We start from the raw sequence: 72,089 nt of genomic DNA on the forward strand, positions 1-72,089 counted from the left end.
CCTTTGGTGGTGTCTGCCCCAGGTAAGCCAATGCTTATGTCCTGTCTCCCCTTTGATACATTTGCCTTTTCTTAGATTTTAGGTTATTCAGTTACCCTGCAATCTCAGCCCTCAGATTAATTTAAGAAAAGTTGCGAATTTAAAGATTTTCCTGGCTTTAAAATCTGTTTTAATTATGGGAGAAATGTTTATCCCAGCTTTCTAGATCCTAAGTGGAACCCTGAATTCCCTAATTTTTGAAAATTGAGATATGATTGACATATAACATTGTATTAGTTTTAAGTGTACAACATAATGATTTGATATAGGTATATATTGTGAAATGATTACTACAATAAATTTAGTACTTTTTTTTAGTTTTGAGTATTACCTTTTTTATTGAAATTTTTAGTAAGATAATTGTAAATTTATATGCAGTCATAAGAAAAATAATAGAGAATTACTAGTATCCATGTGTTGCTCTAAATTTCCCAGACTTGCAGTCAGATGTGGCCAAGTGTGTACTGGCCAGAGGGGTATGAGTGCAAGAGGTGTCTCTTCCAAGTCTGGCCTTTAAAAACATCCAGTGTGAGCCTACCTTCCTCTGCTCCATCAACTTTAGAGACTGCATGTTCCAGGTGGCATAACTAAAAGGTGGAATAGGGCCACTCGAATTGCCTTATGTTTCATGGAAGTGGAATATCTCTTATACATTTCCTTTAGAGTAGACTGTTTTGTGGTAAACTTTTTCATTTCAACCTCATTTTGATAGTTTTGCTGGCTACAGAATTCCAAACTGATAATGTTTGGTTTTTTAATTTATTCAAAGACTAGTGGATAAACATAAAAAGGGCACAGTTACTTCAGATCATTCTTCATATTGTATACACACACACACCAGTGAATGTAATCTGAAAGGAACCTGCAGTCTGCAGTGGAATGCATACAGCTTTTCCTTCCCTTACTCAAAAAGAAAAATTTAACCACACAAACTTAGAATCTCAACACACTCTCCTGTGACAAATGATTCACAGAGTGTAAAGAAACCGTATGCTAAGATTATGTACACCCTTTGTCAATGAAAAAACAGAATCAGTCATAATGCTTACGTTACACTGTTACTGACAACTAGTGGTGCCCTGAGAGGCATTATCAAGAGAAATTCTGCTGCAGAGAAAAGCTATACATACGTACACAATGAGAAAATAAACTGCAAGGTTAACAAATGCGTGTTTAATACTGGAAAAATCACAGCCCTCCAAAATTTCTCATTTCAATCTGAGTTATTTTTCTCAAAATTTTGAAGATTTAATCTGTTTCTGGTAGTCATTATTGCTGGTAACTCATTATTTCTACTTGGTGATAATTCCCTTTCTCTGACTGCTTGCAAAATCTTCTTTGCTTATGGTATTGTGCAGGCCACTAAAAATGTCTTAGGTATGGATGTCTTTTTATTTATCCTGCTTGAGATGTACTTACAGGATAAAAGGATTCAATTTCAGTTTTAATAAAATCACTCTTCTCAAATAATGACCCTCCTTGTTCTCTTTGTTGGTTCCAAGGACTCTGATTACATAAATGGACTTTTTCATTTTATCCTCTAGATAAGAGTTCGACAAACTTTCTCAGTAAGACGTCAGATAGTAAATATTTTAGGCTTTGAGGGCCACACAGTCTCTGTTACACCTACTGAACTCTGCCATTACAGCACGAGAGCACCATAGACAGGACGTCAGTAAATGGATGTCTGTGTTCCAAAACAACTTAACAGGAAAGCTGGATTTGACCGGTGGGCTGCAGTTTGCCAGCCCCTGCTCTAGATCTCCTAACATCTCTTTTGCATTTCCTTCTCAGCTCTGTGCTGTATCCTGGTACTTTTATTTGGATATATTTTCTAGCTAATTTTCTCTTTAGCTGTAACTGTTTTAATCCCTCCATTGAGATTTTTTTAGTTTACTTCAACACTTTCCTTTCTAGAAGTCTCATTTTTTCCAAACCTACCCATCTTGCCCCAAAAGTCTTACTCTCTAAACATTTTACAAATAGCTATTCTACTGCAGTCCTGGGGAGAGAGGGATGAAGTATCATTTATATTCGCTGTTCATTATTTCTGCTGACTCTCTCATTGTGGCTTGCTTTTTTATATCATTTATCTTTGCTCCTGAGCTAATTTCTTGACCTTAATTTGTAATTTGTAGGAATCTTGCTTGTGCCTATAGCCAGCCAGGGACCTCTTCAGACTCTGGAAGACTTTCCCTCAGCTTTCCCACCTCACCACTGGTCCATGCCACAATTAGCAAAACATCGCTCCTAGCATCTGACCTCGAGGAAGCCACACCTCCCCAGTTGCTTCCTGCTCTCCTCCCCACTAATTGCGGGGCGGGAGGGGCGTCCTGAGAGGACTCCCCTGCCTTTTTGAGACTGGCAATGCTTTCAAAATATGGGTCCACGCAGGATAATATTTGTAGTATTATTTGTATTTGTAATGCTAGAATAAAATTGGTAGGTCTCTAAGCCTAATTCTAATCTAATCCCAATCAAAATTATAAGTGTTTAATTTTACCTAGCATGTACAAATTAGACAAAGTGATTATAAATCTTACAGAGTGACAGCTATTGCAATTCAGAGTTTCAGTAAATTGTGGCAGTACTACTCACAGTTCATTAAGAAAAAAGAAGTCTGCCCCCTACCTCATACCATATATAAAAACGTCTTTGATTCATCTGAAATTTTACTGTAAAAATTATTTCTTAAGTGCAAAAAGATGTGTAGAATATTTTATCATCTTGATGTGGGGTATACATTCCAAAACAAGGCAGAATATCTAGGCACTATAAAGGAAAATGAAGACATATGACTACATAAAATTTTAAATTTTAATGGGAAAAAAGGACAATCTCAAACAAACAATAGATTGTGAAAAAATATTTCTAAATATAAGGGCTAACATCTAAAAAAGAAAAAAAGAAAGTCTCCAAGTTGATAGGAAAAAGATAAGCCAAAAGGAGAATGATTAAAGGATGTTAGTGACTAGGCAAGTCACATGGCTAACAAATACAAGATGATCAATCCCACTTGTAGGCTGGGAAATGCAAATTAAAAGAAACGGATTATCATTTTTTCATTCAGATTAAAAAGAATATGAGGGCAGTAACAGCCAATGCTGGTGAGGATACTGGGAAAGTGGTAATTTCAAAGTTATAGGAATGTGACCTGCTCTAATGTTTTTTGGAACAATCATCTGGCACCATCTATTAAAATTAAAAGCACTCTCACTGTTTACAATAGCCAAGACATGGAAGCAACCTAAGTGTCCAGCAACAGACGAATGGATAAAGAAGATGTGGTACATATATACAATGGAATACTACTCAGCTGCAAAACAGAACAAATTCATTCCATTTGCAATAACATGGATGGACCTTGAGAGAATTATGTTAAGTGAAATAAGCCAGCGAGAGAAGGACAATCTGTGTATGACTCCACTCATATGAGGAATTTAAAATTATGGACTAAGAACAGTTTAGTGGATACCAGGGGAAAGGTGGGGTGGGGGATGGGCACAAAGGGTGAAATGGTGCACCTACAACATGACTGACAAACATTAATGTACAACTGAAATTTCACAAGATTGTAACCTATCAATAACTCAATAAAAAAAAATTAAAAGCACTCTCTTTGACTGTAATTTCTGACCCAGTAATCCCATTTTAGGAGCTCTACTCTTTAGAAATAGAAGCACAATTATGTAAGGCTATATAAACAGAATATTTACTTCAGCATTGTTTACAGTAGAGAAAGACTGAAATCAACTTAATCAACAGGGATTATTTACATAAATTATGATATCGCTATTTTAAGTAATGTTGTGCAGCCTTTTAAAAAGGAATGAACTAGTCTACATCCACCAAAACACCTAGACAGATGCTCCTGATGCATGCAGAAAAACCAGTGGCTGAGTAACATATATAAATTATGTTTTTGTAAAAACAAGCCCCTCAAAGTCTCTACATCTCCATATTTGGATGAGCATAAAAAAGACTGAAAAATATGTAAGCTTTGATCTCTCAGTAGTTGGAGGAGAGACAAATTTTTTTACTCTTCCAAGATTTTATCTTTAAATCATATCTAAAATCTTTGAAATTAAAAAATGAGAAAATAGTGTGTGTGTAAATACACACATACAGCATGGCTAAGGGGGATACAGCAGACTGTTAATATTAGAATGCAGTGGAGGTAAGATCATTTTGTTTTTCTTTATGCATATTTATATTGTTTTACTTGTTACAAGTATTTTTTTATAAAATAAAAACTAAAAATAAAATGAAAAAAGAAAATGTTAAAAAATTCTTTAGATATAATATTCATGTATAAAGGACTTGTGACATCATTTTTAGAATGGCAAATTGGCTTCAACTGTTGCATTCTACACAATTATGTAGAATTTAATATATTGACAAGTACCAGGGAAACAATATTTATAACACAAAATGTTAATATCCAGAATATGTAAAGAACTGTAAAGAATGAAGAATTCCCATAAAGAGTGACTATACTAAAAAACACTAACTGCACTTTGAAGGGTTAACTGTTATCTTAATAATTTTCAATTGCTATAAAGAAAAAAACTTTAAATGGGCCAAGGATTTGAAGAGCCAAATTAAAGAAGAAAACCAAGTTTCATCCTCCAGAAAAACCAGTTTGTATGCTGATAGCTATCTAGAGGAGAGATCACTGATGATGGAAACCAGAATTGCTACAGCAACGTCCCTGGGGATGTAAGAAAGAATACTAAGAGATTTGCCTTAACTGAGAGCATGGACAGTTCCTCCTCAGTAATAGAGGAGAGAGCAGAGCCTATGAACAGTGATGCTTGTAGAGGTGGTAATGGAAGCTTGTGGAAGCTCTCCTCAGATTGTCTGTTCTCTTAGTGAAAAAAGAAACAGGCAGCATAGAGTGATGATGCAGGGGGTGATACTGGTTGGAGGTCTGAGCACAATGGAGATATAGCAGAACCGCCTGCCTAGGAGAGTGAATGGACCATGGAAATGTAGTAAGATTTCTGGGCAGCATTTAGGCTAACTTGAGTTGATGCTCACAAATTTAGAGTGAGACTGGTAATCACGGTTGTATGTCTTTCTCTAACCACAACTAGCTTCATGGGTACAGAGCAGGGAGCTGTAGTTAATAAGGATTGAAGTTTTGCCAAGTGAATACAACAAAGAAAGAAGCAATAAAGTTGAGAGTGTACACAAGGGAGTGACTATTAATAATAATGTACTACAAAATGGATAAGGAGAGAAGTGAGGGCGTGAAGGGGAGAGGTACTGTGAAAAGGCACTAGGATTAATGGTTTGAAGGTCCTGCTGAGGTCTAATGACTGTTGGTGTCAAGGGTCTAGCCAGAGTAAGCGAGAAAAGGATAGGAAGAAGTAGTGAGCAAGTAGAGTGCTTGAAATTGAGACTAAGAAAGGGTTTTACTTACTGGTAATGACAAAGGGGTGGCTAAGGTTGGTCAGATATTAAGATCATTAACAGAGAGGTCAAGGGACTGAGAAGTGTCAACTAGAGGGTGACAGTGAGACAGAGACAAATGTCTGGAGAACAAGAAGGAGAGAATCAGGGATGGTAAATGACTATGAGTGGCATAGTTTGATGATCATGAAAACTTAAAGCTGGGAGCATTTAGGGAGGAGAGAGGGGGAACAGTCTGCAAATGGCACTCCAAGGTAAGAAAAACATTAGTGAAAAAACAGGTGCTGAATGAGAGCCTGCAGGAGAGAGCCAGAGTTCAGTCAGAGCAGTGGTTCTCAAACTTTAGTGTGTATCAGGATCACCCGAGGGCTTGTCACCTATAGATTGCTGGACCCCACACCCCAAGTTTCTCCTTTAGTGTACCTACAGTCTGAGAATTTGCATTTCTAAAACACTCCCAGATGATGCTGGGACCAGCTGGTTGAGGGACCACACTTCCAGGACAACTCAAGAACAAAAAGAGGAAAGAAACCAGCAAAAAGGTTGATTATATAGGGGATGTTCTTGATGACTGATCATGAATCCCAGAAAACACAATGAGAAAGTTTTAGAAGTTGGAGAGGAGTAAGAGATGGGGACAGAAAAGGGGTCTGTTCCTCACAAAACCAGGCTTCAGTTGAAGGTGAATAAGTTACATGTAACATTTCAGGCATGACGTTAACAGAAGTAAACTCCATGCAAGAAGTTAAGAGAAGCCAAACAATCTTTTACTAAAAAATAATGCAAAATATAGGAAGAATCAGTTATAAACCATTATTTTCTCTGCAAACTGACTTCAACCAACCTACCAAAAGGTTGAGTATCTAGGTGTGCCAGACCCCTTACAGACTGAGCAAAGGTTAAAGTGTTAAGTTGGTTAAACTAAACACTGAAAACTATAACATAGCTCTCTGTAAGGGTTACTCCAATGGTTATAGAAAAACCTCAAGTAAGCGGTTATTCTTTAATGTAAAAGGATATATTAATAAAGAACTTTTTTTTTCAGATGTAGACAAAGATCATTATCAGTTTTATTAGCTATTTAAAGGCAGTTGAAAGATTTAATGTGTATTTGACAGAAGTAAATTCTTATTTACCATTTTCATTCTCTCTTCAAAAATGGAAAAATTTCCACACATTTTAAAAGTATTACATAATCACAATTAGAAAGAACCAGAAAATTCTGAAAAGTCTACAGAGAATGAAAAAAACACGTGAAATCTCAACACTCTGAGGTAACCACTATATATTTCTGATGTATCTTTCTAAAATACATATATATCCATTATTAGAATATATACAGATATATTATTCCATAGCTATATGATCTTTTAGGAAAAGGACAATGCATACTATTTGGTATATACATACTAATTTCTTCCTTAAAAATAGGTATAGTTGAATAGGTATGACTATCACTTTAATTCTGGCTATGTTTCATGAAGTTAACACCACCATTTTAGCCATTAGTTAAATAAACATGTTTTTAAAATGGCTGATAGTTTAAAGACATTTCAAAAAATTATCATATTGATTATAAAAATAAATGAAGTCAAGAAAACTCTCTTTCTTTTTCTCTATAATATACACACACTTTGAATTTTTACTTTAGATGGTACTAGAATAGTGCTTGAATCATGTTACACTTCAAGAGTCCAAAATTTTAAAGTACATGAAGCTGATACACATAATTTATACATAATTGCAACTTGAGAATGAGGAAACAAAAATAGTTTACAGATTTAAATACTTACTATAATTAAGTAAAAATTTAAATATTCATTGCTATCATATTATGCAAATTAAGAAATGCTTTTTAAGTTCCTATAGAAACTTACATAGATAATTAATATTTACTCTTAGTTATTTTGCCTCAAATTCAACATCTTTCAACCATAAGGAATGATTTCTTTGAACAAAATTTCAATATAAATTTTGAATACAGAACCAGCAGAGAACCCTCCAAGAAACCAAGTATTATTTGTCAGAGGTTCTAAATATTTTTACAGACAAATACTTGCTTTAAAAAGTTAAAAACTCAACAGGAACTGTTTTTGATACATCTTTATATATTCTTCATTTCTACACAAGAAGGGACTATCTCTTTTTGGATTTTCATTACTTAGACAGGGCCTATAATACATAGCAGACAGTTATTTATAAAATGAATAACATCTGGGAACTTATTCAATTTCTAGGGATCCAAAATTATAAAATTTCCTGTAAATTGTCATTAAAAAAATGAACATATAGCTGTTAAAAAATGTAAGTGAAAATTGTTTAATCATTTTAGAGCAGTCAAAATACAATATAAGATTGGCATCTTGGTGTCTGAAAGCAACCATTTTATCATATGCATTTTAATCTTTTATATTATCATTTTGAGTTGACGGTTAATTAAAAACTGGATTTTAATCAAAGTTGTTTTCAAACATTGTCATAATGTCGCTTTGCAGAGTCATATCAATGGTACCAGCCATCTGTAGAAAAGAAGGGAAAATTCAAATGTTACTTTAATTTATGCCTTCATTACACCTATATAAAAATGATTATGCAACATTTGGAATACATCACACAAAATTATGCAATTTATTTAACATAATGAGTTTGTATACAATTTTTTATTTCTTTTCAAACATTATCTGATTTTTGTTAAAATATTGTGCTGTGATAAATAAAAACTAAAACCTACAAGAACACTAAGTTCTTCTCTCCAGGTAAGAGAGAAAACTCTCAGTGTTGAGAAAGTAGGTATTAATAAGAACACCAACTGAGCTGACATTGTTTCATGTATCTCTGTAACCAACGAAGTGCTGGACACATAAAATTAATTTCTCTGTGAACCAATATCTTACCTATTTGAGAGAACCATAATATGTATTGTTAAAGCTGTGGGCTTTCCCTGATTCTGCCACTTACTAACTGTGTAACCTAAGGCCAGTTATTCAACCAAGTTTATTTCATACGTAGATATTTAGGAAGATCAAACCAGACTGCATGTATAACACTCAGCACAATGTTGTTTATTAAATGCTAAAAAGCCATTTTATTAAATGGCTTATTACTATATTAAATAATTATAATTATTAAATAATCATTAAATTTTGTAAAAGGCCGTTTATTAAATGCAAAATAAGCCAGAGTAAAGAAAAGGCTAATTAAGACAAAGGAAACAAATGTTTACTATATTCTGAGGCCTTCCCTGAATGCCTTTGTGATCCAGGTAAGATATTCTTTAGCATCTGAAATGACACCAACTATGAAAAGTTCAAAAACTAGTTTTTATCAGTAAACAGTAACGCTCAAAGTGGTAGGTAAAAGTGCCAATTTGCACCCAGGTGTTTGACTTCCTGGATAGGAATCAGTCTTCTCATTGGCTGTGTGGGAGAAGATTTGGAATTGTGACATCTACAAATAGGATATTAAAAAGTTATGTGTGACTCCTACAAACTACAAAAATTTCTTTAAATATGCCTTGGAGACAAAAGGATATATTCTTAAATCTTAATCCAGGCTACTTTGCTAACGCCAGCTCTTAGGATGCCAACTGTCTAGCTCAGACCGTTCCTCAAAGTTCTATTTTAACACTCCAATATGATAGTTGGATACGTTATCCTAGTCTAAATATCATGTGATACTCCTATAAGTATCCAGACATACTGCAAAATTCCAAGAATATATAATGAAACGTTTTTATTTAAAGGTACTTTATTTATTTTAGATTCTCTTCCATCTTGACTAAAATCTGTGCTTGTGGAATAATTATTGATATGGAACTGGTTATTCTCTACACCAATTAAACTTAGATACCATGATTTAAAGATGAACTAACGTTCTCTGCAGCTGACACCATAACCTGCATATTCCTTTCTCAGTGGTCCTAATACACACACCAACCATTCAAATTTAAGAGCAAAAACTTGGTCAAGGGAACTGGCATGAGAACTCTCCAGAGCTCTGTTAGGTGTCAAGTTATTGCAGCTTTTTAGAGCATGGATTTGTCAAGCAGCAGCAATATAAGAGTTGGGTTGTCAAGAATGAGAATAGTAGGTCCAAGGTCAAGGTGTTAGTTATCAAACTGCAAGACATGGTCTTATTAGTCACGTTTCAGTGAATTCCAGGTCTACTCAAGTTCCAGAAAGTGCTTAGGATACTAGAAATTATATCAGGTTACCTAGCTGAGTCGTTAGATGCAAGGAGGTTGCTGAGAAATCACTTATGGGTGACTGAAGTCGGGCCCTTGTGAGTACCAACAAGAAAAATTCCTATGTCACTGGAGAAAGATTTCTAGTAAAGTACTAATGAAATTTTAATAAGTTCCTAAAAACTATAGAAACCAGACAATGTTTAAAAATGTACTGTTTAATTAAATTAAATACAATTTAAAATTCAGTTCCTTAGTGGTAGTAGCTACATTTCGAGTGCTCAGCAGCCGTACGTGGCTGTCATATTTGATTGCACAGATAAAGAGCACTTCCATCACGGTGGAAAGCTCTACGAGACCACAGTGCTCTAAAGGAGACTCCACCGAGTTGCAGCACTGCTTCATGTAATTAGTTTCTACCTTAGTGTCATAAAATAAGAAGCTAACAAAAGTTTTGTACGTTATTTCCTGGGAAATTCATTTATATTATTATCAATACTTCAGCTAAAGCCAATGGTTTTTTTCTCCTCAAACTAATGTTCCTGTATGTCCTATGAATTCACATGTCTTTCCCAGGATTACAAAAATATCCAGCACCCAACAAGGTAAAATTCACAACATCTGGTATCAATGATTACCAGGTAAGGAAAGAAGCAAACATTCCATAAAGAGGAGACTAATCAGTCAACTGAAACCACCCTGGAACTGACATAATGTCAGAATTAGCAGAGAAGCCCATTTAAATAGTTATGATAACCATTCCATTTGTCCAAAAGTTTTATAGACATACAAAAAATATAAAATAGACCCAAATTGAACTTCTAAAGACGACAACTACAATGTCTGAGATGAAAAATACAGTGGATGGAATTAACAGTGGATTAGACATTGAAGAAAAGACTGATGAACTTATCCAAAATGAAACAGAGGGGAAAAAAGAACTTAAAAATTAAAAGAGCATCAGTGAACTGTGGGACACCTTCAAGTAGGCTAATATGTGAGTAATCAGAGTCACTGAAAAGAGAAAGAGAGGAAACAGAAAAAATAGGAATAATGGCCAAAATTTTTCCAAGCTTGATGAAAACTATAAATACACATCTCCAATAAGCTCAACAAAGCACAAGAAACGTGAAGGAAGCAACTGCCAACAACACAGTGGGACAGATGGCATATCTTCTGGCCACAATTCATAGGTGGTTTATGGATTTTTCAAGAGTAATAACAGTAAGTGATAAATCACTTTACCTATGTGCTTAATACACGTAAATTCATTTCATCTTCACAATATGCATTCTTATTCCCACTTTTTGAGGCAGAGAGGTTAAATAAACTGCCAGGCCCAAACGTCTAGTAAATGGCAGAATCAGGATTTGAACCCACGGGAAGTCTAGTAGCTCCAGGGTCAGCACTCTTATACTATGCTTGTGTCTTTGACTACGAAAATTTTATTTTGGGCTTTGATTTTAGAATCTAATCCTCACTAAGGAGGTAACTCCACCATCACTAAAAAACCACCTCAAATACATTTTTGAACGTGTGAAAGACACTACTCTATTCAATCTTTCTTACTAAGTCTGTTAGATTTAGTAGACTAAAATTCACTTACTGCTTCTCTCCTCCTCCGCTCTTGCTCTTTCTCCCTGGCTAAATTACGGTCCTCAGGAAGCGAGAGTTTGCTTGTATCTTGAGCTTCCAATGACTGCAGATGTGCTTGTTGCTCTTCTCCAAGGCATTTGTTTTGCATTTTATTTGAAAAGGATTCTAGAGTGAAGCCAAGGTCCCTTAAAGAAACAATATAGTTCAAAGTAGGTTTCACGTTTCTTAAAAGTTTTTATTACAAAGATATGTTATTAAATAACAAATATAAAAGCGACACTCATTACCCCGTTTCATGTTATGACATTATTTTAAAAATTTTTTGGTCAAAATTTACAAAGGGAAATCTATATTAACAAAGAGAAGATTTCGGAAAACTATGACCAAGGTGTACCACTATCTACTTACACATAGAATGGAAACAATATTTCCATTTCTGGAAAATAATGTCTTTATAATTTAGTAATATTAGTATCTTTAATAGTTTAATCACTTGATTATTTCTATACTCTTCAAAGTAGATACTACTTATCAATAAAAAATATCAATAAAAACTTACTTTTTGCAATTATAATTTGCTCTATATTCTACTAAATAGCTCAATCATAGTCACTTCACAAAAAATAAATATATTTAAAATACATCTCCCAAGGCCTCCTTTAATCCAGTAAATTACAGACCTCTGATTTTCTTGAAATACTTTTGGTTCCTTTGTATTCTGTTCCAGATGTTTCCGTATTAGTTCCTGTGTTCGAGCTTTCACTTCCTTTTCTATTGCTGCTTTTCTAAATTGGTTGAAGAGCTCATCTGAGGATTTCAGTACACTTGATGTTTTGACTGGTTTGCCTAAACTTTTCCAAGAGTCTGCATTCTTAAGCTTTATATCCTAAAACAAATATTTGATTTAGTTTACATCTACAGATTTTTAACCAAATTTTAGGAAAAAAATAATATTTTTTGATACAGTAATAGATCAAATTAAGATTCCAAAGGCTTTCATGTAATTTTACTAAACTTAGGTTAAAGATTACTAAAGTCAGAAAAAAATATGAAAATATGATAACAGATAAGCTAAACTTAATTGTTCATCTAAGACCAAATTAAAATAGCATGCTTGCCAATTATTTCAATTTAATGTAAAACATATATATACATAAAGGGTATGACAATCTACAAGGAATACAGAAATAAATAAACCAATTACTGTAATTAAGATATTTATTATCCTAAATGGAAAATAAAGCAAATATACAAGTGATTAATAAGGTAAAGTCTCTGGCTTTGTGCCTGAAATTTCTATCTAACTGCAATAAAATTTTGGCAGACCCTAAAACAGGAAAGCTCCTATGTGGGTTTGGAGAGCAGGACAGTTTTTCAGGTATTACAGAGAAGAAAGAAGACTTTTAACGGGCAAAAATAAGGATGGAAAACATTCCTCATGGAAGAGAGAACAGAATTAAAGGTATTACTAGGTGTATCTGGGAAGAAATGAATGGTTCATTTTCTACAAATTACAGGCATATGGTTAAGACTGAAAAGCTAGATTGGGGTCATAATGTAACGGTGTTTAATCTTCATTATGGAGTCAAAGTTGGAAACCACTCAAGGTTTCATACGGATGAGTAATACGATCAGAACCATACATCAAGAGGAACAATGTAAGAATGTGACAAAGGGGGCGAGCCCAGGGCCGAGTGGTTAAGTTCGCCTGCTGCACTTCCGCGGCCCAGGGTTTCACTGGTCTGCATCCTAGGCGTGGACATGGCACCACTAGTCAGGCCATGCTGAGGCGGCATCCCACATGCCACCACCAGAGGGACCCACAACTAAAAATACACAACTATATACCAGGGGGCTTTGGGGAGAAAAAGGAAAAATAAAATCTTTAAAAAAAAAAAAAAAAAAAGAATGTGAAAAAGGGAATGGATTATTAAAAAAATAGGTCTCAAGTTGGTCAGATCAGTTATGAATGTTAAAAAGAGCTCCAACTAAAAGCAGTAAGGCCTCATTTATGAGGTAGAAATGGAAAAAAGACATCTTGGAAGTAAAACCCAAAGAATTTAGCAACTCTTTGGCTGTAGGCAACTGACAAGTTGTAAAAAATGATTAAACCTTATAGGTCTGGAAGTATATATTTGAGTCATCTGCATAGAGACTATAACTGAAACCACCACAGTTGGATGTTCAATCAGAGAGAGAGAAGTGGTAGGAGACCCGGATTCCTCACCCTAGCAAGTCTTTGGGAAGCATACAGCAATTTCAGAGGTCACTGTTCCTCTGATAGGGTGATTCCAGGGATAGGGGCGTGGCTAGATGCCAGGTAAAATTAAGGCACTGGTTCTCAACTGGGGGTGATCCCCCTCTGCCCAGGGAAGACATCTGGCAATGTCAGTGGACATTTTTGGTTGTCACATGGAGGTAGGGGAAAGGGTGCTACTTGCATCTAGCAGGTAGAGGTTGGGCTTCCTGTTAAGCATCCTACAATGCACAGGCCTACATCCCACAAAGATTCATGCAGTCCAAAATGTCAACAGGGCTAGAGTCGAGAAACCCTCGTTTAAGATGTAAACAGGTAGTGGGAAAACAAAATAAGACAAAAAGGAATAGTAGAGACTGTAGAGATGGCAGGAGGGCTCCATAATAAATCTGTTGAATGAAAAAAATTAAGAGCAGAGATGGTTGAGTCAGTCTTGGCAAGATGGATACCTTTTCCTGAGGCAGAATTAAGAGAAGACGGCAGAGCTAGGGCTTCTGAGTAAAAGGACCAGAGGCTGAGAGTTTGTTGAAATGGTTTGTTTTAATCCTAGCTCTTATTTGGGCAAGATGCTTAAACTGTCCGGCCACAGTTTATTCTTAAGGACTAATTCTCAACGATCTCTTCTGACATCAAAATTCTTAGCCTCTTTTCAATAAGTGGTAACACTGTCCATAGTGAGGGAGCAAGAGTGGGAAACAATGTCAAGAATGGAAACAGTTTGCTGTGAAGAGAACAAGCCACCCAATTCCATTCCTCCTTAAGCTTACATTTCAGTATTGTAGTTCCTACTATGTGCTAGGCATTGGGAATAAACAGAGAGTAGACTATGTTACTTTTACTTATAGAGAAAACTTCAAGGGTATGACACATACGTGATGTTTTGCTTATTTTTGCAATAATTATTGCCAACAGTAAGATTTGTCCTCTGAAGTACTTGCAAGGAGGAAAAAAAGGAAAGAAAGAAGGGAGGGTGGAAGGGAGGGAAAGAAAAGAGGACATGTAAATAGTCCTTCATAGTCATTTTCTGAGAATTAGATTCCAACGCCTAGAATAGCATCTGATGTATCTAATGCATCCCAAACATCTAGAATATTTGTTGAAAGAATGATCAGAGTATAGTTTGAGATTAAGCACACAAGACTCCATTTGGAAATCCCCCCAAAAGATTCTACAAGATAGTTTTACAACAAGCTTTAAAATCAGGGGAGCTGGCAAATACCAGCGTTACAGGATTCACAATTAAACCCAAGCATGGGACTGACGGTAGAGGGTAGGGGAAGCGTGCTGCTCACAGGTAACTTTTTTTTTTTTAAATAATTAGGCAAAAATTAGGCTTAGAGAGCCAAAATTTCATTCAAGTTAGGGCTACAAAATACCTCTTGTGCCATTTCCATATTCAATTGTAAATCCCTTCAAGATTTGTGAGAAAAAATAACATCAGTCTTACCTTCTGCACAGGAACTTGACATTCAGATTCTAACACCACTGTGTCATTATTCCCAGACTGATGCATCTCAGTTAGGCCATTCGAGCGTTGTTCAGAATCACCTAGATGCACACATTTTTAGAATAGTATAATGAAGACAATTTCATCTTGCTTGTCCAGAATTAGACATTTTCCCCCCCTCTATGTCAGAACTATGAAAACAAAATGACTAGTATTTTGATGCTTAACTTTGGACTATTCTTAACTTACAATATTCTGTAAAATAAACATTTTTCACTTGAAATTTTCCTTCCTTCCTCCCTCCCTCCCTTTTTTTTCTGTCAGCATGAAGCAGAGCTGATGATGTGGCTCACCCACCAAATCTAGTTTATCTGTCCCTGTGGCATAGCAGTCCTCCAGCACGTAGACTGACCTCAGCTCCAGAGAGGGGTCTTCATTAGACCAAACCGGTCACGGTAATCCTATCCTCCCCCCGCCGCCCCGCCCCCAGGGAGGTCCTTTAGGAAAGAGCAGACCTAAGCCCACAGGCTTCTAGGGAAAGATGCTTCCTGGTGGCCAAACTGAGAAAAAACACAAAGACTGAAGAACTGACACCAGACACCTATAATAGTGAGGGAATAGGAGTAAGAAATGTAAAACATAGGGCTGACTCTGAAGTGAAGAGAATAAACTATGCAATCCTCTTAGTGTTAAGCTTTCATACAAATATTTCACTTATTATGGGTGAAGATAACTACAAAAGCAGAGCTTGAGCCTTGGTCAGATCATGCCTAAACGACTGACCTGTGAACTACTGGTTATGTGTGCCAACAAAATTCCTTATTGCTTAAGCCAGCTTGAGCTGAGTTTTCTGTCATTTGCGATCGAGAGCATGCTGATGCATGAAACCTCTCTGGGTCATTTCTGTTTCACTTCTCTCTGGTTCTCTATAAGTCCTAACTAGTAGCAAAAGGATAGAGGGACAAATAGACTGAGTTGCTTGCTATCTTTGTTAACTGACTGAAGCTCACAAAATCCTGGTCACTCATGCATTGTAGGAACTTACATTTAGGCCTCTCCGGCCCATCAATCCCGTGACTGACTCTCTGGCTAAGTCACACTAGCTGAAGAGGAGCCTTGAAGAAGAGACGAGCAACAGGGATGGGAGTGAGCATAAAAGGGTGACAAGAAACATGGTCAAAGCATGCAGGAATGAAAAAACAAAGCTTAGATTTCAATCCCTACCTGGCCCAACGTACCTATGTTTTCTCAGTTCAGCAAGGAATGGAAAACAAAGGAGAAAAGCTACTAAGTACAGAACTATCTTCTCTGCTTAGGGCCAGATATTATTTAAGAAGTAGAAAGAGCATATACGTCAAGAGAAGTAAATTCTAAACGAGTCTCAGTTTGCAGACTCTAAATTGGTAAGTGATGACAGTGTCGTCATCAAGAATTAAAGAAGAAAGATGAAAACGTGGGGATTAAAAAAGGGAAATTCAGTTTTGACATGCTCTGTTTGACAAGCCTGTGTGATGTTTAAGACGTTCAGCAGAGTGGTATAAACATGCATGAGGCCTGGATGCTTGAGTTCTAAAAATGAGACTAGAAGTCATAGACACCAAGGAGATCACACAGGAAGAATATACAGATCACTGCCTTCCATAAAGAGAAAACGATCAGTGTATGGCACACCTGGATAAATAGGATGGCTATTCCAAACCTATTGCTATGAGAGCTCAGGGGATTACTAGCTTAGTAAACCTGTGCTTTGGAATATGGCTGGGAAGCCCTAAAGTAAAAAGATAAGAAGCTTAAGGATGTAACTCACAGTATTATCAACATTTAAAGGTAGGCAGATAAAGAGATAACTGTAAAGAACATTCAGAGAGATGGAATGGTCAAAAGAATAGTGTCAGAGAGGCCTAGGAAGTGTGTCAAGGGTCCAATTCTCTGAAAAACATTTTTATGTGGATGACCCTTGGCACCTCAAACACTACAACACTCATCTTTCCTCGGACATCTGCCCTTCGTCTGTGTTCCAGGTCTGTCAACCTGCACCACTATCCCCCCAGTGTCCTCTGAGCCAACAAAGTTATATTCCTTTGTTATTAAAACCTAGCATATGGTCATCTATTGCAGACCTGCTTATTCTACCCTTTTCATTTCTTTCAACTTTTCCCTTTTCTTTCTTTCCATCACTTCATTTTTTTTCTACTACTCCAACAGTCCAACTGGTCGTCTCCTTCTCTGGTGTCTAAGCCCCATTCCTCCAACTGACCTACATAATATTGGCAGATAATTACCTTGAAGCATACCCTTTGCTAAAAAAACCTTCATTGGCTCTCCAGTGACTATACCATTACCACTAAGTCCAAAGTCTCTAGATATCAAGGTTCTTTATGATCTGAACCTCATCTACCCTTCCAAATTCATTTCCTGGTATTCCTCTTTATCCAACCCAAGTTTTAATCACATTGAACTATTGGTTACCTAAATACCTTCATTCATGTTGCTTCCTCCATCTAGAATGCCTTTCAATCCTACATATACATAGTTAAGTCTTATTTTTGTTCTCCAACATGCAGCTCAAATGATACTTATTCTGTAAAATACACATCTGCCAAAGAGATCAGGTAATTCTGCCTTCTCACCTCCTGAAATCTCATTTTTGCTCCTTTTAGGGCACATTATTTTTACTTTATATACCAGTTGTTTATTTCTCCTACTAGATGGCAGACTCTTTGATTTACCTTTTCATTTACATGTTAATTCAGAGTGATATGACAGCGTAAGTATTTGTTTTAAAAAAATTCTTAATGCAACTGAGTGAAGATTTTTATGAGCTGGGGAAAGGGTAAAGTTAGTAATGCTTTGTGACTAAAAACTCCAACTATTTCAAGGCAAAAAAATTAGACATCTTCCAGTTCATGTGGAGATGATGGCAGGGGTTTTGAAGAAAACTAGTAACACAAAAATTCAATTTCTGAAATCTTTTATGTACTTTAACATGTTGTCAAACTATTTTTTTTCCAATAAGAAAACATCCCCAGGAAAAAAATGTTGACTTTCATTGTTTAACCAAAAATTTATTTCCAGATCAAACTCCAGAAAAGTAAAACTCTATACACACTTGATAGCTCATATACATTTGCAATTTCCCGTGGGCATAGTGCCACCTACAGCTGGCAAATGCAAACCACTTTGGTTCTGAACATTTTCATAAGTACAGTAGAATAGCCACTTCAGCATCATCCAAATTTTCCCTTTACACAATATTGTCACTCACCATTACACATAAACAGAATTGAAGTAATACAGTAAACTGATCCTGACTGAAGACTTAGGCATTTAAAGCCTGACTTTTCACAGATAGGTAGTTTTCTTAAAATAGGAACAAAAGACCATCTTGACGGTATTCTTTCCACTGTGTTTCATTGTCTTTTTTCTTCTTCAAGGCTATTCCTACCATGCTTCTATGAACTTAGTATAATGAAAACAGCCACTTTTCCCTACTCTGGTTCTTTCTGATCAAGCTTCAAACCTGTTCAAACTCGGATTCAAAAACTGAAAACAGGGGCCAGCCCTGTGGCATAGTGGTTAAGTTTGGCGCAGTCCACTTCGGTAGCCCAGATTCACAGGTTCCAACCCGGGCGTGGATCTATACCACTCATCAGCCATGCTGTGGCAGCAAGCCACATATAAAGTGAAGGAAGACTGGCACAGATGTTAGCTCAGGGCTAATCTTCCTCAGCAAAAAAGAACCCAAAAAAAACAAAAACAAAACAATCTCTGCCAAGTCTATATATAAGAAAAACCTATCTTCTGGTCAAAGCCATAGCTATCTTCCCATTCTCTTCACCAAGGAACTTCTTGAAAGACTGGTTTGCATTCAGATTCCATTACTTCTCAATTTACAACAATCTGGCTTCTGCCCCAATCACAATGGCCACTAAAAAAGCTTTTGTAAAAGCAAAAAATCTCACACTGCCAATTTTAATCCTCTCTCCTCACTCCTCAGCCTACTTTAATGCTTTCCAGTATGTGATACGCTTGATGATTTCCTTCTAAAAACCCATCTTCCTGGGTTTCTATCATATCACTTTTCCTTTTTCTCTTACCTTTGATTACCTCTTCTTTTACTTTAACTTTTTCTACTATTACTGAGGAAGTTTTGTTTCCTAGCATTTTGTCCTGGACCTTTCTCTTCCTGCTCTGCACATTTTCCTGGGTGTTTTCATTCATGCTCCTGGCTTCAAGTAGCTTCCACATACAGTAATTCCTAAATTATAGTTCCTGTAACCCTGTTAGTTCCAGAAACCTATTTCTAGGTGTATATTTCCAATTAGACATTCTGCAGCACCTCAAACATGTCCAAAATGAGCAATGCTGCTTATTTTCAATCCAACTATTGGATAATATCCTGGTAAGACACTCATTCTAACAAAGCCTATCAATTCTGCCACAAAAAATATCTTTCTAATTTATCTACATCTTTTCTATGCTCACTACCCTAGTTTTGGTCCTCATAATTTCTTTCCTAGACTATAGCACTCAGCTTCCTTACTTGGTCCCAACTACATCAGAGCATTCATCTTAACCCCTCCTCTATATAATAAGCAGCAATCTCTTCCTAATATAAAATCTGATTTTGTTATGCTCTTGTTTGAAGCTACTTGTTGTGTACAAAATGAAAGACCCAAATGTAGCCTGATAGTCAAGGTAATTCATGACCTAGAACCACTACATCTTCAGTTATTCTCCTGAGTCTCTTGAAAATCTTTTTCCAGAAAAGGATGAAAATAAATACGTCATGCCTTGGATCTTGTTTATTCTTCTTCCTGGGATGCCCTCCAGTGTTGCCTTAGACATTTTCTCTATTGATCTCCACTCCCTTCTCCACAATGAAGGGTATAACTTGATCTAAATACAAAATGGAATACTCAAACACAGAATAGTAGGGAGCTTTTACTGGAAACAACAAAGAATCAAAACTGCTCTGTTCCTCCTACCGTTTGCTACAGTAAAACAGCCCAGAAATTTCTTCTGCTTTGGAGAAAGCCTTGCCCTTGGAAGGGGCCAAGTGGGAACAAGGGAGCAGCTTAGAAGAAAGGGGACATGGATAAGGAATATTCACTCCTGCCTCTGGTCTAGGTCTGAATATATTAGTGTCTCAAGGATCAGGCACCCCCTAGGGCTAGGGCGCATCAGTATCAGAGAAGCATCCTTTGTGCCATACATCCCCAGGAGACCCAGGTTGAGACAGGCAATATCTTCACTTCTGAAGAGACTAACAGATGAGATATTTAAGAAGTCAAATGAATCTAATGATATAACAACTGAGCCCAGGGACTGGCCCAGTGGCATAGCAGTTAAGTTGGTGCACTCCAGATGGGCAGCCCGGAGTTCGCTGGTTCAGATTCCGGGCGTGGACCTACGCACCATTTATCAAGCCATGCTGTGTTTATCAAGTCCTGCATGTAAAAAGTAGAGGAAGACGGGCATGGATGTTAGCTCAGAGCCAGTCTTCCTCAGCAAAAAGAGGACTGGTAGCAGATGTTGGCTCAGGACTAATCTTCCTCCAAAAAAAAAAATTGGCCAGTTTTGGAAGATGTTTTTGGTGAACAGCAACCACAAATAGGCAAGTATTTCTAGCCCAAGTTTTCCTTAACTGTAAACTATTTCTGATGTATATAGCTTCATTTCTCTATCTGTAGAATCTCTAAGTATCTTTTCCTTATTCTATCCTACCGTTCTAACCCACACAGCTGTCACAGAAATTAGAGCAACATTTCTAGAGTCTGCTCAGAACTGGGTAGTATGGGCTCTGGTAGTGACAGGTTTTTATATATGGCCCACAGGCCAAGTATACAATCAATATGAAAGTACATTGCATGTGAACTGTACATGTAATTTTCTTTCATTCAAATGTAACGAGTACCTTTGGGTATAAAGCAGATAATTTCTAACAGTGTGCTTCAGTGATTATTTCTAACCTGGAATTTACTAGTTATGATTTTCAGTATCCCAGATATGTAACATTTAAGATGACCTTTGCATCTTCATATATAGATTTAGAAGTCAGTTTCTCAATCACAGTTATTTACCTGTTAATTTCTTACCCGAGGGATGCAGAATTTGTAAAGGTGAAATGTTTTTTACACTCTGTAAACATTCTAATTCTTGATGATTAAACGCTGACTGGTGGTGATTTGGCGGTGTTCCACATGCATGTGTAGTCTGATGCACAAGGATAGTTTTTGTAGAGGCTGTATCTTGCATAGAAGATTGTATCTATTAAGACAAAGTAAAATAAAATTATCTTTCAGATTTTTAACCACACAAGAAATATAACTAAGAAAACAGAAACAAAGAGGAAAGAATATAATTTAATACCATCTCTTTTGAACATGATATTATTCAAGGCACACAAACTTATAAGGTAAATTATCCCTATCTTACAGATGAGAAAAGTAAGGCTTCGAAAGATTAAATAACTTGGCTGTCATGTAGCTTATAAGTAGAGTTAGTCAAAGCCTATGATCTTAGTTACTAGTACAACATAGACTTACATGTATGTCATTAAATAATGCAGCTTATTTTCAAATGCTTTCCTGTCATTTACTGAAAATAAAAACTGAGCTTTTGTACCAAATCTAGAGAGTAATCCACTTTCTTTACCCCTATTTCCTTTCTGAATTACAGACATAAGGGGGAGGTGGGTAAAAAAAACAAAATCATATGGTGGTCAACCCATAAGACGATCAACAAGTTCTGATTCAGTATTTAGTTAACTGTTTATTAAGCAAAATCTATATTAAAACAGCTAACATATATTTAATGCTTATTTTGTGCAAGAAACCAGACTAAGCCCTTTATACAGTTCTTCCTTAATTCTCAAAATAATTATATAATTATTATCTCCATTTACAGATTATAATAGGACTTAGATATTATAAAAGCAACTTACCTTAAATCTCACATCTATTCACTGGCAAGCTAAGTTATAGTACTAAAGCCCAGGTACCTTTATCTACTAAGATTTGAGTTGAGATAGTACAGAGATGAATAAAACAGGCTTTCTCCTCCGTCTAATAAAGGGGTTAGAAGGAGCGAGTAGATAACACAAGTGTATGAATACCTATGCTAGTCTGAATAAAACTAGTGCCATAGGTATTTGATATTAATAGGATAGCATTATGATTATTAACGTGATAATGTAATTGTTGTTATGTAAAACAAAGTTGTATGCTGAAAATATTTACAGACAAAATGATGTCTGGGATTCCCTTAAAAATAACAGAGGCAAGGGGTGGGCAGGGGATGTGTGGGGTAGAGACGAAATCAGCTTGGTTATGAGTACATGATGGTTCACTATATTATTTGTTCACTGTACACGTTTAAAATTTTCCATAATAAAGTCTTTTTTTCTTTAAAAAAAAAAACAAAAACAAAACTAGTGCCATAGGAGTGTTTATCCCAACAATAATATAGACCCATGCCCAAAGCTTAAAGTCAAATGCTGTTGTTTAAATCAGCAAAAAACTCACTTTCTGCAACACACAAATACATGCATTTATTCATGATCCTATAAATACATTCCCTCTTTTATCATAAATGGGCATTCTCTTCTCAGCAACACTGAAAAGGTTTTGGCCACAGAGAGATCATAAAGGTAGCAATCTACCTGTATATTGAGAATACTTCCAAAATTTATTCATAACTTGTCTAATTTTCTCATTCCACTAATAGCTATGACAAGACAGACCATCTGTATCTTATTCCTACTCAAAAGCCTTTGAGAGCTCACGCCTGCCAACCAAATTAAATATTAGCAATTCACACAGGTGTTCCAAGTCCTCCCTATTATATCTCCCAGGCCAACTAACCCTTACGCACACCCTCTGCTGCCGTATTTCCCTGAACACACCTCCTCTGCTTTTTTTGGCCTCTCTTCGTGCTACCACTCCTCTTTTAAAAAAAAGTCCCTAATCTGTATGTTAATATACTAAGCATTTCTTCCCTTTCTCTGTAATTTGAAACCCATTTTAAGCATTCCCTCCTTCAGGCAGTATATATATTCCTTCTTCATTTTCTCAATAAATTATGAATATACATTATTATAGCACTAATCATACAGTCTGAATACATGTGATTGTATCTCTTCTCACAACTTAGAGCTCGTTCAAAATAGCATTATATATGTTGTATCCCCCTAACCTAGTTAGATCTTGTTAAATAAATTTGTACTTTAATAACAGTATATACCTGTAATTATATTTGGGATGGGTACAAAGGATTAAAAGTTTTATATGACATAACCTGAATTAGTGAAAGATAAAATTACTTCTATCCTTTTCAAAGCATATCAACTACTAATTAAACACAGATGTCCTAAAATTAATAGCTGGTAATTATAAGCTTTATCTTTAGAAACCCTAACTATTCCCCTACCACTGTTTCAAAAGAAATTCCACCCTCCTTTGTGCACATGGGAACACCAAAGCCGACCCTCTGTATTTAGACTCTCGAGGCTAAGTTGAAACTTGTATAATTTGTTCTACCTGTTTGACTTATATAAGATTATACCCTATTAGAAAAATGTAGCCAAATATTTTCTCTATTCAATCTTCTTTAGGAAGAAATCTTTGAACATTTAGTTGAAGAACTGAAAACGGTGACAACTCTCCATGTAAATAAAATCAAAAACAATTTGAAAGAAAGCTACTACCATACCAGTGAGTTATAGCATACATACTTTTTAAATTCTAAGGTGAAAACAATTAACTTACCTTTACTTTCTCTTTAGAAGGAGACTCATTCTGTTTTACTCCAGTAAATTTAGGAAATGTTTCTGCAAAGGTACATAAATAAATATTTCAATACTTGCCAGCTTAAAATACCATCTAAGTTACAATTTTTTTTCATATTATAAATTAAATGGTAATTTCAAGAAAATGCCTTTAATACCAACCTCTTAAATCAAGAAATTCTTACAGTTACCAGGTTTTTAACCTTTTTGAATAAGTCAAAATTTCTACAGGGATATTTGCTTTTAAAAAGGATATTGGGGGCCAGCCTGGTGGTGCAGCAGTTAAGTTCCCACGTTCCACTTCAGGGTTCACCGGTTCCGACCCCAGTGTGGACCTACGCACTGCTTGTCAGGCTATGCTGTGGCAAGTGTCCCATGTATAAAGTAGAGGAAGTTGGGCATGGATGTTAGCTCGGGGCCAGTCTTCCTCAGCAAAAAAGAAGAGGATTGGCAGCGAATGTTAGCTCAGGGCTAATCTTCCTCAAAAAAAAAAAAAAAGGGTATTTTCTTTTCCACTTGATGGAATAAATATCCACTCACAAATTTCAATTTGGATTATTTAGGTGAAAAAGAAGAGTGTGTTACTTCACAGTAAAGAGCTTAAGTAAGTGATAGTTTAAAAAGGGACAAGTTACAACAGAGATGAGGATTTAAACAAGCAGTACCAATTACACTAAAATCATCTTTCACCAAGTAGCCATAAATATAGCCATAAGGGGCTTAATAATTAAGAATTTACTATAAGAAAAGGTTATGTCATTTATCTGAGAGGATACAGTCTTTTATTAAAAGTGAAGCTATTTGATTTCAGGGTAAAGTCTGCTCTGCTTATTAAGCATTATAATAAAGATCCCATCTAATTAATACTCTATTTACTTCCAAGCTATTTGGCAGCCTCAACTGTATAGCAACAAACAGATTTTACAGGATTTCCTTTACCTTTAGAAACAGCTTTATAGCTGACACTGGCAGTAGATTAGATCTAAAAAGAGATCCCTCTGACAGGGTGCTCATAGGTTCCTCTTTCTTTATCCTACAATTGATTCTGGTGCTATCCTCCCCAAACACAAGGCCAGACCAGTGTGGTAAAGCACCAAATCGGCACTTACTGCCTTGACCCATCTCTCCAGGCCAGCTTTCACGAGCCACCTGAGCATTATTTGCTTCAGGCTCCAGGGCACCAAGACTGGTCAACACCAAATTTTATTCAAACTTAAAACATTCTAATTTTAATAATTACCTTCTGCCTCCTGAATTGCCATCAGTTTCCACTGGATGTGCTACTGTTCTTTCCTCTCCTAAAATGTTTGATGCTGGACATTGTTAAAATTGCTAAATGCCACTCAATGACGTGCTTTAAAGAATTCAAGTATTTAAAATGACATGAACCATCTCAATGTCACTCCACTAAGTATTATTTAAGTGTTGGAGGTTAGGTGGAAGGGTAAGAAGAAGACAGAGGGTACAGATCCAGGTATCTTTCACATTTAGGGGAGAAATTATGGTTTCAGCTTTGAACAAAAAAACAGACTTCATTAATATGATCATATAATACATATGCACATCTATACATCTACCTTAATTATTCAAATATGTACCTAAACTACATTAGTCTATGATATAAACTCAAGTAGAATAAAAATACGACATACCATGTTAGTGTTCTGCTAAAAAATTCAAGGGCATTATCTTAGTTTTCTGACATATAAAACTAAAACTCAGAATTATTATAAAAATTAGCACCTCAAAATATGAAGACACTAGCAAAAGGCATCAAAAAATTTTAAAACACCTAACATAGTATGTCTCAGAAAAGTCTTACAGACTAGATAGATGAATGATAGCCTATAACTTGGCATTTTGCTTGTCATTCTACTCTTACATAGTTGACTTTCTAAGAACACAGTAAAGGAAAACCACATATTTCTGTTACTTATGAGTTCCTGGCCTTTGGAATTAAAAAGCAAACATACACATTTTCACTATCAAGCTTAAGATCACATTTCAATCAGTGAACAAGCCCTACTAGGTCTTGGAAACATTAACGAAACCGAGTGCTACAGTGACCACTGTATACCGTCAATCACTTTCTCCAGGGACTGTGCTAACAGCATACCTACCTTATGAGGATCCAATTGGGTAATATAAATAAAACTACTAAACGAATGAATTTTATGAATGTTATGTAATGTGTTCTGTTTTCACATCTCCCAAAAATCTCAATATAAAACTTTGATTGGAAAGTTTTCATTTTAAACTAAGGCAAAAAAACTTAACCATAGAATAAAAAAAAAAAGAGGGCTGGAATCAGATGCTTGATCACAGAGTTTGCTCAATACCCATCCCCTATCAAAGCACTGAGATAAACGCTCCAGAGATACCAAATACTATCAGCAAGCCAGTATGGACTAAAAAACATAAGCTAAATAGGAATAGAATACCATAACGCAAACCTGGCCACATATAGCAGAAAAAAATTATTGAAGATTTTTAAATTAGAAAAAGAATCACTTCTATTATACAGTACAGGGTATAGAAAAGTGATCATAAGTCACTACCTGGTTCTTCTACCTTATTTTATAGGAAAGAAAGCATGTCCAGAGATGTTAAATGATCTGCCCAGTCTTATCATCTAAGCCATGTTTTATTGATAAAAATCAAGCAATTTGTTTTTGAACCAAAAAAATTTGCTCCCTTGAAAGAATGTTTTGGCAATTTTCATTGAAGTATTTGGTACTTATTTTAATACAAAAGACCAAATCGATTATAAACTGCATGTTCCTTTTACCAGGGTCATTTCAACTAGAGTTAGAAAGTGGAAACAATACAAAAAAGCCTAGAGGAAGGTTCTCAAACATGGCAGCACATTAGAATCACCTGGGATACTTTTAACACCACACACACCTGGCCCCACTCTCCCTTCAATTCAGACTTGGGCACTGTTTCACAAGTTTTACAGGTGATTCTGACGTACTGCCAAGGTTGAGAAACACTATTTTAGACAGCCTGTTCATTCAGGAAGACCCAGTTTGCACAGAAAATTTTAAAATGCATAAAACAAAACTTATTACTATTTCTAAGGCTTAAGGCTCAAGTATGGACCTCAATATATGCAAGTTTTTAATCAAACCTGGGTCCTTGAATTTATCCTTCTGGTGCCTTGAAAACACTTTCACTGATGAGAAACTAATTAAAAATTTAAATGATGAACTCTAATCATTTCTCTTAAACTTTCTAGCTTGAATGGGTAAGATTACTCCAAAACTGTCACTTCGTAATTCCTACATTTACTAAATAATCCCCCCCCAAAAAGGTAAAACACAATCTGGACTTGAACTTAGTTTGTCCTTTTTCTCTTGCATGAAAAAAAAAATCACATCCTTGTCACTTCTACAGAAAACTTAGGTTGCAGTACTACAAAGAGAAATTATTTTATTCCTACTTTTGAAGTCACCCATAACTAAGAAAGTTTAAAAAAAAAACTGTTAAAGAACTTTATAAATTTCATTCTCTAAACATTACACTAAAGCCAATAAAAGCAAAAAGTCCAAAGAATAAAGTGAAAAATTCACCTTGTCTTAACCAGGTAAAGAACGGAGGCCATAACCATTGAGTTTCTTTGTAACTATTTAACAAGTGGAATTATAAACATGCCTGAAAAACATTCTGTTCAAACTAATCAAGCATCTGAGCTTACATTTAGACAGTTCCCAAAGTGATTTCCTGTAGGTTTCAATGAAAAGCACTACTACTGACAAGTGGCTCCATTTGATTGTTGCTCAGTAATACTATTAGTCATAGGATTAAATCTATTAATTGTCTTCCTCCCTATTATATCACTCAAGGTAGCCAACGTTGTCCAGCATTAGAGAACTCTCAAGAGACTGTGTATACTCACTAGCACAGCCCAGCCCACATAGGATATACGCATCTGGAATTCGTTTTATTGTCATGCCTCCTTTCTATCTTTGATCTGACATTTAATGATACTTTGATGGTTATGAAAAACAGTTTAGAAAGATTTTATATTTATATCAATGTTTAAAAAATGTGATCTGCACATGACAATTTGCATATGCTGATATCAGTCAAGAAGATAATTAAATGATAAAAATCAAATCATACTGAAATTTGCAATTAAGTACTGGTTCTAGTCCACAGATTTCTCATTTTTATTTTTCAAAGATTTGAGATTTCATTATAACTCTGTCTTGGAACTGACTTAATACTTGTTTGAAATGATAAAGAATTTTTAGTAAAACTTTCCTTGGAAATCACTCCTCTGCCATTTAATTAATCCTATTTAACAAAGCAGAATTAAGTCCATATTTTTCAAAAGTACATCAAATAAGGTTTGAGAATACATAGAGAATAAAGATTTAAGTTACGTGGAATAAACAGGTCTAACATTATTTACAACACTTAAATGTTCTTCACAGATGTTACCCTTAAAACATTTTGGCACACCTAAACAGAATCAGATTGCAGTAAAGCGAGACCAACTCCTAACACAGCATAGCTATAAGAAGAACCTTAAGAGTCAAGAATACTAAGAGATTTAGCAAAGTTAATTTAGAGCTCTGTCCCTGATAACTAAAGTTATAAAAGACTGACTTCGTTAAGAAAATTGCACAGAATCAAGTTGCTATAAAAATACACGAAGCCAAGCATTAAAAATAGATTAAGAAAAAAATTCCTAAAGATCAATATCCTTCTACCAGAAAAAAATTTCTCACAAAAGCTTTCAGAAAAGTTTCCGCTATTAAGATTGAGAAAATGAAACTATATTCATATCTCCTATCTTGAATAATCAAAAGCCTTGTTAATCAGAGATCTGGGAATTAAGATATTCCAACTGTAAGTTTCAGTTCAGGACAAATCATAATAAATTTTAAAGCTACAAAATCTCATTTATATTTTCAATTAATTTTTACTTACGTAACAACATGGGTGCTAACATACCTAATTTTCACAAATTATATTTTCTCATTAAACAGTCCCATTTCTCCCACCCTGAAACTTGGGATTTGTCATCCGCTCCTTGAGACTGTCATGAGCATAATTAAGAATGGGGATGCTTTAACTTATTTTTACAATAGATATTGCTATTGATATGGTCTGACAATTTTTTTTCACAATTTACAATCCTTTATAGTTTTTGTTGTTCTCAGGAAAGTAAAAAACGTACTTAGTTTACACAGTAGAAATTAAGAGGCTTTCAGTATTTGAACGGGCACAGCTGAAGTTAATATTTAGGATAAAAGGTCCTATCACTTCATTTACTAATTTATTTTAGTAAGCAAAAATGTAATTTTTCCCCATTAAGTTAGGCATTGCCTTTGTAATTTATATCATACACACACACACACACACACACACACACACACAGTGTTTTCCCAATGAAGTACACAGTTTGTTCATAAAACAATGAAAATTTCAGAGATGAATGATAACTCATACACCATGTTGGAAGACAAACTGCACTTAGTGTCACAAACCTATACACTATCCATAATGTAGGTTGAAATAGAAAAATTTGCTACTTTGATTTTAACAATAATCTTTAAAAACAGCCCCTGTTACTTGAAATAGATGACATTACATAAGAATGTCAGTCATAAAATAAAAATTCAACACAGTGTTTTAAAATGAGATTTCGGAGGCTGAGTTATTCTGCTAAAGTTAGGAAAACATCTATTAACACCATTTTAAGAACACAACATAGTGGATGATAAACATTCTTTCCTTCAAGCAACATATTGGAAGATTCTATCAGAAACTAATACTCCAAATTCAAGTTACGGTACTTTGTCGAAGCACTCTGTATATGGTACGTTTCCTCTAATACTCAAGGCATTTATTGACCAGTGGTCAATATGTAATTAGGTGATTCAAACTAACAGTTTCAATAAGAGCTTGATGCTACAAATAAAAGACAAAATGCTCTAACTTATTAGGCCACAAATGCTTTATTAGATGAAATTACAAATGCTAATTACAACTTAAAATACTAAATGCAAAGAGTTTTTCCAGTATTGTTTTATGCTTAAAAGTCAAATGTAAGGAAATAATGTATAACCAGAGCCCTAAATTAATTTAAAATATTTCTAGTATGACAAATTCCAACAAAAGTAACAATTCTGTTTATTCTAACAAAAGGGTTTACCACTATGTACTTTGGAAATGTAAAAACAGAATGCAGCGATCAGCACTACATAAATGCAAACTAAACTGAACCCAAAGTGAAACAGAAAGTCCTTCGAGCCAGCAGCCCCTCGCTACCAGACTGAAATAAGGGGGATAGTCTTACAGATGGTAAGAATTCTTGATGTGACAATATTCTGTATGGAATTTTTCCAAAAAAGAGAACTGAATTTTATGACAAATAAGAAACATCTCATTAAAAATAAAGCAAAATTTTAGGCACAAAAGTGCCCTATCTTTTGAATTTGCCTTTTGGTGAGCAGTGATGGAACACCACTGCCAAGTCAGTATCCTTGGGGCAGTGATCACCTGCCACCTACATGACCACTGATGAAAGAGCACAAAGAAAACATGAATGAGTTAAGCTTGATACTGTTGATGACAAACTCTACAAGCTAATATGGTACTTTAGCATAACTGAGAAGTTGAAGTGAAAGCGCACTTTTCCATAAATGGAAGATAATATTCTACAGTGAAGAATCCATAGGAGTGAAAAAAAAAATCCTGCTTTACACAGTTTCTGGATGACTGGTTTCTTAATTCAAAATGATTATTCAATTCAGAATGTATTGTCACAACACGACACACTTCACAACATTAGAGTGGTCTGATATATCACTGGGAATAAAGTGAAAGATGTCCTCAAATAATCTTTTATTATATAAAAACAAGTGAAGATCGGTCTTTTATTATTTCACATTTTCTGGGATTAAGACCTGGCATTATATATGAGGAGACTACTCCACTTTAGTAAACTTATTTTCAACATTACAAGCCTGTAAGTCACATACGTATAATACGAAGTTTCATTTTACACAGTATCTCTTCTAAGGAAAATACTAAGATCGTCAACATGCAATTAAATAATAAGTGTGGCATCTAAACCATAGGTTCTGGGTAAGGGGCAAACATTTCTTCAATGACTCAGTATTACAAGAAAGAAACTTCCCCACAAACAGGTGCACTTAAAGGGCCGGCTAACCTGATTCGGAATCGCTGCTGTCCGAGGAGCTCGAGCCGCTGCTGCTGCTGCTGCTTTCCGAGGCTGAGGAGCTGCTGCTGCTGCTGTCACTCAGTCGGGACCCACCTCCAACGGCTTTGGATGATGCCTGCGTTTTCTCAGCTGCAAAACAGGAAGACACATTAAAATGCCAGTAGAATTAAATAGACACAGAACATTTAAAAAACTGCCACCTACATTTTGTTTGACGTTTTGTAGCATTTAATTGATTATTGACATCCAGTAAGCGCTTCTCCAGCTCCTGCTTTTTCAGTGAACGAAGCTCTTCTTTGGACTTCGTTATCTTCTTACCTGTGTGATTGAGGCAAACAAAAGGGAGTCTAAGCAAAAACTTACACAAATACCATCTGATTTCTACTAATACAGAGAAACACATACCATGAGGTTTCAGTGGTCTTTTTCTTAGGCATGCAGCAACATATTTTTCTAGTTCTCTCAGTGTGGATGCCTTCAAGGTTTCAAAGTCTATTTCTATCTCATCAGGGTTGGAATTTCTCAGTGAAGGCTCTCGGGACTGTATTATATGAACAACTCGCCCAAGTTTATCTCCAGGGAGTTTGTTTATATCCAAACTTAACTGCCTTTTCTCATCATAGCTCATAGGTTTGGCATTATCTTCACCTGCGGATTTCAGAGCACAGGCCTGTTGCTTCCTCTTCTTTGGCTGACTGTAACAAAAACTCAATTTAGTCAAATTTTTTTTAGATAACATTATTTTAAGAAGGCATCATAAAAGATACTTACTTGCTCTTGGACTTTTCCTTTAATTTCATTTGTTTAAACTTTTTCCTTGGGTTTTCATCGCTGTTATTAACCTTTTCTTTTTTCTTTTCCCTTTTAGTCTTTTCATCCTTTTTCTTTAGCTTATGGAAAGGTACTTGGGACAGAACCTGGAGCTGGTGATGAACAGCTTTGAGCTGATAAAGGAAAAATTCTTTAAACATTCATGGCTCTAAATAATTAAAGATACTAGAGAAAAATGAAGGCACTCAAAAGTTAAGAGTATCCTTTGTGAAACTCATTTCATAGCATATTCCTCTAGGTTATTTTATTTCACAAATTCATTATTTTGAAGAGCATACATTAAATTACAAACACTATCAAGTACTCAACTCATAAGCTTAAATATTCATCTAAGAACAGACCAAGAATAATTAACATTTCCAGGTAGTCGTTAAGTTTTAAGCATTGATTTTTCAGGTTTGAGCTTCCAGGTTAACATGTTATCACAAAAGGCAGCAAAAGTTAAACAAAGATCTCATCCATAAAATATCTCAGATTATGTGATATAAATCATTTCAATGAGAATCAACTCATTGTGATTAGGAAGATAAGTAACAGAATTTTAAGATATATAGATTTTTTGAGCAGGAACAATACAAATGTGCCAATAAGTAAAGAAAGCCACAGTTGCTGAGTGATCTAAATAGAACAGCTTTTAATCCAGAAATGGACTCTGTGATAGAGCACCAGCTATAGAAAGAATATAAAAACTTGTATCACTACAATCAACCACCTGCTCCTGGAGCTTCGCAAGACGCTGAACTCGTTCATCTTCGGAGTCACCAGAAGAGCTATCTTCAGAGGAAGCTTCACTACTGCTTTCTCTACTGAGAGTTTTAGTGGTATCTGTTTTCATGTAACATAAAGGCATACTCTCAACAGGTTCATCTGGGATCTTTGCAAAATGCATTTCAAAAACATCCTATAACGGAAAATTAGACTGTCAAGGTTTTTTGCATTTCTGATTTAATGCAGCAATAACACCTTTAACAAAAGGTACATTTCAGTGTCACGCTTTGACGAGAATTCTGTTTTTCCTTGTGGTGATCATTTCACAATATATACATAAATCAAATCATTACGTTGTATAGCTTAAACTTATACAATGTTATACGTCAATTATATTCCTATAAAACTGGGGGGGGGGAGGATTTCCAGAAGAAGAAATATAACAAGATTCATGCTTCCCTGCCTGACAACCTTAGCAACTTTTCTCCTTTTTTCCAGGTGAGACAGACCTCTCAAATTATACAGAGGACCTCCTTTCAAGGATCTCTTGCCCTGCGGTTGGTGCATCATTCTACTACCACCTCCCAATGGCTCAGTCTCAAAAGTCCTTGAGCCTTCCCTTCAGTGGGACATGGGCTCCAGTCAACCCTATGTCAGATATCTACTGTCCCCTCTTCACTAATATCTCCCCAATATCCTCTGTATGCAGGACAGCTTCATCAAAAGATTTGCTACCAAAAACACTATATCTCAACAAACAAACCAACCCCACAATTTTAAAATAGTACTTGGGGGTTGTGGGTGTTATTCTTTATCTCTTGAGTTATGGTTCTAAAATTTCTAAACTATGTTCAAAGGAAACTCACCATCAGAGCACACGTAACAACTCACCTGGAGCATTCTTGCCATTGTCACTACTTCATGGTCTGGAGGATTGTATCTGTAGCAATTCATGAACATTAATCTAACATCTGCAGCAAATTCATATGCATCTTTATATTCCTGGTTGTCCATTTTTCCCTAAATTAAGGAAAAATTATAGGATTCACAAACAACATAGTTCAATAATTATTTGGGCACCCATATTAAGTGTTTATATTATGAAATAATTCGAACATACAGAAGAATACAGATAATACCAAAAACAGATACCACCATCCAGATTCAACAAATGCTAAAATTCTGTTACATTTGTTTCATATTTTTAGGCTTTGAAAAAAACCAATGAATTTTGACAAGTACAGATTAGGGAATGAGGGCATTCCAAGTAAAGAAAGAACAGGAACAAAATGACAAAACCAGGAAAACAGAGTGTTTCCAGATAAGATAATCTTGGATAGACAAGTTTGATCATAGGAAAGCAGCGTAAAGATATACTCCTTAAACCAATCTTGAACATCTAAATGAAAATTTATATTAAAATTCTCCAAGGAATGAAAAGACATTAAAAACAGAACAGAAGAGAAATATCAACACAGGTTACATTTTTAGGTAGCTGCATATAAAGTGGATGGAAGAGTCGGGATGTAGAGCAGCAAAAGTTAGGCAGCCACTACAAAAAGAAGAACAAGCAAACAGAAAAGAAAATCCTATAGACTGCTAGGCAAAACATGTATATTAATGGACAATTAATAAACAAATACAAAAGGCCAATAAACCAATGCAACATGCCATACCTCATTTGTAATTAAAAAAACATAAAACTAAAACACAAAACATAATTTTCCACCAATCAGATCATTGGCAGTTGAGAATGATTTCAGAGAACTAAATTAAAGTCACCATCTTCTTACCCTTCTAATCCTAAAAGAGCCTCCCAACCAGTCTACAGACTGCTTCTAGAGAAATCATTCTAAGAATCAATAGGAGGACATAATTCTCAGGTGAAATGGCAGCTGTTGGCCTCTTCATAATGAGGCTCTTTCACATGCAAGCTCCAGTTTCCTTCCAGTCTCATTTTCCCCTAGTCATTGCTTCATATTCTCCATATGTTTCATGTTAGCCTAAATATAGTATTCTGGATATGTTTTCCTCACCTCAAGGCCTTCCAAGTTGCTCCCCCTGCCTTAAATGTCCTTTAACTTACTAAGTCCTATTTATCCATGAAGACTCAGCTCAGGTTTACTGATTTCAGGCAATGTTTCATGACCTCTCAGTCTGAATTAGTATACAGCGAAAAGTAGAAAAGCTTATTTTGAAGAAAGAATGGTTAAACATTTTTTCAGAATTTATAACATGAGCTTCAGATTGAAAGTGTTAAGTGCCAATCAAGATGAATAAAATTAAATGCTAGAGAGAGGAAAATTAAAACTAAAAATTAAACTAGAGAGAGGAAAGACAGATTACCTACAAAAGGATGACAAGCAGACTGACAGCAGACTTCTTATCAGCAACAATAGATGCCAGAAGATATCTTCCTGGTGCTGAGGGAAAATAATTGTCATTCTAGAATTCCACAGTCAGTTAAAAATCATTCAAGACAAAATACAGGCACTTTCAGAGATACAACTATCAAGAGTTTACGATCTATAAACGCTCATGGAAGAGCCACTGAAGTTTGCACTTCCGCCAAAAGAAAAACTGAGAGAAGAATAAGAAGCAAGAAATGAGGGTGAGCACAAAAATTAGTAACATGTTAATAAACAATGTTGATGATGAAAAAATAAAACTATTTAAAAGAAGAACAAAACTTCTAGACAATAATAAAGAATAGGGAGTACAATGAGTAGTCATTCAGGAGGAAGACAGATAATAATTTTGTAAATGCTAAGTTCTATTCATTTAGTAGTTTCCCTTAAAATACATATTTTGCCAATAATTTAGTTTCCAAGTCAGCAACAAAGAAAACTTACCAATCCACCAGAAGACAAAAAAAAAAAAAGCAAACAAAAAAAACACAGAAAACTACAGAGGGTTGGAAACTACATAAATGCCTTACCAAAAAAAAAAAAAAATTGCATTCAAATTATGCAATTATTAAAACTATTCTTGAATATATAATAAGATGTCCACAATATAGTAAGTGAAAATTCATGGTACAGAGTTATATTACATACTGTAACTCAAATATTATGGTAAAGAACGATGGATGTGTTTGAACAGAAGAAAATAAAAAGACACATTTTTAAATGTTCCCAAGATTCACTCTAGGTGGTATGACTGGATAAAATCGAGGTGATTTTAATTTTCTTCTTCATCTTTTTCTGAATTTCAAATTTCTTTACAATGACAAGATTACTTTTATAATAAAGAAAAGAAGTTCCTTCTATTAAGACAACACTTACCTTGATGGTTCCAAGATCCATGGGCTTTTTCACAACATCGTAGTAGTTATGGAGTCCCAAGGCATTAACATCAACAGGATTATAAAAGGGCCATGCATATGACAAATGTTTCTTTGCAAGCATTTCTTTAAGAATCTCACTGCAATGCCTTAATTGTTCAGTTACTTTAATACTCTTTACAGCTTTACATTGTTGCTGAGAATCTGGGAAAACATTCTTCAGCACATTTTCTTTCATAGGCGGCATTTTCAATTTTTTTTCTGTAAGTGTTGAGGAATATTCACCACTTGCTTTAACTACTGAAGTTGTAGGAGTTGTTGTATCTGCTTTCCTCTTCACACCCCTTGTAACCTAAAACAAAACAATTCATCAACAACAAAAAACCTGAAATGAAGGTGACATTCAGAGCAACAGTTTTCAAACTTTTTAAAATCACTACCCTTATCAGTTAAAAAAAAAAAAAGGAAAGGATTACTATCACCAAATCTTTCATGTATTAAATATTAGTAAAGGTTAATTTCTCTTTTATTGGTAAAATAAATAGTTGCCCATTTTCCTCCTACATCCCAAAGATTATCTTGTGTAAACCTTTGAGACAAAGTGAGAGACAGGGGAAAAAAGCTCATAGTTATACCAAAAAAATTTCTGAATATCTGAAATCAGCTAGAGCACACAATTTTAAAAAGAAAATTATCAATCCGTCAAATTGTGAATCAAGAAAAGTTACATTACAAAAAAAAATGAAGTTGGACAACAGATATTAATACTATAAAGATACTAAACCAGTTCAAATTCTACCTAAGAAATCTCTAAAATTTGGTTCACATCCTGTCTATTCAAAAAATACATACAAACAAAAAGATTACCTGCTATACGCTGAATACCAATTTTCATATCAAGTTAAAAAATGGTATAGACATCACAACAACCAAACTTACACTGAAACATCTTAAAGCTACAGTAAACTTACCTGGGCCACTGTTTGTGAGGTAGAGTTGAGTGGAGCACCTTGTGCCACATTTAAAAGAGAAACACATGTCTCCGGGAATACAGAGGGAGTCACTTGCTGCTTAAACACTTTGTCTGATGCTTTGGGGGATTGTTTTTCTTTTACAGAAGAAACTGCTACATTCTGTTGAGTGCCTAGTAAAGTGTGAACCAGGGACAATACTTGAGTAAAATATAAAACTAACACGACTTTTCTCTTAGTATTCTATTTTAATTCATTTAGGTCAGCTTTTTAGCAATATAAACACAATACACTCCCATTCCCCACGGACACCCTCCCACACACACTTGCTGACAGTGTTAGACCAATTTAGATATAATATTGGAGACTGCAAAACCCATTAATTTTATTATTTATTAGGCTTATCAATTTTATTCAAAAAGCTGCCTGGTTCAAACTCAGACTAATAGAATTCTGTGATTAGCTTCAAGTAGCTGTAAACATGAGCAAAAATTTCAGACATCCTGAAGACAAACTATATAGTACTATGTGAGGTCTTCAGAATGCTCTGCATAAATATCCAAGGAATTCAAAATTTTTACAGATACTCCATCACTAGTTGACACAGAACAACAGATGTCAATGTGATTCTCTTATCAATATATCCTTCAGATGATTCTGGCAAAGGAATAATTGTGCATGTTCTTCTGCCTTGTATGTTCCCAGAGAATGCTATGACTTATGACATCTGGATCGCATCACTCTGAAATCTATTATTTCAAAAGTCTATCCTTTCCATCAAGCCAACTCCATTCTTCTAATTGCTCAGGCTAAAAACCTTGAAGTCATCTTTGACTCCACTCTCTCTCAAACCCAATATCCAATCCATCAGCAAATCTCTTTGGCTCTACCTTCTTATCCAGAATCCAACTCCTATTATAAGTGGGAATCACTCTGGTCCAAGGAATCACCAATTCTCAACTGGATTATTGCAATAGCATCCTAAGAGGCCTTCCTTCTTCTGCTTTTACATCCTAGAGTCTATTCTCAAAAGGGCAAAGTGATCTTTTAAAATTCAAATAAGACCCTGACACTTCTGTTCAACGCCCAATGACTTCTAATCTTCTCTCCAAGTAAAACCCAAAGGCCTCATAATGGCTTATAAGGATCTGTATAATCTCTCTATCTTTCTCCCCCACCTCAGCCCTCCTTCCAACCTCATTTCCTATCACTCTTCCCCCTCACTTATTTCACTCCAGCCTATTGGCCTGCTGTCCTCAAATTTGGTAAGCATAAGAAGACTATTTACACTGTCTGGAAGGAGAGATCCTCTTGGCTCACTCCAACATTCCCTTCTGGCCTTTACTCAAACGTCATCTGCTCAAGCCACCCTTTACGAAACAACCCTCTCTTTCTAACCCCACCACTCTATAGTTCTCTTATTCTTATTTTTTCCATGACATTATGACATTGCACATATAACATTTAGGTATTCTTTATTCTCCAAATTCTTGCTAAATAAACACAAGAACCAAATATATTTGAATATATTTTAAGATAGGGCTCGTATTCCTCAATCTCTGAGTTCTCGCTACTCACTAAAACTTAGAAGTCAAATAGATTCAGATAACCTCATATCCTTTGATATCCCAACTGTTGCTCTTTGAACTCAGGAGTTAGATATGCATAATGAGGAATAACTTACATTTACTTAGTTTTACTTATGTCCCCAATTAGAACAAAAATCTCTGTGAGGAGAAAAGGATTCTGGATATTGTCTAGTGTAAGAAATAGTCATAAAAAAATAAGTAATCAAAGTGATTAAATGTGATGCTAAGTGCTAGGGAGAAAATATACAGGGTTCTAAGTAAATTAAGGCAGAGACCTATTATAAAGAAGATAGCTAAGGAAGGTCTCTCTGAAGGTGCCAAATAAGATATTACTATAAAGAGAGGAGCAGCCAGTCAGAGAACAGGGTGGCAGTAAAAATGTATTCCGGGAAAACTTTAGTGAATGAGAGGAAAGTAGCTCAGGATGAGAATGGAGAATTGAGCAAAGACCAGATCACAAAGACCACAGCACGCATTTAGACTTCATTCTTCCATGGGAAGCCAAAGAGAGGTTTGAAATAGACGAATGACATGTTCTAGTTTATTTCTCAAAGATCACTTTTGCTATCCTGGAGAGAACAGACCAAAATCTGGAGAGTGATGTCAGCATCATGGCAGAGTGAGTTGTTCTCTTTGTCTCTCCTCTCTAAGTTACAACTAAACAGACATTCATTAAGCAACAGAGGATTCCCTACACAGCACAATAGGACATATGAGAGATCCATGCAGCCATATATCTGAAGGTGGGGGGACTGGATCCCCAGGAGGCAGTGGAACTAAGTGAGTAAACCCCTCCGTCTCCCCAGGGGCAGCGATCTAGGTCACAGGTCCTAGAGGCCAGTGTGACTGTAAGAGAAAGGGGAGGGACAGCCTGGGCTGTGCATGAATGCTTTCAGAGTGGTGGCCCAGCCCACAGAAGCGCCCACAGTGCCATGGCAGCCCCGCCCATGGGAACACTCCTCACCAAGTGGCGCAGCTCAGTGTGCGTGAAGGAGCCCCCAAGCACAGCAGCTCAACTGAACTGCCTGCAAGGGCAGAGCTCGCCCGCACATATGCAAAAGAATGTGCCCCACCCTGCTATCTAGTACACCAGCTCAGCTGGTCCTACACCAGAGCTACCCAAGAGCAGAGCACAGAGCCCCCACCTGTGCACGCGTGGATAAGATGCCAAGCAGCTGCAGTCAGCACACAAACGCAGCCCTACCAGCACAACTTCCAGCAGACGGGACCAGAAACCACAGCTCCTGCCCTATCCTCACCAGTGGCAAGTGGAATCAGCACCTGATACTACCACAAATGCGCTGGATAAGGATCAATTCACATACCATGAAGGACTACATTAACAGAGCAGAAGGAAAATGACAAGTCCCCAGAAATCAGTCCTGAAGTCACAGAAATTTACAATCTAAATGACAGAGAATTCAAAACAGTTGTCATAAAGAAAGTCATCAAGTTACAAGAAAAGTCAAAGACAGTTCAACGAACTCAGAAATAAAGTTAATGAGCAGAAGGAACACTTCACCAGAGACTGAAACTCTAAAAAAAAAAAATTCTGGAGATGAAGAACACAATTAATAAGATAAAAAAATAATCCAGAATCCATAAAAAACTGAGCTGACATTATGGAGGACAGAATTAGTGATTTAAAGGATACAAATATAGAAATGCTTCAGGTGGAGGAGAGAGAATTAAGACTTTTTTAAAAATGAAGAAATTCTTGAAGAAATATCCAACTCAATCAGGAAAAGCAACAAAAGGATTACAGGCATTCCAGAGGGAGAAGGGAAGGGGAAAGGAGCAGAGAGCTTGTTCAAAGGAATAATAGCTGAGAACTTCCCAAACCTGGAGAAAGAACTGGACTTACAAGTACATGAAGCCAATAGAACTCCTAATTACATCAACGCAAAAAGACCTTCTCCAAGGCATATAATAGTAAAACTGGCAGAAGTCAATGACAAAGAAAAAATATTAAAGGCAGCAAGGCAGAAGAAAATAACCTACAAAGGAAACCCTATCATGTTTTCAGCAGATTTCTCAGAAGAAACCTTACAGGCTAGGAGAGAATGGAATGATATATTGAAAACGCTGAAAGACAAAAACTTCCAGTTAAGAATACTCTATCAAGTGAGACTATCCTTCAGATACAATGGAGAAATAAAAGCTTTCCCAGATTAAAAAAAAAGCTGAGGGAGTTCATCACCACTAGGCCCGCCTTACAAGAAATTGAAAGGAGCCTTCCATCTCAAGCTGAAAAGCAAAGCTTTATAAAACCTTGAGCAAGGAGATAAATAGACAGAATCGAAAAATTGCAGCTCTATATCAGACTAGGTTAGTAAACAATTATAACATAAAAGACAAAGGAAAGGAAAGGATCAAAAATAACTATAAACGCTTCAATTTAGTCACAAACTCTCAACACAGAAAAGAAAATTTGTGACAATGATAACTCAGAAGGGGAAGAGGAAAGGGATGGAACCTGCTTAGGCTAACGGAGATAAGAGCCTATCAGAAAATGGACTATCTCATCTATGAGATCTTTTATACAAATCCCATGGTAACTGCTAAACAAAAACTCTGAGCAGAGCCACAAATCATAAATAAAGAGAAAACCATCACAGAAAACCACCAAACTGAAATGGCAGTCAGAAATACAAGGGAAAAAAAAAAAACAATGGAAATACAGAACAACCAGAAAACAAGAGATAAAATAGCAGTATTAAGCCCTCACGTATCAATAAACACTCTAAATGTAAATGGATTGAATTCTCCAATCAAAACACACAGAGTGGCTGAATGGATTAAAAACAAGACTCAACAATAAGCTGCCTCCAGGAAACACATCTCAGCTCTAAAGATGAACACAGGATCAGAGTGAAGCAATGGAAGATACTCCAAGCAAATGGCAAACAAAAGAAAGCAGGTGTTGCCATACTTATATCAGACAAAGCAGACTTCAAGATAAAAAAGACAACAAGAGACAAAGAGTGGCAGTATATAATAATAAAAGAGACTTTCCACCAAGAGGACATAACACTTATGAATATATATGCACCTAACACAGGAGCACCAAAGTACATAAAGCAACTATTAATAGACCTAAAGGGAGAAATTGACAGCAACACAATAATAGTAGGGAACCTCAACACCCACATCAATGAATAGATCATCCAGACCCAAAGTCAAGAAGGAAACACTGGCCTTAAACAAAATAATAAACCAGATGGACTCAATAGATATATATAGAACATTCTATCCAAAAACAGCAGAATACACATTCTTCTCAAGTAGACATGGAACATTCTCAAAGACAGATCATACGTTTGGAAACAAGGCAAGCCTCAATAAATTTAAGAAGAGTGATATCATATCACTCATCTTTTCCAACCACAATGCTATGAAACTAGAAATCAAACTAAAAGAAATGGGCTGGGAAAGTCACAAATATGTGGAGACTAAACAACATGCTACTGAACCACTGGATCAATGAAGAAATCAAAGAAGAAATCAAAAAATACCTGTAGACAAATGAAAAGGAAAACACAACATACCAACTCTTATGGGATGCAACAAAAGCAGTGTTAAGAGGGAAGTTTATAGCAATACAGGCCTACTTCAACAAACAAGAAAAATCTAAAATAAGCAATCTTAAACTACACTTAACAGAACTAGATAAAAGAAAAACAAAGCCCAAAGTCAGCAAAAGGAAGGAAATAATAAAAATTAGAGCAGAAATAAATGAAATAGAGACTAAAAAACAATAGAAAGTACCAATGAAACTAAGATCTGGTTCTTTGAGAAGATAAACCAAATTGACAAATCCTTAGCCAGACTAAGAAAAAAAGAAGGCTCAAATAAATAAAATTAAAAATTAAAGAGGAGAAATTACAACAGATACTGCAGAAATACAAAGGATTATAAGAAAATACTATGAAAAACCATATGCCAACAAATTGGACAACGTAGAAGAAATGGATAAATTCTTAGACTCATACAACCTCCCAAAACTGAATCAAGAAGAAATAGAGAGCCAGCCCTGATGGCGTAGTGGTTAACGTTTGGCACTTTCACTGCTTCGGCAGCCTGGACTTCAGCGGCCTAGGTTCAATTCCCAGTCATGAAACCACACCACTCGTTTGTCAGTAGCCATGCTGTGGCAGCGTCTCACATAGAAGAACTACAAGGACTTACAACTAGAATATAGAACTATGTACTGGGTCTTTGGGGAGGAAAAAAGAAAGAAGATTGGCAACAGATGTTAGTTCAGGGTGAATCTTTCCAAGCAAAAAAGTAAATAAATAAATAAAAAAGAAATAGATAATCTAAATAGACCAATCACAAGTAAAGAGACTGAAACAGTAATCAAAAACCTCCCAGAAAACAAAAGTCCAGGACCAGATGGCTTCTCCAGAGAATTCTACCAAACATTCAAAGACGATTTAATACCTATCCTTCTCAAACTAGTCCAAAAAATTGAAGAAGATGGAATACTTCCTAACTCATTCTATGTGGCCAACATTACCCTGATATCAAAAGGACAACACAAAGAAGGAAAATTACAGGCCAATATTGCCAATGAACATAGATACAAAAATGCTCAACAAAATATTGCCAAATTGAATACAGCAATACACTAAAAGGATCATACTCCATGATCAAGTGGAGTTTATACTAGGGATGCAGGGATGGTTCAACATCTGCAAATCAATCAATGTGATACACCACATTAACAAAATGAGGGATAAAAATCACATGATCATCTCAATAGATGCAGAGAAAGCATTTGACAAGATCCAACATCCATTTACGAGAATCAACAAGGCAGGATAATCAGGATCACTGGAACTAAGAAGATGGTAGCCTGGACTAGGACAGTTGCAAGGACAATTTAGAGGTTGAATCCAAATGACTTACTAATGATCAGAATGCGTGAGAAAGAATCAAAGCAAGGAAGGAATCAAGGACAATCTCTAGTATTCTGGCTTGAAAAACTGTGTGTCAATACTTTTTGTTACAAAGAATAATCTAGGGAAGATCAGTGTTTAACTGTGAGCATGTTGGATGTGAGATGTGTATAAGACATCCAAGTGGAGATGTCTGGTGGCTTGAAGATAAGAACTGGTTGCAGGGGCTGGCCCTGCGGCCAAGTGGTTAAGTTTGTGCCCTCTGCTTCAGCAGCCCAGGGTTTCATGGGTTCGGATCCTGGGCACAGACATAGCACCACTCATCAAGCCATGCTGAGGCGGCATCCCACATGCCACAATTGGAAGCACCTAAAACTAGAATATATAAATGTACTGGGGGGCTCTGGGGAGAAGAAAAAGAAAAGAATTGGTTGCCAAAGAACAACAGAATCATCTTCAGATGATTCAGCCAACGGAATAATTGTGCATGTTCTTCTGTCTTTCCAAAAACAATACATAATAACTTTAATAAACACAGAATATCTCACAGGATTGGTTAAAGCAAGCTATAAGTGATGATCTATCTTAAAGATCTATCAACAACAAGGAAACAAATACAATTACTATCAATAAAAAAAACCTCTACCATCACTTGTAGAGCTACAAGTCTCCTATATCCCAGCCACTTAACTATATACTTTATAAACATTTACAACCATGAAAGCTAAATATTGTCGTGATATTATACACAGGGAAACTACATGGAATGATTAAGGAACTTAACCAAGGTTTACAGCTTCAGTGACCCAAAGATAAAACAACATTCGATCTCCGACAATCTTGGTTAACCTCTACAATAAATCCATTTGAATACTTAACATTAACTTTGTAATTCCATATTTAATTATTATGATTAGCTGTAAAAAGTTCCCCTCTAACGTTTTTTTTTTAAGTTAAGAAGGAGTTTTAAAAAAAGACAATCTTCAGACCCAACAGTAACATTTCATTCTTAGCTACGGGATCTTTTGGTACAGAGATTGATGGCCATTTTGGCCCTCTTATTAGCACAGCACAGATACAAGATCTAAAGCACAGATACAAGACTAAAAATAGTAAAAGCAGCTATGATTTACTGAGTGCCTGCTATGGGAATGGCTACAGGAAACCCGGCTCCAAGGCCATCATCAACACAGTCCTCTCTAATCTTGTGTGACAGCCATCCTTGTGCTCAACATGCAGCAGACTATTTAAATGGACATTTGACACCAATAGAATAGGATGTAGGAGGACTTCTGGATATGTTTCCTTTGAGGGATTTATTATTTAGTTCTAGTCATTATACTTATACACACACACACACACACACACATTCATATATATATGAAAGAGTTTACCTTTCTTTATTCTTTCTTTACCACCCACGACTTGCTCTTCTTGTGGCATCTGAGATAATTTCTGCCTAAACAACTTCTCTAGAGCTTGTGCCATAAGAACAATGTCATCTCCAGGCTAGAAAATATATAAAATATACCATTAAGGTTACACAGTATGGTCACTGTACCAAATTTCCATAACTCAGGCTACCTTACAGAAAACAATGACATAGTAATCTTAGACTGCATTTATTAAACAATATTTACTGCTTCTAAGTTAACTTTAGAAAATAATGCAGCACTTCACATTTCAAATTCTAACATCCTCCCCTTTTACCTTCTAAAGAGGACCCAGGATGCCTTTCTGAGCACTAGAGAGTTACAATCCAACCAATCCTACTAATACAGAACGGTATCAAAAACTGGAGTTTCTACCTCACAAGTAAGTTAAAACAGACTTGTTCATGGCTGTGCAAACTACCTCATGGTTTGACGTGACATGATTCCGTTTTTAATTAACTAAGCAATAAAACGACATTGTAGACTAACTCGGTTTTTATATCTTAACTACCTGCTTAGAAGTCTTCCTCTTGCTTTACTTCACTACTAAGTAAATTGCAAAGCAAAAGCCTAAGGCAGAGAACAATTATTTCTGAGTTAGGTAGTTCAGGAGTATTACTGAACTTCATTTTTTTTTTTTTTTTGAGGAAGATCAGCCCTGAACTAACATCTGCTGCCAATCCTCCTCTTTTTGCTGAGGAAGACTGGCCCTGAGCTAACATCTGTGCCCATCTTCCTCCATTTTATATGTGGGATGCCTGCCACAGCATGGCTTGACAAGCCATGTGTAGGTCTACACCCGGGATCCGAACCAGTGAACCCTGGGGCACTGAAGCAGAATGTGCAAACTTAACTGCTGCACCACCGGGCCAGCCCCTGAACTTCATTTTAAGATGTTAAATGTCAGCCAGCCCTGACAGTGGATAACCTGATAACGGTTAAAGTTCTGTGCTCTCCGTCTCAGTGGCCCGGGTTTGCTTCCCAGTTGTGGAACCGCACCACCTGCCTGTCAGTAGCCATGCTGTAGTGGCAGCTCACATAGAAGAACTAGAAGGACTTACAACTAGGATATACAACCATGCATTGGGGCTTTGGGAGGAGAAAAATAAAGTTCACTAAAAAAAAAAGTAAAAAATAAAAATAAATGTTAAATGTAAAAGGACTCTTTGCAATTGTTAAATTAAAATGAAGTTGCCAATGGTACTTTCAGAATGTCATTAGTTCTGATTTTTAAAAAATTCTTATTGGCTAATATTCTTAAATCTTTTATGCATATAAAGTGGCATTAATAGTTACCTTGGGAACCAAATCAAAATTTCCACTTCATTTCAGTGTCACCAGTGATTCTGAACAGGATATAGTTATAAAATTTTTAGATATCAAAGAACAGCTTGAAAGGATGCAGTACCCTGCATACTACACGGAGGAAAAGTTGAATACATGAACCCATTTATGGATGAAAGCATATGTGAAGATTAAGTTCAAAACACCCATGTATATTATCACATAGGCTAATGCATTAAGACAAATGCAAATACTACTGCTGGGATACAACAGGGAATATGTCTGATCTTTAAGTTAACTTCACATAAAGTTTAGAAGTACGTGATTTGCTTGGCTTCTTAGGGCCTGGCTAGAGATCTACACCATGAAAATTTAACCAAGATTAGTGTATAATAAGGTTTACCATTCATCTTATAACTAAAATGGCAGAAGTGTGCTAGAGAACATTTTGAAATAATATTTTACTCACAGAAATCAGCTATCATTGGTGTTTCGTTTTTTAAAACATAAAAAGCCATTATAGCTATTCAGTTAAAAAGATAGCAAATAGACTGAACACATATTGATACGAAAATTATGAAATCCAGTAAAAAAAATCATCCTTAAAAATATATAAAATACCCCAAATCAAGACTTAAAATCTGCACTTATTTATACACATCTCCCACACGTAACAGCAAAGAATCAGCAGGTCTAACACAAGGCCTACATACCTTGTTGTATAAATAACAATTGGAGAACATCGTATTAAAGTCTTCTATACATTCTGAAGCCTTTACATAATATTTATGTTCCAAGCGCTTCTGAATTGTATTTAAATCCATTGGGTTTTTTATAATGGTATAATAATCCTAGAGTTTTCAAGAAGAAATTCTAAATGTTAGTAGTAAGAACGAATTCACTTCAAATACTGGTACACAAAAATCTTTAAGAATTCATACACCTATAACTAGAGAGAGCAATTGATTACCTTTAAAAAGTCATAATCTGGAAACCAAAACCTTCAGTAATGAGAGACAAAGCTGACTGCCATGGCATTATTTTTCAGAGAAAAAAAAAAAAAAGCCAATAAATGAAGAATAGCAAAGACAAGAACGTAAGAGCAGAACCACTCTGGAAAATAAAGAGTGAAGAGGATGAAGAAAAAGAAACTAGTATTTACGGAGTCTGACAGGTCGAGTACAATTCCAGCTCCACAGTTTACTAGCTATATTATGTTACTTAACCATTCTGTTACCAGATGGCTAAGAATTCCTACTATCAGACCTAAAGCTGAATTCCGTGTGATACACCTAAGTCTGCTAGGAAGTGACTTCATGGAGAAGGTGACATGCATGATAACTCTGCATCACAAGGTCAACTGACACATGCTATAACAAAAAACCATGCACTATAATTTACCACAAACTGTTAAAATAAGAATTTCAATGCTCAGAAAATGAGCTTTGTTGTTTAGGGAAAAAAACTCATTGGGATATTCTTCAGTGGTGCTGAACAAGATAGGCATTTATTAAATTAAACATATTTTATAATATTAAAGACTGGTTTGTTTCTTCCAGAGATTTATAGGGCTTTTCTTTTTTTCTTTTTAACTAACATAATTATAATACACACTTACAGGCAACTGTAGTTTCACGGCATCCACAGGCTGCTGAAAAGGCCAGGAAAAGCCATGCTTCCACAAAGCCTTCAGGACAACTTTTTGTAGATACTGCAGTTGGTTTGTGATTCGCCCGTTTTTCTTAGCATTTATGTACTCTGGCGGCGGAGGGTTAACAATGGCTGTTTGTCGACTTGGCAAAGACATTCTTAACTGCTTCAAATCCCGATACCTTAACGTTGTCTACAAGCACGTCCTACAAAAAACAACAAAACTGAGCTACCTTCAGACCACTCTTAAAATGGTTTCTATAGGAACTAAAAAATGTTATTTCAGAGTAACAGATAACATATTTTAAAGTACATCATGAGTAAGAGAGAAAAAAAAAGCCAAATGAATCAATTTGTAAACAAATACAAACCTTTTTCTATATAAATACTAAAAGTTATTTCATTACGTATGCTTAGTTTTGGATGATTTATTTCAATCTTTCACGGTATTCTTTCTGCCTTTCTAAAACACAAATTGAAGTCTTAGCAGGAAAAGTCTAAGTTCCTGGTAAAAAAGAAATAACAGGAAATGTTAAGGATAATAGTGGAATATAGTTATTCTATAATTATTAATTCAAAGCAGGGAGAAAGGCAAAGTAAAGGATTTTTCTCGCTATTTTAAATAAAGTGATTTATTTTAAAACCTAATTATTAGAAAGAAACATGTCAAGTATTAAAATGCTACTCTTTAGTGCATATTACTACACCTAAAATAAAATACTTTAAAACTTCATGAGTATTTCAGATTGATAGTATCCAACACTCTTGGACAGCATTATTACTTTAAGGATAAAACAGCAAAGGTACTACCAACCAGCAAATGAAAATATGATTATTAAATAAATTGTCCATTTTTAGAGAAGAGTGTTACATTTAGACAGTATATCTTTGTTTGCACTAAAGCAGTGTTAGTTCTCAGCTCCTGCATATTAATCAGTTATGGATCTTTTTCTTTAAATTGTGGAAAAATACATATAACAAAATGTACTATCGTAGCCATTTTTAAGTGTGCAGTTCAGTAATGTTAAGTATATTCATATTTTTGAGTAACTAATCTCCAGAACTTTTTCATCTTGCAAAACTGAAATTCTAGACCTATTAAACAACTCCTCATCTCCCCTCTCCCCAGCCTTAGCAACCAGCATTCTATTTTCTCTCTCTCTGAATTCGACTACTCTAGGTATCTCATATTAGTGGAATCATACAATATTTGTCCTTCTTTGGATCTAGAGGGAATTACGCTAAGCGAAATAAGCCAGTCTGAGAAAGACAAATACCAGATGATTTCACTCATATGTGGAATATAAACAAATACATGGACAAAGAAAACAGTTCAGTGGTTACCGAGGGAAGGGGAGTTGGCAGTAGGCACAGGGGGTGAAGGGGAGCACTTCTGTGATGACAGTCAAGAAATAATGTACAACTGAAATCTCACGTTGATGTAAACTATTATGAACTCAATAAAAAATATACTGTCAATATAAAAAAAAATTTGTCCTTCTTTGACTGGCTTATTTATCTTAGCATAATGTCCTCAAGCTTCATCCAAATTGTAGTATATGCCAGAATTTCCTCTATTTTATCAAGTTCACTAACATTCCATTATATGTATATGCCCTATTGTGTATATCCACTCCTTCACTGACGGACACTCAGGTGGCTTCTACCTCTCAGCTATTGCGAATAGCGCTGCTGTGAACACAGGGGTGTAAACATCTCTCCGAGACCCTGCTTTCAGTTCTCCTGGTCTATCCGCAGAAGCGCAACTGCTAGATCATAGGCTGATTCTATTTTCCCTTTTCTGAGGAATCGGCAGCAGGGCTTTCTACAGCGGCAGCACTGTCTCACACTCCCACCAACAGCTTACAGGGTTCCGGTTTCTCCACATCCTCACCACTCCTGTTACTTTGTTTTTTGTTTGTTTTAACAGCAGCCATCCTAATCCGGCTTTGTTATTAAAACTAGCCTTTTTGAGGATCCGATCACTGTACCCTCCCTCCTCCACAAAGATAACCACTACGATGACTTCTAGCCCCTAGATTAAGTTGTGACTGTTTTTGAACTTTACAAAAATATAGTAATATTTTCTGTGTATTATACTGTGTCTGGCTTCCTTTCGATATTACATTTGTGAGATTTATCTGTGTTACTGCCTATGTTGTTTGTTCATTTTCATTTCTGTATAGCATTCTACTAAGAATTATACCATAATTCATCCATTCCTATTGTGACTTTTGGGTTGTTACCAGCTTTTGACTATGACAAATAATGCTGCTATGAACATGCTTGTAGTGTCTATGTGCATGCATTATGTTGGATATAAAACTAGAAGTGAAATTGCTGGTCATAGGTTATGTACACGTTCAACTCTAGTAGACACCATCAAACTGTTTTCCAAAATCTACCAATTTATATACACAACTGCAGTCTGAGAATCCCATTTATTCTATATCCTTGTCAATGTTTAGTACTATCAGTATCTTCCATTTTAGCAATTCTAGTGGATGTATAATGGGATCTCATTATGATTTTAATTTGTATTTCTCAGTGATTCATCTTTTTTTTTTTTTTTTGAGGAAGATCAGCCCTGAGCTAACATCTGCCAATCCCCCTCTTTTTGCTGAGGAAGACTGGCCCTGAGCTAACATCGTGCCCATCTTCCTCTACTTCACATGTGGGATGCCTACCACAGCATAGCTTGCCAAGCGGTGCCATGTCCGCACCGGGATACAAACCGGTGAACCCCGGGCCACCAAAGCGGAACGTGCACTCTTAACCACTGTGCCACAGGGTCGGCCCAACGTTAGAAATTTTTAATAACAAACTTGAAGTACACTGTGATTGACGGCTGCAGATGGATTTGAGCATGAACAAAAGCTCTGATAACTGTCATTGGGCAAAAGAATTAGCTAATATTTGATAATCTGATGATGTTAGGAGTGAATCCTCTGCATTCCTTGGCTGGAGAACCTGGTTTGTAGTGAGGTGAAGGTTTCTGCCCAATATAGAGGACTAACAATTGTCCCCTTTACAAAACATTCTTTGTAATTACCCTAGTCTTGCTGTTCAACATATTTTAATCTTCTGTTCCTTATTTAAAATTTTTTTAAAAGGAGCTTATGTGGCTTTTTATGATACTCGTCAAATTTCCGTTAGATAGCTGTCAATTTCACTACTTTATTTTACTTTCTCTAAAGCCTTTCATTATTAGTTTTAATTTTTATTCTTAATTATGAATAGAAAACAGAAAATGCCAGCACAATGGTCCAGCAACACACCCCAAAAGATTTCCACCTTATCTTGACATAATAGTGGGTCACCATCAGCTGTAAGGTGTCAGAGCAACTTGTCATTCATTTACATAGATTGGTTATTTCAAGGTTGTCTCTAAAATCACTTACACCACAACAAGCTGAAGTATGGAATTACAAGTACATATACTGGCAGCTATGCATAATCCAGAGCCTACCCTGTCTATGTGAAAATCCATTGTCTCTAATGTGTATGGTGAGTTGTCATTCTGTTGGTATTTCTGCTTTCAAAACATTTTTTACCCATGGATACATTTCTAAAAAGAAAGGTGGCATAGGCAGGTAAAATCTCTTGTCAGTAAGAACTGAATGTTATGTAACAACCACTAGTTACAATTGCTCAAGGACAATGTATCATAAGTGATTATGAAAAGTTCTGGTTTACTTTGATGAGAATAATCACAGAATAACATAGCATCACCTTGTCAAATCGTTCTATGGTCCGATGAGCAAGCTGCCCAAATATTAAATCCCTTTTGCCCACTCAGTAGCTCATTATACAATAATCTTAGGAATTCTGGAGAAATTCTTAAAGATAATGCACCATTTACGGATTTCTTTAAAATATATGAGTTTAGGGCCCGCCCAGTGGCACAGTAGTTAAGTGTGCACATTCTGCTTTGGCAGCCCGGGGTTCGCCAGTTTGGATCCTGGGTGCGGACATGGCACCCCTTGGCACATTATGCTGTGGCAGGTGCCCCACGTATAAAGTAGAGGAAGATGGGCACAGGTGTTAGCTCAGGGCCAGTCTTCCTCAGCGAAAAGAGGAGGACTGGCAGCAGTTAGCTCAGGGCTAATCTTCCTCAAGTAAATAAAGAAATAAATAAGTAAATGAGCTTATTTGAATTGTAACATCCACTTGGTATAAAATTTTGATGAAAATGGTACACAACAAAGTTTCCCTTCCCATTCTTATCCTCCAGCCAACCAGATCCCCTCCTTACAGTTAGCAATTTCTTGTGCATGTTTTTAGAAATTGTCTGTTTTTACACTTAATTCATTTTACAAAATGTTCTAAGGGCAGCCCTCCCCCCCTTTTTAATGGGGCCTAGTATATCATATGGATGTGGACATATGGACATTATATACAATGTTGCAATAAATATTCTCATAAATACATCATTGCATACATGTGCCAATACCTATTGGATATGTTTCTTTTTATTTGGCCTCGCCTATTGGATATATTTCTATCAACAATTTCTGGGCCAAGGCTTTCAAATTTTGCTAGACGTTTAATTGTTCTCCAACTTATATTTCTACCAACTATGTGCAAGAGTAAGATTTTAAACTTCTAAAAAAATATTTCAAAGTCATCCCTGACAGGGGCCAGCCCCATGACCGAGTGGTTAAGTTGGTGTGCTCCCCTTTGGCAGCCCTGGGCTTCACCGGTTCAGATCCTGGGCACGGACCTAGTACCACCCATCAAGCCATGAGATGAGGTGGTGTCCCACACAGAACAACCAGAAGGATCTACAACTAGAATATATAACTATGTACCGGGGGCCTTTGGGGAGAAGAAGAAGGGAAAAAAAAAGATTGGCAACAGATGTTAGCTCAGGGCCCATCTTAAAAAAAAGTCATCACTGACCAATACGTATAGACCAAAGATTTCCCAAAATGCATACATAAGCTAAAAAACGTTTCCAAAATGTTACAAGAAACACAAAAGTTCACCTCTAATTCAACAGACACACAGACATATCAGGAAGAGTCCAATCTCTTTGGCAAAGGTTTCTCCCTTTCCAAAACATCAGGACCAACCAATTTTTTGGGTTTGCCAAGAAAAAAATGTTTAATTCCTCAATTATTACTACCTCAGTGGTACAAGTATTAAATTTTGTTGCCTCATAAGCAAACTGGAGTCTCAAGGAATTGAGCTGATTAAAAAATAAATATAAGGGGCCAGCCCCATGGCCGAGTGGTTAAGTTTGGCATGCTCCTCTTCAGCAGCCTGGGTTCGCAGGTTTGGATCCCAGGCACAGACCTACACTACTCATCAGCCATAATGTGGTGGCATCCCACATACAAAATAGAGGAAGACTGCCACAGATGTTAACTCAATGACAATCTCCCTCAACCAAAAGAAGGAAGACTGGCAACAGATGTTAACTTAGGGCCAATCTTCTTCACCAAAAAAAAGTTTGGATTCTGGACATCAGATTGCTCTAGGGCTAAGGAAGGTCAAAAGTAATTTGCCCTGTGATGAGCTCAAATACTCCAAATCCTGCATCATTAAATGAGCTGTCTCCAATTCAAAGGAGAAAATGTTTTCTTCAAAATAAAATCAGGCTTCAATTAAGGTCTAACAAGTAATCTGTGGAAAACGCATGTTCTTCACAATAATTCAGTCTTCTCATCTGCTCTCCCCTTCGGTCTAAGAATGAGGTACCTTTTCTGTCTAGAACTCTTTTCCCAGGTAGTCTAGATACGACACCCCCTCCTGAAGGTCCTTGCTCTCTTGATTGTATCTTCAACATTTCTATACTAGCTTACCCTCATATAAACTTTCTCAAGTCTCCTTAAAATTCTTCTGGATCCTATTGTCTCCTTGTAGCCTCAATCTTCTCTCTTCTGTACCTCACACCACAGCATCCTAAAAAACGACATTGTCTTTACTCCCCACCTCACACTTGACGTCCCCCCGCCATTCCTCTAAAATGTCCCTCACCCTGAGGTTAATTCTTACCATACTGAGTTGTTAAATCCAATGGATTCTTTTTGAGCCTTATCTTAGTTGAGACCTCTCAGCTACATCTGTCAGTGGACTATTGTGACTCTCTTGAAACTCTTCTCTGGTTTCCAGGATACCACTTTTTCCCAGATTCTATTTGTTCATTTACTAAATATTTATGAAGCACCCACAATGGTGCCAAGCACTGAGCCAGGAACTGGGGATAGAGTCTCTTTACAAAGACTTATAAATAGACAATCACAACATGATACATATAATTACTACTAAGCCAGAGGTAAGAACAGGGTGCAAAGGGAACAACTAGGGGAATTCCAGAGACAGTTATCTCCTTCGTAATCTCATCTTCTGCTAATCCATTAATATTCCAAGGTTCTTCCTTTGCATTTTTTTTTACTCCATCTACACACTCCCCTTAGGCAGGTCTCAGCCACTCCAAGGTATCTAATACCTCTACACAAATGACTCCTGATTATAAATTTACATATTCTGAGTACTAACTGCGTTCCTATGCTCCATCCCCTAATCCACTCCTTTGGTTCAATCACTTGTCACTTCCCACCTGAATTAATGCAATGGCGATGTTTTGACTTTTGTTCAGCAGCTTAAGATCATATTGTTCAACCCACTCCCCTTCAAGATACACCAATATATAAACCCTTTGATGGTCCCTTGCCTATCTCACTTGATTCATCTCTTGCTACTTTCCTATCACCCAACATTGTGCCAGTCACACCAAAAAAATTTGCAGTTCCCCACTGCCCCACCCTACTCTGTGCTCACACAAGTCCACGCCTGTGAAGATTTACTCCTCCTTACCAGAGCTCCCCTCACCACTCTTTAGTCTAACTTCTGTTTGTCTCCCAAGAGCCAGTTCAATTATCGCCTCTATCCAGAAGCCGCCCTCGCTCCCTTCCATCCACCCAGGCCCTTCCCACGGGTCCCAAAGCCCCCTGTACCTACCTCATCTTAATCAACACAAGCCAGCACCTTGAGGTCTGGCCCTGCGATTCTGCAACACCCAACGGAAGGTTTAGCAAGCTCCAAGAGCTTAATAATGTTAGTTGAACGAATAAATGAATCAAGGACGGGAATTTCAGTGTCTCAATAACGCCCAGAATACAGACAACAAAGATGCCACCTACAGCTAGAGCTCCGTAGGCTCCGCATTCCCGAAACTACAGCATGAGCAGCGCTCCACCAATCCAAGACCTAAGAGAACTACAAAGACCATGAGTGTTTTTCCAGATGGGGAGGAGGCAGCTGCACAACTAGACCCCCACCCCCTCGCCCCAACCTCCTCCTTCCCACCCCTTCCTTGCAAGAAGCTCCAGGCGTGTAAGAGAAAAGCCAAAAAATTTTAAAAGGGTCCTTTGGGTCAACGAGCTTGCAGTCGGAAAGGCTAAAGGAGCGCTCACCTGGGCTGCAGGCTCCACCAGGTGGGCCTCCCTAACTGCCCGCCCGCCCGTCGCACAGTGTTGGGGGAGGGGAGGAGAGGAAAAAAACGGTTGTTCCTCCAGGGTCGCCCCCACGGCCCGGATCCCAGGGCAGCGCTCCCCAAAGAGCCTCTCACCTCTTGAGAAAAGGACCTTCTCTGGTCGTCCCCTTCGGCCCGCACAAGATGAAGCGGTGCAGGGCAGTGGGCCTCCACGGTCCGTCGCCGCCACCTCTCGCCCGAATGGCGGCCGCTAGCGGACAGCGACACGCGCCTTTATGGGAGACCGGCCGCGGGCGCCTCGCCCATTGGCCTGGGCGGGTCACGTGGCCGCGCCGGGCTCCGGCGGCCCGACCGGCGCGCGAGGTCTGAACGCTGCGCCCGCCGTCCGGCGCCCGGAGGTGGGGAGGGGGAGGGGGAGCCCCAGCGAGCGCGCATCCGTGGAGCACAGAGGGCTGCGGGTCAGGGGAAGGAGCGCCCCCTGGAGGCGTTTACCCTTAAAACAACTCAAATCCGTTAGCCCTCTGTCACAGGTTCCCCGCTTCGCGAGTTTTGGCTTGCGGTGGTTTCGAGGTTTTCATACTTTTCTCCAGCCCTGTTCCAAGCTCCCGTCTCTCGCACGTAGTGAGCGCTTAATGTTGGGTATCAGCTGAGGTTGGAGCGGACGGGAGCTCACTGGGTTTAAAAAGGCCCTTAAGAGCTCGTTCACAACAGCTGTGTAAGGAGAGTAATTTAGGATGTTGAGAGTCTTGGTGACTACCTTTCTCACTATTCGTGGACCTGTATTAGAAGAATGTGTTGAGCACAGTAGGTGCCTTTTGGATCCAGTTGCAAACAATGTTTCTAAATTCTTAACATTCATTCCTAGATGGATGGGCGGATGGAAGGATGGATGGGGGAGGGGAAGACAAAACCGGTTGAGGAGCTGCTTGATAAACCCATCAAAACCCAATCAATCTCCAGTTTCCTGAAGTGCAAATCTGGAGTCAGTAACAGCTTGGCATGTCTTAATTCAATCGCTTTTATATGAGAGTGAAGGTCCTCAGGACCAAATGTTCACAAGAAAGCAACACACTGCAAGAGATCATAAATAACTGGAGCTGCAGGCATTTTTACATTAGAAAGTCTCTTCTTAAAACACTGAAAATGGCTTACTTTAGTCAAAGAAAGGACGAGAAGGCCTTTATTTCCAACTAACCTGCTGATGAAAGTTATATGAAAAAAATTGTATGGAAGAGTAAATACCACAATATATACTGCTTAGATTTGATGTTTGTGTCTTTGTTTTTGTTGCTTAAAATCTTATTATGCAAAGAAAATGTGGGCCCTAGGCTGTGACTTGGTGGGTCCTAGGATGTGACCCTCACACATTGAAAGGTCTAAGGGAGGTCAAAGGAAGTAGAAGCCCAGAGTGACTCAATGTAAATCTTGCTCAACTGTCAACTTTTTGGCTCTCCTCCTGAGAACCGATGGAAGGGAGAAATGCACACTCCACAGAGAAGCCTGAGTCATCTTTTAAGAAGCCAAATCTTATCAAGTTAACACCTTTAAAACCTTTCAATCCCTTTACGTTATTTTTTTTTTTTAAGATTTTATTTTTTCCTTTTTCTCCCCAAAGCCCCCCGGTACATAGTTGTATATTCTTCGTTGTGGGTTCTTCTAGTTGTGGCATGTGGGACGCTGCCTCAGCGTGGTCTGATGAGCAGTGTCATGTCCGTGCCCAGGATTCGAACCAACAAAACACTGGGCCGCCTGCAGCGGAGCGCGCAAACCTAACTGCTCGGCCACGGGGCCAGCCCTCACTTTACGTTATTTTTAAGATGAAGATCAAAATCCTTAAGCTGAGCAACAAGGTCCTATATGAATTATCTACCTTCAGCTCCAACCTCCCGTCCGGCAGTGCCCCCATGTCCAGCCACATTGACCTTTCAGCTCTCCCCAGTGCCCTGTCCGTGCTCTCTCTCTCAGGGCTTCAGTAATGGGCCTTTCTCTCTTTCCTCCCATCCCACACTCCCGTCTGAGCCTAAAGTCATTTCCTCAACGAGGCATCCACTAGATTAGATCTTCCCCTTATACATTGTCATTACAACCTAATTACATAGCACTTACTACAGTTGTAATGATATGGCCAGGGGTATGTTTAATGTCTATTTTCCCCGGAGACAATAAGCACCATGAGTGGAACGTATCAAAAGCCTTTGAAGTATATTATCATGGAGTATGTTATCCTTTGATCCTGCTGAGTTGTAAGCTCTGTGGCAAATCAGATTTGAATTAGGAGCACAGGTGGGTGGGGAAGGGGAGAGTGACAAAACTAGATTTGAGTTTTTTAAAAAAAACTTAAAGTGCTTGCAAAATGGAGAATGGGTTTCTTTGGGAAGTAGTCTCCCCAGGACTGGCGTTAGGTTGGATGTAAAGCTGACTTGGGCCCTCTGGCTTGAGCGCTTGGAGGAAGGCACCAGTTACTGGGAAGGGAAATGTAGGAGCAGAACAAGTTTGAGGAAGGGGAGGATTATTAGTTTGGTTTTGAGCATAATGAATTCAGGCTCCTGTAAGATATCTGGGTAGAGATTTTGAGTAGGGAGTTTATTATACAGTTCAAAATACAGTCGAGGCTGAAAATGGGAGAGGAGGGCGGGAAGGAGATTAGGAGAGTGAAAAAAGGTTCAAAATTATTATGGAGAACAGGGAAAAAAGCTACCTCAGGAAATGTGTTAGTAAGACGTATCTGAGAGAGTTAAGACCCGGAGATTGGTGGGTGTTCATGGAGAAGTGAGATAGCGACTTTTATCCAACACTGAGATTTGCCAGGGATGTGTGACAGAAAGATGACAGAGGAAAGTAGCTTCTAAAATATTCTATTCTATGACATATGGAAATAGTTGTAATTGTGTTTTTTAAAACATCACACATATTTCCATGAAGTATGTGTTTTAGTTTGAATCAATACATCACATGAACATAGCTGAAAGACATTTTAAAGTTTCCATCCGGGGCCAGCCCAGTGGTGCAGTGGTTAAGTGCGCACGTTCCACTTCTGCAGCCCGGGGTTCGCCGGTTTGGATCCCCCACCCAGATGTGGACATGGCACCACTTGGCAAGCCGTGCTGTGGTAGGTGTCCCACATATAAAGTAGAGGAAGATGGGCATGGATGTTAGCTGAGGGCCAGTCTTCCTCAGCTAAAACAGGAGGATTGGCAGCAGATGTTAGCTCAAGGCTAATCTTCCTCAAAAAGCAAACAAACAAACAAAAAGTTTCCATCCTTCATTCTAGCGTTGGACTCAGCAAGAGGAAGCCCATCTTTCTGGTCTCCTATGGATTCACGAATGTTCCCAGAGCTCACAATTAAAGAGTTTAGGGGCCAGCTGGTGGTGCAGTTAAGTTCGCATGTTCTTCTTTGGCGGCACAGGGTTCACTGGTTCAGATCCCCGGTGCAGACCTATGCACCTCCTGTCCAGCCATGCTGTGGCAGGCATCCCACATATAAAGTAGAGGAAGATGGGCATGGATGTTAGCTCAGGGCCAGTCTTCCTCAGCCAAAAAAGAAGAAGAAGAAGAAGAGGATTGGCGACAGATGTTAGCTCAGGGCTAATCTTCCTAAAGAAAATAATAACTGAAATAAAGAATTTAAATTTACAAATGGTTTTGCATAGGAATTAGGAGGCGATATAATACATATAGACATAGGTAATGCTTTATTACTAAAAATAAAAATGTTTGTTACCTCTATGTTACTAAATCCAAAAGTCAGTTCTTGCTAGTTTCTTCTCAATCCTCCATTCTCAGTGTTGGGATGCTCCAGTGCTCAGTCCTTGGATCTTTTCCCCGTTGATACACCCTTAGGAGCACATCCAGTCTCAAAGCTAATCTGCTCTTGGCTCCCAAGTTTACAAATCTATCCTGAGTGTTTTTCCCAAACTCCCGACTCATACATCCACCTGCGTACTGGATAGCTCCATGTGGAAAGTCTAATGAACATAGTATGTCCAAACCTGAGCTCCTGATATCCCCCTTCAAACTTCTCCACCCACAGTCTTCTCCGTCTCAGCAAATGGCTCCAGTCTTATAGTTACTCAGGCCAAAATTTTCAATCATCCTCTCTCTCATGTCTTATAGCCAATCAAGTCCAAAAGGATTTGATTCATCAGCAAATCTTTGTGGCTGCATTGTCAAAACCCATCCAGCATCCAAACTAGTCCAAGTCAATGTCATTTTTCATCTAGTTTATTACAACAGACTGATCTCTAGTGCTTCCGCTTCTTTCTCCTTTTGGCCTCCTTCAGTCTAGCAGCAATGGGATGATTTCGGTAATCAATTCATGTCACTCCATCTCTCAGAGCTTTTCAATGGCTTCCCATTTCCCTCATAGTTAAAACCAAAGTCCTTGCAATGGTCTTCGAGGCTCTACAGCCATGCCATGTCCGCACCCAGGATCCAAACTGGTGAACCCTGGGCTGCTGAAGCAGAACATGTGCACTTAACTGCTGCACCACCAGCCGGGCCCGCAGTCAAGTAATTTCTTAAGGTCAATTTCAAAAAAGCATCTTAGCATCTCAGATGGGAAGTTCCAGTTTTAGGGCTTTGGACTGTGTTCCTGGGCTGTGCCCATGCCAAAGTGTCTGCCCGGGGAATTAGGAAACCTCTAACCAGGCCCTGTAGGGTGCTCTGCACAAAATAATGAACTCTGGGATCTGAAGCAGTAGGAATAGGGTTCAGTAACCTTTTCCGTATATTAGATCTCTTCCAGATTAAGGGTGAGGGAAAGGGAAGCCATAAATGAGGTTGCTCTGCTGGGAGAAGGACGAGAGACCAGAAGTTATCAGTGGAAGGGCAGTTCGACAAGCCTGAGAGAGTCGGGACAGGAGAGGGATGTGATCAGAGACAGGAAGCTTCCTTGGAGATCCTGGAGGTCATGTCATTCTGAGTGAGGACCAGGTCCAAGGGGGTGGATGAAGGGCAATGGAAATGAAAGTCTCTGGAGTTGAGGAAATGGAGAAACTGGGAGGCAAGAGTGTCCTGCTGACGGGCCATCTCTGCTGTTCTCTTTCTGCCCATATTCCTTCCATCAATGTTTTCTCTGTCTCTAGTTTCTTTCTCCAGTTCACTAAGTGACAAAGCCCTTTAAATGGTTGACTTAAAACCCTTTAAATGATTGACTTAAAGTCCAGGTTTTTTATTAACTGAATTTAACTTAACATGAAGTCTATGTCGAAATGCTGCAAGTCAATGGATGAAATTGTGGGAAGCATTTCACCAATGACATGAGATGCTTCACAGTCAGCAGCATTAAATAATAGGGAATCACATGGTCATAAAATTATTCCGTGGTTAATTCTTTTTCATGTGCTTGTTACACCAAGGAGAGTATCTCAGTTTGGTGCTGGTAAGTCTTTATTTATTTTTATTTTATTTTATTTTATTTTTTGGAGGAAGATTAGCTCTGAGCTAACATCTGCCACCAATCCTCCTCTTTTTGCTGAGGAAGACTGGCCCTGAGCTAACATCCATGCCCATCTTCCTCTACTTTATATGTGGGATGCCTACCACAGCATGGCTTTCCAAGCGGTGCCATGTCTGCACCCGGGATCTGAACCGGCAAACCCTGGGCCGTGGAAGTGGAACGTGCGCACTTAACTGCTGCATCTCTTAATGACCAACAGCAATCTGAGCTTGAGGAAAGCTGAAGAGCTTCTACATCTTTGAGCTGCTTCTTCTTCTTTTGGTGAAGAAGACTGTCCCTGAGCCAACATCTGTGCTAAACTTCCTCCACTTTTTTTTTTTTTTTAATATGTGGGATGCTGCCACAGCATGACTTGATGAGTGGTGTGTAGGTCTGCACCCAGGATCCAAACCCACAAACCCTGGGCCGCCGAAATGAGTGTGTGATCCCAACCACTACGCCACTGGGCCGGCCCCTCTGAACTTCTCGTACACAGTTCTGAGATGTCACCAGGGTTGGCCTACCTAATGGACTAATTGAGTAAGAAAAGCACAATCCCAATCAACTGTCCAACTTATGTTTATTTTTATGTTATGTTGATGATCTCTTAATCTTTCAACAAGAGCTTAGCATTATACCTCGTTTATTTATTTTGCACAATTCTCTGACACTAACATTTATAAGGAGAAGGTAGCACAAAATGCATAGTTAATGGTCATGGGCCATATTCCTATTAAAACACAATTGAGAAGCAGAAATTTAAGCCATTGTTAACAGAGAACACATAAGAAGTTCCTCATGTTGTAGACACTCCATCTTACATCTTAATTATGTCTGCAAAAACCCTATTTCCAAATAAGGTCATATTCGCAAGGGCAAGGGGGTTAGGACCTGCACTCACCTTTTTGGGAGATGCAATTCAGTCCACGACAGGTGCCAACAATAAGATGTAAATTGCTGTTATTATTGTATTATTTTTATGGATCAACTCTTGAGCTTCCTCTATTCCTAGTACCCCATTTTTTTAAACCCAGTAAAAAGTAGAAAGGAGTAAAAAAAGTCCATGGATTTAAATTTTTGCTTTTTCTTTAAGCAAACTTAGATTATGTAAAAAAAATTTTTAAAGACCACCAAATTCAAGAGTGGGCTTTTATTTTACAAACTGGAAAATGTTTTTCTTGCTTTGTGCTGGTTATAGGTGCAGGGAAGGAAAAATAATTTCCCCTCTACCCTTTCGGGTCATTAGCTGAGACCCCTGTAATATAAGACAGAATAACAAGGGAAAAACAAGCAGAAGTTTATTAACATGTGCACCTCATGTGTACGTGGGAGATACCCAGGGAAAAACGAGTAACTCTCCGAAGTGGCTTCGAATTCAGGCTCAAATATCTTAATAAGGAAAGTGGAGAGGGAATATAGGCCTCTTAGTGGAGAGTAAAGGATTTTTAGGGAAGATAAATTAGCGCTTAGAAGAGATGGGAGGTGTGATAGTCTGTGACGGCTTGTCCGGGTGTGGTGTCCACCTCTAGTCTCCTGTCTCCTCTCCAGTGATAAGGGTCACTCCTCCCTGGTTAATAAAACTCCTGGGGAGGGGATTTATGACACTTGAGCTCCTTTGGGAGGATCTGTCTCTGGGCAGATAAGGGAAGTTCAGAGAAATCCTCTCCCTCCATTTGCTGTTTTCCAAGTGCTCACAACTCAAAATAATCAATATGCCGAAGTGGCCTTTTTTAGGGTCGCAGATTCTGCTACCCTTCATAGGACAAAAGGGTGAACCTGGAAGAAAAGTGTTAAATAAGTTTAAACATAGTATACTCACTTCTACTAAATACATGTACTAAAATTAGTATATACGAAAATAATAAATAATACAATCACAGCAGTAGATTAAAAGAGAAAACTACATATTCTTGTTCTTATTCACTAGATGCAAACAAAAGCACTTGATAAAGTTCAACGTCCATTCATGATATCCACTCATGGTAAATAAGGAATGGAAGGTGTGATAGTTTGAATTGTGTACCACCCTCCCCACCCCCACACCCCCATAGAATTGAAATATTGATGCCCTAATCCTCAGCACCTCAAAATGTGACTATATTTAGAGATAAGCCTTTAAAGAGGTGATTAAGTTAAAAGGAGGCCATTAGGGTGGGCCCTAATCCAATCTGACTCTTCAAATCCTTGCTGCTGTGTCTGTGAACGTGACTATGAAAATTCCCCATGAGAAGAGGAGATTAGGACGCAGAGACAGACACCAGCAGCGCACAAAGAAGAAAGATCGCCGAGGACCCAGGGGGAACACACCACCCGCAAGCCAAGGAGAAAGGCGTCAGAAGAAACCAACCCTCCCAACTCCTTGATCTTGCACTTTTTGCCTCCAGAATTGTGAGAAAATAACTTGCTGTCGTTTAAACCACCCAGTCTGTGGCATTTTGTTATGGCAGCCTGCAATCTAATACAGAACTGAACTTCCTTAACCTGGTAAAGTCTATCTGTAAAAAAATACCTGGGGGCCGCCGGCTGGCACAGCGTTAAGTGCGCACGTTCCACTTCGGAGGCCCAGGGTTCGCCGGTTCAGATCCCGGGTGCAGACATGGCACCGCTTGGAAAGCCATGCTGTGGTAGGAGTCCCACAAATAAAGTAGAGGAAGATGGGCACGGATGTTAGCTCAGGTCTAATCTTCCACAAGCAAAAGGAAAGAAAAAAGAGGAAGATGGGCAATGGATAGTAGCTCAGGGTGAATGTACCTCACAAAAAAATCCAAAAAATTTAGGAATGAGGCTGCAGGGGAGGAAAGTTTCCCTCGACCCTTTTAGGGTCCCTGGCTGGATCTGAAAATTAAACCGACAAAGACAGATTAACAGGAGAAGAGCATACACATTTTATTGAATTTTTACATATACATGAGAGCCTTGACGAGAGAATGAAGACCCAAAGAAGTGACCACAGCAGGAAGCTTTTATACCTTTTAGACAAAGAAACAGTAAATTTGTGAAGAATTGGCAAGACAAAGGGGTTTGGGCTAGGGGTAGCAAATCTCAATAAATTATCTGTGATTCCAACCCATGGCTCTAAATCAGGGGTTCCCACGACCCCCTCCTTGGGTTGGATTAATTTACTAGAGTGGTTCACAGAACTCAGGGAAACGGTTTACTCATGTTTACCAGTTTATTACAAAAGGATATGATAACGGATTCAGGTGAACACCAGATGGAAGAAATGCCGAGGGTGAGATGCAGGAAGGGGCATGGAGCTTCCGTGCCCTCTCTGGGTTCGCTACTCTCCCAGCACCTCCACATATCCACCACTGAAAGCTCCCTGATCCCCATACATTTGGGATTTTTATGGAGGCTTCCTCCGTAGGCATGGGAGATCATTAACTCCATTTTCAGCCCCTGTCCCCTCTCTGGAGAATGGGGGGTGGGGCTGAAGATTCCTAGCTTCTAATCGTGGCTTAGTCTTTCCAGTAACCCGCCCCGATCCAGGAGCCATCCAGGAATCCACCCAGAGTCACCTCGTTAGAACAAGACACTCCTATCACCCAGGAAGTTACAAGGGTTTCAGGAACTCTGTGCCAGGAGTCAGGGGCAGACACCATTTTTTCCATTATCTCACACCTAGTTACTTCTTTCCACCTTGCTGACCACCTAGTTCCTAGGCTGGCATCTTTCTTCTAACCACCACACTGGCCGTGTTCTCCGTGGTCCCGTGAGGCTCCCTTCCAACCTTGGTTAGTAATTTTAAGAATTCTGTAGGCTTGCTGTTGTTTTCCTGGTGGTGATGGGCAAAAATAATGGACTGAAACTCAGGAGCCTTTATTCCAGGTCCAGCTGTGTCACGAACCTGTGGGATCCTCATTGATCTGATTTTCCTCTTTTGTAAAACAAGAGCGCTGGATTCACTCCTCTCCAATTTTCCTTCCAGTTCTTTTCCTTTTTTTTTAATTGTGGTATAATTGACATATAACATTATATTAGTTTCAGGTGTACAACATAACAGTTCAATATTTGTATACATTGCAAAATGTTCACGACATTAAGTCTAATTAACGTCAGTCACCTTATATAGCTATAAAATTTTTTTTCTTGTAATGAGTTCCTTCCAGTTCTAAGATTCTGTGAGTTTATAATCCCTGGCATAGCCTCTTGACTTTCTTGTTTTTTTGTTTTTTTTTTTAAGGCAGATTAGCCCTGAAGCTGATTGCTGCCAATCCTCCTCTTTTTGCTGAGGAAGACTGGCCCTGAGCTAACATCCATGCCCATCTTCCTCTGCTTTCTATGTGGGACGCCTGCCACAGCATGGCGTGCCAAGCGGTGCCTTGTCCACACCTGGGATCTGAACCGGTGAACCCTGGGCCACCGAGAAGCAGAACGTGTGAACTTAACCACTGCGCCACCGGGCTGGCCCCCTTTCTTGGGTTTTGTCCTAGTCCCAGGACACCTTTCCTGGCCTGGGCCCTGCCCCTGCCATTTTTCCTGCCTCGGTCCCTGTTGGCCATGTGTCCCTCTGCGGCTCCTGCATAAGCACGGCCTCTTCTCCCGAGCGAGCGTGTGGCCTTGCCTCAGCTCTCCTCCAGCGTTCATACATTGCTGTGTGTTATCTTTTATGTCCATGTGTTTCATCCCCTCAGATGTATTTTAAGTGTTTTTAGGGTGAGAGCCCTGTCTTGTAACCCAAACTGACCTTTCCAGGCCATCTGCCTGGAGTGGACATTCAGTAAATATTTATTTCTTCATTGAAGAGTGTCTTGAGAATTTATGCACCATTGTTATGAAAGCTGTTTTTTTGGAGACAATCTTGAGTAAAAATAGCTTTGGCTTGCCTGACTTAACTTCTTTCAGTATAAAGATGCTATTTATTCTTCCCCTGTAACCCTCCCTGTGAGTTCCCCTAAAAGAGCTATATTTTATAAACTTTTTTGGAAAAATTTATGTTCTTATGGGAACCATTTCTCCCCAGGCATTCCATTAAACTTGTCTGTCAGGTTATCTGGTATTTTATTTTGTTTGTCAGAGAGTTACTCAGAATTATCAGGTCATTCCACTACTCAAAACCCTCTAGGGCCTTCCCATCTCGAGCAGAGATCCCAATGGCAAGTGTGAATTTCTAACCACGGCCTATACCAAGCGCGCACCCCACCACCTCCCTGACCTTGTCATCTGCCACCTCCTTACTCAGCTCCACTGGCCTCCTTACTGTTCTTCAATCCTGTCAAACGTATTCCACTTTCAGGATTTTGTACCTTCTCTTCCCTGGTCCTGAAATACTCTTGACCCCCGAATATCAGCATGGTTTGCCCTTTCGCTACCTTCCAACTTGGGTTTTTTTGAGGAAGATTAGCCCTGAGCTAACTACTGCCGATCCTCCTCTTTTTTTTTTTGCTGAGGAAGCCTGGCCCTGAGCTAACATCCATGCCCATCTTCCTCTACTTTATACGTGGGATGCCTACCACAGCATGGCTTTTGCCAAGCGCTGCCATGTCCGCACCCGGGATCCCAACCAGCGAATGCCAGGCCGCCAAGAAGTGGAACATGCAAACTTAACCACTGTGCCACCGGGCTGGCCCCTCAGGTTTCTTATTGAGAGGGCTTCCCTGACAACCCCATCTGAAGTGGAACACATATTGCCTTGCCGGTCACTCTAACTCCTCCTCTTCTGCTTTGTTTCTCTTTGTAGAATTCATCCCCAGCTAACACATTCATGTTTATCCACTGATGGTTCCCCTGCTACAGTGTAAACTCCACTGAAAGCAGGCACTCTGCTTGGTTGTCTGCTGTGTCTGTGGTACAAACCAGCACCTGATAATTACTCTCATGTTAAATGACTATATACTGGGGAAAAAAAACAGATCTGCCTTGAAAAAATGTGGTGTTAGGCAGGTCATAAATTTCAGTTCTAGTAAATTACAGTTATGTAATTATGTTTCTGGTGCTGGTTTTTTCTGCTGCGTCAGTGACATCACATTGATAGAGTCAGTAAAAGCTGATAAAAACTGATAAATTGAGAGGATTGGTTCACTGGTTCTAAACATATTAACAAGGTTCATTTTATTAATTTTATCTTAATACCAGGAGCATAGTTAAAATGATTTCTTCATATGGCCACTAGGTGGCAGAATATGCACACATACTTCGTAAATGCAAGTGTTTGTCTCTGGTTCACCTTTTGGGGGCAGTCATACGTTTGAAGAGTACTTTAGAGTAGATAGAATACTTCCACAAGTAATATCTCAGGATGCTCCTGTGAAGTAGGGAAGATAGGTATTTTTTGTTTATTTTTAATTTGTTTTCTTTTTTAAACAGAAAAACTGAGGCTGCGAGTTTAAGAGATTTGCCCAAGGCAGTAAACAGCAGACCTAGAAGTAGAACCCGCGTCCTGGGCCTCGTGTAGTCCGGGGCTCTTTTCACAATTCCACTCAAAGAGGGGAAGAGGACCATGGAAATTTGCTGTTGGGTCTAAACTTGCTCTGATGAAAGAGTGTGAAAATACAAATCCTTCTTAGCTTTTAAAAAGTAAACCAGGGCACCGGCCCCGTGGCTGAGTGGTCAAGTTTGCACACTCTGCATCTGGGGCCCAGGGTTTTGCCGGTTCGGATCCTGGGTGCAGACCTAGCACAGCTCATCAAGCCACGCTGAGGCAGCGTCCCACAGAGCAGAACCAGAAGGACCTACAACTAGAATGTACAACTATGTACTGGAGGCTTTGGGGAGAAGAAGAAGAGAGGGAAAAAAAAAGATTGGCAACAGATGTTAGCTCAGGGCCAATCTTAACACAAAAAAAGTAAACCAAATATTTTATGCTTTTAGCTTTCCAGCCTTTTCTTTTGACTTGGGGTAGATCCTGAAATGCATCTCTTTTTGGATCTGCCCAAACTTCCAACCATGTTTAGGGGGAAAAATAGTTCAAGCTATGAAGCTTCCACCCTATGTCAGCAGACAGTCTCAGTGGGCAGCAGGGCACCTGGTCAGGTGACAACACTTGCCTGACTTCTGGACGTTTCTTCCTCTTAATGGTTGAGTGCCTTTGGGTGTGTTTTTTGTGAAGAGCTGGGGTGTGTGAATCACATTAGTATTAATGGGAACTGCACGTGCTGAGCTGGATGGATCTGGAAGAACACTCCAGGGTAATGGCAGAAAAATTACCTCCGTGTAAAAACTATCAACTAAATTCATTAAATCTTGCTCTTAGATTTTCTAAGTTTACCATGAGCAACCTATTGGTGTATTTTTAGCACAAGTTTCTATTGGTAGGAATGTGATTTAACAAAGTCCACCTCATTAATTATACCTTGCTATAGTGCCACGTGGCATGTTAGAAATAACTTGGGCTGCGGGGCTAAATTCTGGGGTGTAGTCCTATTTGAACTACTGACTGGTCATGTGACCTTCAGCAAGTGATTCAGCCCCTCTGAACCTCACTCTCCTTGTGTGTAAAATGGGTATAATAATACCTGCTTTGTGGAGTTGGTATGAAGGTGAAATGAGATAGTGTTATGTGACAAAGGTTTATAAACTAAAAGCCCTGTGTGTAAGGTTATCATTATTATCACAGACACAGGGGGAAAGTGCGGGTTTTGGTAAGCTAGAGGACCTGGGCTTTGTCATTACCAGCTGTTGACTTTGGATTAATTTATTCAAATTGCTGAACTTTCTCGCTGGTAAAAAAAAAAAAAGCAAAGTAATCAGCAACTCATTTATTGAGGACTTTCTAAGTGCCCAACACTTTTCTAAGTTCCTTATATAAAAACTAACAATCTCTACACCCACTTCCGAAGTGGCTTTGTTAAAATTGATCGATTATTATTAAAATCTTGGCATTTTAGAGCTAGAAGAGCCTTTAAATAATATGGTCTAATTCTTTTATTTTACACATGAAAATAAACTCGAGTGGTGAGGTAAACTTTTCCAGGTCACACGGCTAGTTGTGGGCAGAACTGAGTTTAGAAAATAGCCAGTGGCTAGTTTTCACGACATTCATTGTCTCAGTCTCTATGAAGTCAAGTCAAAAAAGCATAAAACAGAGAGTTGCTCTTATACCTTTTAGTCTAGCTGGAGGGATAAGTGAGAATTGCCTGAAGAGGTGAAATTGTGGTACACAGCAGCAAGAGGGGAGCAGAGAGGTGGAGAGAATAATGTAGGTAGAGGTGATGTCAAAGGGCTTCCTGGAAGAGGAAAGATTTGAATTGGGCGTAGAAAATCACCTAAGATGTGGTAAACAAAAGGAGGGAATAGACATTCCAGAAGGAGAAAATGGGGTTAATCAAAGGGGAGAAGAAGGGGGCCACCCCGTGGCCGAGTGGTTAAGTTCCCCCGCTGCATGTGGGCGGCCCAGGATTCCGCCAGTTTGGATCCTGGGTGAGGACATGGCACCGCTCATCAAGCCACACTGAGGTGGCATCCCACATGCCACAAGTAGAAGGACTCACAACTAAAAAATATACAACTATGTACTAGGGGGCTTTGGGGAAAAGAAGGAAAAATAAAATCTTAAAGAAAAAAAAAGAGGAGAAGAAGATAAGAAGACTGAAGTTGCAGGAGCTAAAGCTTCTCATTGAGGCGAAGTGGCAAATGAGAAAAGATAGGTGGTAGGTGGGGACTAGAGGCTAGGGACCTGGAATAGTAGGCAAGGTTTGTTCTTAATTTTATAATCAAAGGGAACCATTAATTCATTACCTCAATCATTGGTTTAACAAATGTTTATTGAGCATCTATTGTGTGCTATACTCAACTGGGCACTGGATATATTGTACTGAACAAAAGGGGCAGGGCCAATCTAGTGTGGAAAGACGGATAATAAACTGGTAAATTAATACAAATTGGGAAATGCTATGGAAGTCATGGACAAGGTGCTGTGTTAGAGAGTAGCAGAGAACACCTCCTTACACAGGGCAGCCAGGGGCAGGCTCCAGCAGGAGGCCCATGTGGCCAGAACACTATCAGCATGAGGGGCTGGTGGAAAGGCTGGGGAAGGGGGCTGGGGCTAGATGAGGCCGGATTTTGTTCTATGTATAAAGGGAGTTCTAGGTGCACTGGAGGTTTTTAAGCAAGTTAGTGATATGGTCTGACATAAACTTTTAAAAAGCCACTCTTGGCTGCTCTATAGGGAATGAACAGTGGAGGGGGTATGTGACAAGAGTGGAAGCAAGGAGACCACTACTGCTAGAGGGCCACAGCAGAATTTCTCGAGAGACAAAGGTACCTTGAATCGGGCTCATAGCAATGAAGCAATGAAGTATAGCATCTTCATAGCAACGAAGATAGACGGACTTGGCTGGGAGGTAGAGATTGCAGGCAAGTTCTCCAGGACTCATGCATGAATGGCTGTGAGGGGTAATGGAGAGTGCGGTGGGTTGAATGGTGGCTCCAGAAAGATATGTCCATGTCTTAATCCCCAGAGCCTGAGAACGTGACCTTACTTGGAAAAAAGGTCTTTGCAGATATAATTAAGTTAAGGATCTCCGAATGAGATCATCCTGGATTATCCACATGGGCCCTAAATCTAATAGCATGTGTCCTTATAAGAGACACACAGAGGAGAGAGAGACAAAAGCGGGGAAGGTCACGTGAAGATGGAAGATGGTTCCGTCAGCCCGCAGAAGCTGGATGAGGCGAGGAAGGATTCTCCCCTCCAGCTTCCGGAGGGAGCGCAGCCCTGCTGACACCGTTTTCAGATTTCTGGCCTCCAGGACTGTGAGAAAATAAATATCTGTTGTTTTAAGCCACAAAGTTTGTGGTAATTTGATATGGCAGCCGTCAGAAACTAATATAGAGAGAGGGTGTCCAGACGACCCCCAGGTTTCTGGATGTTTGGGGTTGTCATTTACTGAGGTGAGGAAGTCTAGGTTTGGGGGTGGTGGGATCCAGAGTTCTAGTTTGGATGCATTGAGTCTGAAATGCTTGTGAGACGTCCAAACAGAGAAGGTCGGCAATGGATGGAGGAGGCTGGATCTCAGAGGAGGGGGCCAGAGGGAAGATAGAAACTCGGGGCGTTGTCAGCGCTCGTTCCTAGGGCTCAGGAAGGAGAACGACGCCACCTGTCAGTTTCCGCTTATGAGCGTCAATTCCCAGCCCAAACAGGAGAGAAATTCTTGCAGGCCCTGGGAGAAATGGTGTCACGTTTGTGATAGCAACCAGCAGGATGGATTTCTCTGGGACTGTCATTTATGAAGGAAGAGGAAGCCCCGTGAAGGGTGATGTCCCCCAGGGTACAGAGCCACCCTCGCCCCTGCACTCACTTTAATAACATGCACTGGTTATTTGAGAATGTGTTTGGCCTCCCTGAAAGAAGAAAGATGATAACCAAACTCAATCACTTTAAATAAAAAGGAGAACACGGGGACTAAGCTTGATAAAGTTACCAAAGAACATTAATCTAGGAAAAAAGTCAGTAACATGTCTCAAATGTTAGTCCAAATGTTGTTTCTTTTGAATATTAAGTCCCTGATGCACGGCTGTAGTCCTCAGAGTGAGGAAAATATGGTGTACATCTGTACATTTGTTTCCTCGTGGCTTGTGTTTAATTATCCACAAAGAAAAAAAATTCACAAAATGTTTCATGTTCTTCTCTTTTAACTGCCAAAACAGGAACTTCTGAGGCTTTGACAGAATTGGTTGCAATCCCTTTGAAAGTGTCATTAACGTCGACAGAGTATGTTTTTAATCTTTTGTATTTTGATCACTAAAATGTATTTTCTACGACTCGTTCATGCTTGCCTCTACCATATTTTAAATAAACCAGGAGTAAAAGAGTCAGCAGTTTTTACCTTATAAAATAAATTGGGCTTTTTTTTTTAAATGCAGAGGTATGATGATTAATGAACAAACTAAACATTAAATCAGAGGACTCTTCTTTGTCTGGAACAGAAAGGAAGTCTTGGGACCCTTTGAGAGATTAGTATCTGCATTCATTTTAATGTAAACATCAGAGACATTCCACTGTGAACATATTTCTTTCCTCTAAAAAAAATTCTGTATATGGATGTTGTATTTTTTATGTATTTGTGGATGTAGAAATATAAATAAATGGAAGCGCTTACTTTTTTGTCTCAATTGGTATTTCGAGTCAGCAGTTGAAACTTACAGCAGGCGAGTTTTCAGTAGAATTCTTAAAAATAAAAGTGTGCATGAGAAAATATTGAATGCTTACTACAGCTAATCTATTATTATAATTGTCTTTGTTATTCATATTTTTCAAAGCTTCATTCCAGTTTCACAGATCACCTTGTTTGGGGTCTATTTAAAGTGTTTGGAGCATTAATAACTGGCTACTTATCAGTAGTTTCCCGAACAGAAAAACAAGATGTCTTGTTTTCTAGGTGAATCTACAAGAAGAGTCTATCACAAACAAAATAGAATTCTTGGGTTAACAGTCTCAAAATAGACATAACTAACTAAGGTAGTTTTAATGCAATGTCCAAACAAGAAGGTACTTTAGTGAAAATAAAGATCAAAACATTTGGTTGAAACAAGATAATACCATCTTTTTTTTAACTAAAAGTTTATTTTTTTAGTTAGTTCTTTGGACCTTGTAGAGTCAAAGCCTCAGATCCTTGTTTTTTTCTTATTGGTAAAATTGCACTATACTCTGTCCATACATAAGTGTATAAAACAAAAAAACGAGTACTTGAGCAGATC

The 72,089-nt window shown here is 38.1% G+C and overlaps 1 protein-coding gene across 30 annotated transcripts; it reads right to left on the reverse strand.

Annotated features, from left to right (window-relative positions):
- Nucleotides 1-7,426: 7,426 nt before the first annotated feature.
- BRDT (bromodomain testis associated) lies at nt 7,427-55,515 on the reverse strand. 30 transcript variants are annotated; one of them, XM_070267284.1, is made up of 21 exons: nt 55,150-55,363; nt 54,540-54,797; nt 53,381-53,480; nt 47,945-48,078; nt 47,542-47,779; nt 46,637-46,774; nt 44,601-44,715; nt 36,717-36,889; nt 35,747-36,097; nt 33,354-33,482; nt 32,467-32,655; nt 31,695-31,867; nt 31,329-31,618; nt 31,128-31,241; nt 30,912-31,052; nt 23,706-23,767; nt 21,036-21,207; nt 14,938-15,038; nt 11,914-12,119; nt 11,244-11,418; nt 7,427-7,973 (listed from the first exon to the last, which is right to left on the reverse strand). In XM_070267284.1, exons 5-21 carry the CDS (start codon nt 47,728-47,730, stop codon nt 7,905-7,907), a joined length of 2,787 nt encoding a protein of 928 aa, XP_070123385.1. In that variant the 5' UTR covers nt 47,731-47,779; nt 47,945-48,078; nt 53,381-53,480; nt 54,540-54,797; nt 55,150-55,363; the 3' UTR covers nt 7,427-7,904. The 30 variants fall into 30 exon arrangements, with proteins under 30 accessions (XP_070123385.1, XP_070123377.1, XP_070123388.1 ...); XM_070267276.1 differs by having other exon boundaries at nt 21,021-21,207; XM_070267287.1 differs by having other exon boundaries at nt 54,722-54,797; nt 55,150-55,355.
- Between the last annotated feature and the right edge of the window lie 16,574 nt (nt 55,516-72,089).

Source organism: Equus caballus, chromosome 5, assembly GCF_041296265.1.
Source record: "Equus caballus isolate H_3958 breed thoroughbred chromosome 5, TB-T2T, whole genome shotgun sequence".
Lineage (NCBI taxonomy): Eukaryota > Metazoa > Chordata > Mammalia > Perissodactyla > Equidae > Equus > Equus caballus.

What these genes read in the sequence shown, in the direction of transcription:
- BRDT (XM_014740246.3), bottom strand. Translation starts at nt 47,730, where the DNA reads ATGTCTTTGCCAAGTCGACAAACAGCCATTGTTAACCCTCCGCCGCCA. An exon ending in CCGTGAAACTACAGTTGCCT is followed by an intron (nt 46,775 to 47,541) that starts GTAAGTGTGTAT and finishes TGAAAACTCTAG; the next exon opens with GATTATTATACCATTATAAA. An exon ending in ATTGTTATTTATACAACAAG is followed by an intron (nt 44,716 to 46,636) that starts GTATGTAGGCCT and finishes TATATTTTCTAG; the next exon opens with CCTGGAGATGACATTGTTCT.